The 71,161-nt window shown below is 46.3% G+C and overlaps 5 protein-coding genes across 7 annotated transcripts; 2 read left to right on the forward strand and 3 right to left on the reverse strand.

Annotated features, from left to right (window-relative positions):
• Positions 1–14,019: 14,019 nt before the first annotated feature.
• On the forward strand, positions 14,020–19,605 carry LOC128720688 (probable serine/threonine-protein kinase tsuA). The gene is made up of 4 exons (XM_053814377.1): positions 14,020–14,409; positions 17,471–17,692; positions 17,764–18,916; positions 18,968–19,605. Exons 1-4 carry the CDS (start codon positions 14,020–14,022, stop codon positions 19,603–19,605), a joined length of 2,403 nt encoding a protein of 800 aa, XP_053670352.1.
• A 3,016-nt stretch (positions 19,606–22,621) lies between these two features.
• On the reverse strand, positions 22,622–23,740 carry LOC128731176 (charged multivesicular body protein 2a). The gene is made up of 2 exons (XM_053824277.1): positions 23,088–23,740; positions 22,622–23,006 (listed from the first exon to the last, which is right to left on the reverse strand). Exons 1-2 carry the CDS (start codon positions 23,637–23,639, stop codon positions 22,860–22,862), a joined length of 699 nt encoding a protein of 232 aa, XP_053680252.1. The 5' UTR covers positions 23,640–23,740; the 3' UTR covers positions 22,622–22,859.
• Positions 23,741–24,373: 633 nt separating this feature from the next.
• LOC128720379 (integrator complex subunit 4) lies at positions 24,374–27,431 on the forward strand. The gene is made up of 4 exons (XM_053814047.1): positions 24,374–24,421; positions 24,489–25,246; positions 25,311–26,916; positions 27,015–27,431. The coding sequence occupies exons 1-4, from the start codon at positions 24,374–24,376 to the stop codon at positions 27,423–27,425; spliced, it is 2,823 nt and encodes a 940-aa protein (XP_053670022.1). The 3' UTR covers positions 27,426–27,431.
• Positions 27,432–27,839: 408 nt separating this feature from the next.
• On the reverse strand, positions 27,840–50,865 carry LOC128720493 (FERM, ARHGEF and pleckstrin domain-containing protein 2). 3 transcript variants are annotated; one of them, XM_053814166.1, is made up of 15 exons: positions 50,665–50,865; positions 50,193–50,523; positions 49,977–50,100; positions 49,656–49,899; positions 49,424–49,584; positions 49,260–49,334; positions 47,696–47,808; positions 46,712–47,038; positions 35,012–35,017; positions 30,150–30,580; positions 29,888–30,082; positions 29,122–29,821; positions 28,877–29,034; positions 28,544–28,803; positions 27,840–28,457 (listed from the first exon to the last, which is right to left on the reverse strand). In XM_053814166.1, the coding sequence occupies exons 1-15, from the start codon at positions 50,863–50,865 to the stop codon at positions 28,352–28,354; spliced, it is 3,432 nt and encodes a 1,143-aa protein (XP_053670141.1). In that variant the 3' UTR covers positions 27,840–28,351. The 3 variants fall into 3 exon arrangements, with proteins under 3 accessions (XP_053670141.1, XP_053670140.1, XP_053670139.1); XM_053814165.1 differs by lacking the exon at positions 35,012–35,017; XM_053814164.1 differs by lacking the exons at positions 27,840–28,457; positions 28,544–28,803; positions 28,877–29,034; ... (1 more) ...; positions 29,888–30,082; positions 30,150–30,580 and having other exon boundaries at positions 33,645–46,260.
• Positions 50,866–57,091: 6,226 nt separating this feature from the next.
• LOC128731516 (replication factor C subunit 1) lies at positions 57,092–60,346 on the reverse strand. Its single transcript, XM_053824641.1, has 2 exons — positions 60,338–60,346; positions 57,092–60,262 (listed from the first exon to the last, which is right to left on the reverse strand). The coding sequence occupies exons 1-2, from the start codon at positions 60,344–60,346 to the stop codon at positions 57,209–57,211; spliced, it is 3,063 nt and encodes a 1,020-aa protein (XP_053680616.1). The 3' UTR covers positions 57,092–57,208.
• Positions 60,347–71,161: the final 10,815 nt, after the last annotated feature.

Below are 71,161 nucleotides of genomic sequence, written 5' to 3' on the forward strand. Positions count from 1 at the left end.
CGTTGCGGCTGCTTGCCCCGAGATTCGCCGCAAATTTGACTCGGTTGGGAGGCCTGCTTAATTAAATGGACTTTTAAAGTGCACCTGAATTATGCGGCACAGTGCGCCACTGGACGCAGGCTCGATTCACAGGCGCACACGAACGGTGACATGATTTACGAGAAACGCGCGGTTCCCCTTATGACACACACGTGATGCAACCGAGGGATTCTGGCCCTGATATGGGTCAGATAAGTGGGGCTTAACACGGCCAGGGTGAAATATGAGTTATTATTTTAATCTTCTCCGGCCATTTCGAGCTCCTGCGTTCGCTCGGCCACCGCGGGATGGAACCAATTATGCATAACTGCGTCTCAAATCGGCGTCCTGTGTGCCAAAGCCACCACCGGGGGCTTCTGACAAACGGACAAAAAAATCGAATTATCACCCGTGTTCGTCGGCTGGGGGCTCCTAAAAGGGAATCGCTTTGGCAGTCGCAGCGGCGGGCCGCACTTATGCACACAACGCGAATGCGAGGAAATATGATGGCAATTATTTTCGAATTTATAAAGCATTTTTTTTTGCCCCACCACGTTTTGCGGCTTAAACCGTGGCAATAATCGTTAACGAAAAGTGCGGTTGCGATCATAATATTGATTTTTTCTTCTCCGTCCCTCGTCCTCTCTCTCTCTCTCTCTCTCTCGTGCGCTCGTTCGTGACTCGGTTTCGGTGTCAGGCGACGTATCAAACGAGCAACCGCCCCAAGGACTCGGGGCCAGCATCCGGACGCGCGGCCGATAAGCATCCGAAGAGCGGCCACCGACACCGTCAAACCAATAATTTACGATCATTTAGTGACCACCGGACAATATTTTATTTTGCATTTCTTATTACACCCGATTGGGAGGAGGGGGAGGGGGGGAGTTTATGTCCCTCGGAGAGAGGGGGGGGGGGGGTGGAACAAGTCCTTGTCGCGCGTGGACTCGTACCACTCGGTACATCCCGCTCGATCACACGTGCAGCGCCGGCGGGTACAATCGGGCATCGTGATTGTGCTTTATAAAAATCGTATCGAGGCTAATGCACATCGTGAGGGTAACACGTTTCGGTGGAATCGTCTTAATCGTGTGAAGTTCGAACCGCCGACCTTGATATCGGGCGAACATCAAAACGCCATATTCATAAAATGTACTGATTGCTTTAGGGCCGCTCAGGCACTCGTGTGGAACCGTGCGTTTATTCCCGAACCGTTTTATGATCGTGCCCCGTTTTATATCCTTAAAAACCTGCACACACACACACGCACCTGCTGGCCTGGGTGACGCAAAACGAGCCTCGGATAGGTCAAATATCGATTCAGCATCGTTGGACACACCACTTACGGGATGTAGCGCGCTAAGTCCATGCGTTTCGTTGTGAAACGATCTGGGATTGAAAGGACCCAACGTTGACCGACCTCCGCGGCATGATTTATAAAATGCCCTTAGCAATGCACACCTTGCGCTGTGGCTGAGCGACGAATGCCTTCGGTCCTTGCTTATAGCGGGGAGAAAGAAGCGAGAAAAAAAACAGACATTGGAATCACACCGCACCCTGCGGACGAGGCTGCCAACGAGCTGATCACAGCGCGATTAGATGCTGAGTGTGTCTATTTTACTTATGAAATATTGCCCTCAGATTACATGCCATAAATAAGCCTCGCACAGCAACCACACTTTATTAAGCGATACGGCGTCATCATCGGGCTTCGGTGGCCGGTTCTGATATTTCTCTCACCGTCGGTCCCTATGTAATGCTTTCCAACATCGTAGCCCTTCTACGTCGGTGCCAAGGTGCGAAAAAAAAAAAACATTATGCGCGATTACGCGCACTTACCCTCTCTAGGGGGCGCCCGAGACAACGACAAGCACGCGTTCGCCTGCTCGAAATACACACCCACGCGCGCGGTGGCGGTGTGTAATTATTATAAGTTAACATGTTCATTTGCATTCGAGGTTTATTGTACGCACCGGTGCCTGCCGGCGTGCTGAACAAACAACCGCGCAAAACCCCCACCAAAACGGGCTCCGAGACGGCGCAACGATGGCCGATGATTAATTGGACAGGCTGTCACCGAAAGTCGGGCTTTATTTTAATTTTTTTACCATGCTTTTTTTCATCTCTCTGCCCACCTTTGCACAACGTAAGGTGTTACGAAAGCTCGCCTTGTTCTGCGCCCAAGCTCGGAAAGTGCGGCCACTTCGGGATCGCAGTCGATTCATAATATGTTTGAGCGGTTACTTAGTGCGTTTCTTTTTCCGTCCTTTTTTTGTGCTCCCTTTATTCCCGCCATCACCCGCCAGAGAAACCCCCACCGAGCGCGGCTTTATGCATGTTTTCACACGCTATAAAAGCAATCAATTTAACAAAAGCCAACAAAAAAACAGCCGCACAAAGCAGGAGGGGGCGCGCAAGGACATGCGCCGATGGCAATAACTTACGGCCCGCGCCGCAAACAAACAAACATCGCAAATAAATAAGATCTTCAGGAAGCCGCAGCCGTATCGGAGCTGCAAGTCCACGCCGCAAGTCACGAATGCGCCGAGTGCATCTGCGTTTTTGGCTGGATCGGATCGGTTGCTTCTCTGCACACGCGCGTGGTGAGGAAAAAATATGGTTCCGTTTTAACCAGGCGCGAATCTCGAGCGAATGCGCGAAAACGGCGGACGGTGGAGCGAATATGATATATCGTTATGTCCCCCGAAACATCGCATGCGGCACATCCGTTTGCGAGCGCGAACGAAGTAGTCCGGTTAATCCACACCTTCGAGCAAGTGTAAACAGCGAACGTTGAGCAGAACGGTTGATAAATGTGTGAACTCGTTCCTCCCGACGTTATTGGCCCGGGATGAGTTCATTTCGAGTGACGGTGAATTGTTTGGTTGGTGGAAAATTTGCGGCCTGATTTGACAGCTCGAAAAAGAGCCTCCCTAGGGCACGGACGATGATCGATGTGATGCGTTCGAAGATGCCCGGGATTCGGTGACGGCTCAGCGGTGAAATTTAATTTTTGCGAATCAACTAACGAACGGAAGGGGAAATTTTAACCGATGACCGAAAATTCGCATCCAGTGAGCAGCGTGACAGGGCGGTAATGTTTCAAAATGGCCGCACGCCCCCCAGCGAGACGCCTGAGTCCCATTAGTCTGGGCCGGATTGCCCCGAGGGCGAACTGCGAGCCACCAGCGAGCAGGACGGAAGGCGAAAAGGCACCGGCGAGTGAAAATCCTCAGGCGAACAACATCCCGTCAGAAGCCGCCTCATTAGGCGACATTGAAACGCCGATCGTATCTGCGTCTGTCATCTCGCGATGCTCTTTCATTAGCATCGGGCTCGGCAATCGGAGGCATCGAAGCTGGAAGCGTGGGAATGGCTCCACGCTGGGCTCGCGGGCTTCCTACCGAACGGCCAAAGGGCAGGCCTCGTTCGTCTCCGATAAAATTAGCAAAAACACTCTTTTCGATCACAGCGTGCGATGAAATAATTTTGATTTGACGTACGGCTCCAGCGAGCGAAAATAGGAGACCCTGTCCTCGAGAGTGCAGAAGGGCTGCTTCATTAAACTGTCGATCGGCCGATTTAAATCAGTGCTGGAGCTTGCGCCCGCATAAACAGCCGCATTTTAGAGGCTAACCGGTGGCGTTCCATTTCGCGTATCGCAAAATTTCATCAACCCGAACAAAATGCCACTTAACAGCCTCCCATGCCGCGCTGATAAGCTCTCGTCGATTTCCGCCTGACCGTGGTTCACCGGAAGGCCTCTATCTGGTGCCGTCTCCGGCCAATACCGGCTCCGAGAGCAGGTCGAAAAGCTCATTCATTCATGGGACCATTCAAGCTTGTGCCATCTAAAGCCATCGCCGAAGACGAGACGACGCCGATGGAGACGGCCCACGGTTGGCGGCGCGATCGGTAGCGTATGGAAATGAAATGTAAATATAATCAGATTCCATCGGCTCCGTGACGGCGATGGTTCGGAGGGTTTGGATGGCAGGACGGCCTTGCGGTAGAGCCGTGGTGCGACTCAAATTCACACCGAATAAAATAAACATTAATTCCGATCGACCACTCTCGGCGGCAGCTAATTTACGTGCCTTTGGCGTATCGATATCTGGCATCCGGCTATCGCGAGCCACGCTTGTCGATTCATGAATGAACGAAACCGGCCCAAGAGACCGCCGAGTGGGTGGTGACTCCAATTATGTCAAAAAGTCATGCTTCATTAGGAAGGTCGTGCTCGCCCAGTAGGTGGTGCGAGAATCCGTCGACCATGTTCTGCTGCACCAGCGGGAACAAGCGGAATTAGTACACTCAAATTGCTCCGTAATTTACCAGGACACGACGGTTTTGACAGTGCACCACCGCACCCGAAGCCCACTGTGTCGCTGGCTGCTCGATCGTGGGCAATTTGTAGGGCATATAGGAGCCACCCTACGCCAGGGTCCGCACTGGTTGCCAAAACATTGGTTATGATTCATTATTAATTAACTTCCACCAGCCGGCCGGTTTCAAGCGCAGGAACACCTATCGTTCGCGAGATCAATTTCATGTCGAGCTACGCCACCTCTCGTCGGGGTGGTCTCGAACGTTGATCCCGATCCAATCGTCGATCGCCCGTTGATGCATACGTAATCGCGAACGCAAGCCCGCAGCAGTATCGGCATGTGCAGCCAGTCAAGCAAGCTTTGCAATGGTCGCTTTCCGTTGGCAACGCCCCTACACTCTCTGAGTCATGCACGGACACCCGCGGCATCGTTAGCCAGGGCTCGATTTGTGGCCACCCTTCAACCCTGTGGCCCTACCAGTGAGCTGACAGCTGCAGTTTCCCACCAGCGACGAAGAACCACGCGTACCACACGCAGCCGAGTAGCGCAGTAATCGTGTGCGTGCATCTTTATGACCTTGCACCGGAGCTTTGCAACGTCCTGGTGCGTCCTAACAGACGCGAGGGCAAAGTCAGCAAAGATCAATTGCGCCCCATCCGGTAGTTGGGGCCCGAGGATCGCAACGGTAATTGCATTTCCCGCCCGGTTCGTGTGTCCGCTCGGTGCAGCAAGTGCGCCGCAACATTATTTATGCGCCAAAGCATCACCATGCGTCCGTTGGCCCTCGTTAAAGCGTTGCCATGCCGGGGGCATGACACGGCGCTGGTTAAGGGATCGAGCGTCACGCATTACCCATTTCCATCCGCTAGACCAACGCGCCGTCACACGGTCCTAGATCCCGAGTTCCCATAGATCTCCGCGAGCGGGTCGGATGCGACCCAAATCAAATTACCGCGTCACGTTCGAAATCCAACACCCGAATTGCACAATCCACAGAATGCGACGCCAAAAGCGCCATCTGGCGGCCGTCTTCTCTGCGCGATCTTCACGATCACGGCCTGGCGTGTGTCTCCGAATGCTCCGAATGCGCTTGCTCGCGTTTGGGATCCAGCTTCGGCACATGTGGCTGACGACAGGACCCGCCACGCTACCGTCGCTCGAGATCGTGATGTTGGTTTTATTTATGGCACTCGACACTTATTAGTCCACTGGTTAATGATACCACGGGGTGGAAGATGGGCCAGGCTAGATTGTGCTGGCATTCGCGTGATTTACGTAACGCACGTCTCCCGGCCACGGACACGGTGTGCCAATAGCGTGACACGACCCGGTACTGACATAAACCCTCGTGACCTCGAAGCATCGCGAGTACCACCTACGCGGACATGCCCTTGCGTGTACGTGTCGGAAGTGATGCTGGCCCATTTTGCTCCCGCTTTTCCAGGACCATCCTGCCCACACGCCCAATGGTGGTGTTGAATAATTCATCGCTCTCAGACCACTCGCTATCGCCACGAATTGCGCTCTGATCTGCTGTCGGCGCAAGGCGAATGGCGCATGGCGCTAGCCGGGTTCGTCGCTTAATCATCACGCGCGCAGTCTCCACGTGTCTCCATATTTCACCGGGTGCTTCCGTGGTTTCCCGTGCGATCGTCGGTTCCCAGCCTGGCACCCGCCACAAAGGCCACCACCCAGCCGAAGGAGGATAAAGAAATTGTAAGCAGCAAAATACTCATAATTAATTGGTCGCCGTCAAAACGGTCGCCTACCGGTAGTGCGCCACACCGAGAGAATCCCAACGAGTCGTGTCTCAGCTGTCACATCTCGAACCGAACCGAATGCGTCCCTCCGGGCAAACCCTCACCCTACGATTACGATTCGCTTTTTTATCTTCTTTCGGTTCGGTCGATTGGATTTTGAATCCATCCCGTGGGCTTCGTGGGCTCCCCACGGTGCGTGCGTTGGGAAACGCGTGAATGTTCCGTTAGGGGCCGGTTTCTCACCGTTTATCAGCGGATTTTATGGGATCCGAGCGACATAAAACTGTCCGAGGCCGCGACGCCCGTTCCGAGGTGTCAAAATCGCGTTCCAAAATAGACAACGCAAACAAGCGCCCGTGCGTGTTGTTGGTCATTTGCATAAAGCAAGCCTCCGTTTAGCGGGCGCGATTCATCCGATAAGCGCAGGAATTCGTGTCCAGAAGCCCGCCTGGAGAAGGCCTCCCAGTGCCACGGTTGACACGGTGCCTTGACGAACGGATGCGATCGAAGCGATGATCGCCTTTGCATTTTACGATCTCGCGAGCCCAGTTCGTTTGCTCGACATTTTCCCGGTCTCGGCGTCATAATTGGGCCGATTTGAAGCTCGCTTCCGCTAGGTCGACCCCAACGGCAGCAGGAAGCCTTTCCACGTGCGCCTCAACAACGAGCTTGTCTCGTCGGCGTTCGCGCAATCACGTGGCATTAAATCATCCCTTTACGAGGAGACCTCCAGCAAGGGGTGGGTTTTTGTTGTTGTTGTTTTTTTTCCTCCAGCGCCGCGCGGAAGTCGATAAGATTTATTTTCGATAATTTCCCCCCGAGCCAGCGCCACGTCGCTTTACGACGGAGGCTTTAATTAGGCGCATCCTTCGGGTGGCACATGCACATGGTGCAGTTTTACGTGCTTTGTCACGGCTCCAGAGAGCGCGTTCACCATCGGTGGCTGCGAAACGTTTCATTATTTATGCGAGCGTGAAGGCTGCGATGCATTTCTCCACCGAGACCTGTACGCTTCGGCGATCGAACACGCCGAGATGCCTGTTTTTCTTTTTTTTTTTGTACGGGAAGCGTGATGTGCGAAGTCATATTTCGACATTAATACACGACTATAAATTAAGGCCGAGCCTTTTCGCTAGCGTCACAGGAAAGTTCATCCTTCGCTGCGAGCGATAGATAAAAATCACGGCGAAAAACGCATCCGTGAACATGCACGCCGACTCTAAACATGCCGTTGCCTCTAATGGGGAGGCTCATTGATGAATAGGATCAGTTTACTTTGCCGTTCTTCGGCGCGTTCGATCGTGCCTGCTCCCCAACAAAGTACGCGATGCAAATGGTCCTGCACGGCTCTGCTTCGGTGCAGTGAGCGATTTCGCGATAAAACCTAATATTACCTGCCAATCGCACGGTCTGAGACGATATCAGTGCTAGCAGCAGGATAAGCATCGGAAGCGAATGCAGGTGCAAGCAACAATGTTGCCCCAACCATCGCCAGAGCTGTTGCGTGAGATAAAACGGCTCGCTTTGATGTGCTTCTGAAGTAGCTCGTTGTTCGGTACGCCCTGGAGGGTCGATGGCTTAGTCGGAAACTAAACTGAATCGTGACAACAAGTGCCTAATGCAAGCGAGCAGTTATTATGCAAAGAGGATGCAACTGCATGGTTGATCTAAACCTGTCGAAAGTATTCGCGCCTCATCAGCGCCGCCAATCAAACGATTTCTACACTGAATTAAAAGTCGAATCACTGTACGAACTGTGAAGCTGCCAACTCAACCTGAGGAGTTATTGAACTTCTCTTCCAAATGCATCTGAGCGAAACACCGCGTATGCAAGGACGGGACTTCATTCATCAAAGCTCAACCGAAACCGATCGACATTCGTTCGGACTCGCTTCCATAATGAGAGCACTCACACCTTCCGGGCATCACGTAGCAGTGATGCTTTTTCTAGATCACGACTGTTCAGTGCAAACCGAGCCCATCAACGAGAAGCCCTTAACGAGCACTGGGACTCATAAGCACCTAAGCACGCGCTCACACCGAGGGGTCGAACCGAACGCGATCTGTTGTAAAATTATCATAGCCATTACCATTTCGAACCACCCGGCCCGGCATTGCCAAGCTGTTGGTTTTATTAATACTACCTTTTTTCTGCCATTGCTTCAGATGCGCTCGAGGGCAGGGTAAATTGGGAAGGAATGTGCTCTCGATTTTTGGCTTTCGCTTTTTTATGCGCGCCCTTTATGTGGCTACATAAGGCTCTCGATCGAGTCACTGGGGACGAACTCTATCGAACTCGGGTGGTCATTATTCGACTCCGCAAATGTCGCAGCCTGAATTTGTCGCCCAACCCCCACGGCCGATCGGTCGACCATAATTTGCTTCACTTGAAATTGTTGAAATTGAATTAACATTGTCTTCGGTTTACGTTGATTTGCGCAATTTTCAAATGTCAACAAATCGAAGCGTTGGCGGAGGCTGTGTAGCGTTGATTTTTTAGCGAAAAGTTCATCAATTTGAATGCTTTGTGAGATTGTGAAATTATTCGCCCAACAACAGCTTCGAGGTCTGAGAATGTTTAATATTTAATTCAATAATTCAAAAGCCAAAGCCTGCAGGGAATGTTGATCACTTTCTCCTTGAAGCCGATGTGTTGGACACTGGCCAGCGGTTTATAGTTGTTTTCACCACCAACCAAGAGGCTACAAAAGGTTAGGGAACGCGGATTCTCGGCCTGCTCGAACCACTTTCCTCGAGCGCAACAATGCACAGCGCCCGAAATGCGACCGGACAATCAATCTTGTGACTCCCGAATTCGATCGACGATCGACGGCTTCCTCTGGTCAACCACATCATTAGCGTAGGAATGCCAACCCCAAGCAGCCCAAGACGTTTGAGGCGTGTATATCCGGTTAAATTAATCTCCCAGCTAACGGCGCGAGAATTGATATTCATTCCCAATCACTTGATCGCCCAATCGACGCGAAGAACGGTGGTATGTCTCCGGAAAAATTGATCGTCACGAGCAAACGCCAAGGGATGCCCGTTTTATTTTTCTCCCACCGCCGAGCCAGGACGATGCAGTACCCGATCCTCAGCGTGTGGGATCATCAATTCGATAGGTTAGCGCTATTATTAATCCCACCGCAAACAGCGTCGTCGAGCGATCGAGTCGATGCGCCGTTTCCCTCGCACTTCCAAGGGACAGGAAAAATTATTAATTGAAAAGCGATTCCACAAAGAAGCAAAAAAAAACGCTCGCACCTACGTGGGCCCAAAACGCCACCCCACGACACCGCTGACCCGTCGCGATCGGCATAGAAAATCGGGAACATTATTAAAACCCCGCACCATGATTGATCGAAAGAAAGCGAACGCGGGCGGCTTCCAGCTCGCCGATGGATGATGATGGATGTGTGCCGATCGAGGAGCATCGGCCATTTTCGCCACGTCCGCAACGCGCGAGAATCCCAAATCCAATCTGCCGCTGGTTTTGCCGTTATGGTTTTTTTTTTGCGATAATTTGCCATGGCCACTGGCACACGGCAGGCTTTCCCAAGCGTGGCAAAGAAGCGCTCGTTCGCGCCACGAGTGGGTGGACGTAGGATGAAGAGCCAGTGAAAAGAACACCGCATCGTGAAGGGCGGTGTTGGCAGAAAAAATCCATTAACCTTTTGCGTGCCTTCGCTTATCAAAGCTGCCCATCATAATTCACCCTCGCTCGAGGTTGGAAGTGGCCCCGATCTGAGGTCGATTCTTCGCAGGCACACCCTCCACGGTGCGCCAAATGGATCACGCGCCGGGCGGGACCTTTCCGTGTGACCTCTTCTCTTCGCTGAACCGACTGCCGAATGTTAGATCGCACGCTAAACTGGAGCAACGGACCAACGAAACGGTCGAACAAATCCAACTCTAGCTGCTCCGGAGCTCACCAAACGACCGGGTCAAGGCTAATTTGGCCGTCCAATCTGGGTTAAGCTGGTGTGATGGAATTCTTCTGCGCGCACGAGCACGTGTGTGTGTGTGTGTGTGTGTGACTCCACCATGACAATAAAAAATGGCCTCACTGCAACGTTGCGACCTACGCCCGCCAAGAGCGACCCCCTGTCGCCAAATCCCGCCATGCCGAGCTCCAGCCGGACAAGTTCCGTGTAATTAATCATAATTTTTGATGAATCTAATTTCACCTCTATTCAACCGAGTGGGTTTCGTGGCCGTATTTTCTTGTCTTTTTCCGCCACCTTCGCGGCTTTCGATGGCGAAGCGACGAGATTAGCGTCGTCCAGAGCTAAGCTGAGCCGAACCGAAGCCCATACGTGCATAATTATCAATTTTTCTTCCCCATTGATGCGTTGTTGACGTTTGTGCTCCCAGAATGCGACCCTTAGGCTCCTCATTTCGAGACAAGGAGGCCCTGCGAGACTAGCGGCACCGGGAGGACCAAATTTCTCCCGAACCACGCGGCTCGAGAGGGAGGATATTTCTTTTTTTTTTCATCCAACCTGTTATTGACCGCCAGAAACACACACGCACGGGTGGAAAAGTGCGTCCAGGGCGCACGCGTAGAGCATGAAAAATGGACCCGACCGCAAATTGGGCCCGGCCACGGTGCGTGGAGTAGGTTTTTCGTCGTTCCTCGTCCACGCAAATGTGTTTAGCGATGAAATGATTGATTGTGTGCCCTCGTCAGTGCATCGCGAGCGCGACATTTAGCTTTCCTTATCCTTCGAGCTGGGTCGATTGTCTTGGCGCACAAAAGCAACCACCGCTTTCTAATTCGAGAGGGAGAGCTCGACTTCTCTAATTTACCTATCCGTGCCGGTTCAACGGGTTGCCGGCGGAATCGACCAAAAACCGAACCCTAGCCGGCCTTGTGGGTTGTTTGTTATTAAATATCAATTTGTGCACGTCTTCCTGCACGGCTGTGGTTTTTCGTCAAAAAAGCGCGCCCACAAATTGCACGAATCTTCTCCGTTTGGGCGCAGTAAAAACAAACGACTACAACGCCGCATCAAGCGACGAACCCCCCGTGGACTGACCGTGACGCGCGATGACCAGCCACAGGCTTTCGGTAGTCACCATTTGGCATTGTTATTTTAATGAATTACATCCAATAGAGCTAATCGCGGGCCTGTCCACCACCAGTCGGTCATCGGTGGAACGTGACACCGTTAGGCGGAGGCCTCCATCGTCGTCATTCCATTATGGCGTCCATTTCGGGATGGGTGAGAAAATGACATCCGACTGTGAGCTGACCCCGCGGTGGCTCTGGCTGTGATTACGATGGAGGTCATTAGTTAATTTGTGAATTAGTCCTATGGGGTCGCTGCCGAGTGGTCAGGTGGCCGCCGAAATTAGCCCTCTCGGACTTTTCTCCGTCACGCCACGATCGTTTCTTTCGCATGCGTGAGAAAGCGCGTGTGCGTGTGCGCGGTGTCAATTTTAGTTCCCCGAGAACGGATGAGAATTTACGGCAACGTGAACCCAAGCCGAGTTGAGGCCGTGTGTCAAGCGAAATCGGGTCAATTGTGGGTCATCCGAGTCATCCGGAACCTGCTTCACACCTGGAGCGAAACGCTCGAACGATCGTCTCAAAAGCACATCGAAACACGCAGGTTCTTTCTTATCTACGTGTGCTCGGGTCGTGTGCTCGTTTTCCTCATGTGCGCTTTCTTGTCATTTGAATTCCGAAATTTGAATTTGAATGGAAGCACTTCGAGCCACCGGGTGTCACTTACGAGGGCGCGTAATCCCTCGCTCGGGCCGGGATGGCTTTGTGCAGACAAACTTCTCCAGGCTGCTCGGCCGGAACGAAAACAAAACCGCGGCTCGATTCACGCGAGACGCAACACGCTCGCACCGTTCCCGGGAACGCGGGAAATTATCATAATGCGATGCGATGTCGTTTGGAAAATTATGCATTTAGCATTATTTCCCTCGCTTCCGACACCGTGGTGAAGATGCACCAGCCGCTGGTCGTAGAAACGCGGCACGATCTGCATTTTGCGCACTTCGCACCGAGCAGCAACCGCCTCGGATGCACTCTGGCACTCGACGGCTGCGAAGTGCATCTACTTTGCATGCAATATTTTATCGTCACATGGCCACATGACGCTCCCACGTGCAGCACGAGCACAGGACCCTTAGGCTCTTAGAGGGACCCACAGAGGGCATCAGGGGTTGGCACGACTAGTCGAGTCTTCGAGCTGGTGGGACTTTTGTTTTCATTTGTTCTCGATTTGTTTGTTTGCCAGTTGGGTGTTTGCGCGCGCTATACCTACCACGACAGCGTCCAGGGGAAGGGCCGTCGAAAGGGTGCATAACAATGTCTAGTGCACATACTCACACGGCTAATGCACACATGCTCTTCTGAAGGTGCTGGAGGCATGCATCTATTCGAATTTATGAATCGTTTTGTCTCGAAAGCCATCGACAGGTCGAACGCAGCAGGCGGCAGGCGGTTTTAGCTGCAGTTGCACCGAAGCTGCGGTTTATTACGAACACTGAACGCGTGTGCGATCAGTTTGTGGACATAAAACCTCGCCGCTGGTTGGGTGAACTATGCTGAACGACTTGTCTCGCGTGTTCGAGAGCGACAAAATCGACCGACTTGTTATGCTTTGCTGGTTATACATTCGATCCGAAACGCTAAACGATGTCACGAAACGCTACATTATGCCTTCACAAGATCATAATGTGTTCTCCAAGATCGCGAGGTGTGTGTGCCTCAGCATTAGCGGCATTTTGTGGCATAAGCATCGATACGTCGATACATACGCCTACCACAGGTGGGACGTCAATTGCCGGGCCTAAGGGCTCGCTTTTGTTGCCTTATAAATTCGTTCCACACGAGGCCCAGAGTGGGTGTGCTGGAAATGGGTATGAAATTTATGATTTTTGCTCATTTATCTGGTGTTGTCGATCCTACGAGCCCGACAGTGACACATGAAGCTCACATGGTGCAACGAGAACAATGCTTTTCAAGAGTGCGATAACGACGATTCTCAGTGACTCGACGAGTCCTTGATCGCCATAATCCGATCGCACAGCGTTCATAGACGGCTCCTTAATGGCATTCTACGCGACGTTGACGATTCGATCTCCAACGTAACGCCCTTCAACAGCGGCATTTTCCACTAGCAAAGCCGTCAAGTCGTGTCGCTCCTCAAAAGCATCTTTCGGAATGCATATCCTCCGTCAGGGCGCCGTCAATTCGGCAGCGGTTGAGACATCACCGATCGTACAAAACGGAACGGAAGCCCTGATAAAGCCGCGTTGTAGTGCAAAAGAAAAAGAACTACCCATACACAACGAAAAGGATAAACGAGCAACGAGGCGGCAGGAAAAAAAATACGCGAATAAAGAGAGTGCTCTGTCAATAAAGCTTTATCGATTCGAAATATTCTCATTAGCATTTCCATTAACATTTCGCTCTTCCTGTCGGCGTGAGTCGCGTTATTTGTGTGCGACTTTGTGCGGTGCGTGCGTTTTATTTTCGTCGAGTATTTAATTCCATTTTTTTCGAGCTTTTTCATTCCCGTTGCATTATTTTGTTTGCTCATTTCCACTGATCGTCCTGTTCCACGTGTTTCATTTCAGATGTCAATAACCTGAACCCTTGGAGAAGCTGCTCTCCCGGACCCACCGAATGCACCTGCACTCGCATCGTGTCGGGACAGCCGATTGATACGCACGACTAAATTGCCAGCAAGACTCCAGGAAGGACGAGCGGCAGAGAAAAATCACTCCCATCCCGAACCGAGCAACCGAGCGGTATCGGAAACGCATTAACTAAAGCCCGAATGTGAGAACGCATTAGCGAGCCGTGCCCGTGTCCGTCGACTCCCGAACCTGCCAATTAAAACGCGAGCTCTGCTTCCTGCCATTTTGCCGCTTCCCGAGCAGCCTCGCAGCGCATGCATATGTTGGATCTGATCTCTGACATCGCGATGGCGTCGTCATCGAGCCAAATGGAAATCAGCGAACCTTTCCGCACGGAGGACCTGTCCAAGACGGACTTTTTCGACTTCGTCACCGGTTCCGCGCCGGACATGGCCATCAGCAGTAGCAGTAGTGGTGGCGGTGGTCCTGGTGGCGGAGGTCCTGGTGGTGGAGGTCCTGGTGGCGCGAATAATGGCACCTCCTGCCAACGGCTCCTGTCGGGTGGGCTACCCAGCATGAACACTGGTGTGAGAGATCGACCACCCGGTTCCGGAAGGCATGCAAACGATGGGACACCAATGGATGGATCTCCTGCCAGCAGGATACCGGACGCCAACGATCAGCCATTGCAAGGGTTCGATCAGGTACGTAGATTTACGAACGATCGTTCTCCATTCGCCTGAAGCGTTAGGTACACGATCGTTCAATCGTGGCTTCGTTTCCCACTGCTCGTTTGAATAATATTCTAGCATCGGGTTGTAAATATAAAATTCCCCCATCAGAAACGTTACTGCGGCTGCAATCATCATCCCTCAAAGTTCGCCGCAAGCGAGTGGTCCGCGCGTAGGGCTACCGGCCCCGACTGGCCCTTAATGATCGATCGTTAATAAAGAAATTATTATTATTTAGATGGCGGTGGGCTGCAACTCGCGCACGGGAGCGCAACATTTGCGTTTCGCCAGACCCGGAGTCCCTGGTTTCCTGCTTCGTCCCACACGCAACTGGACCAAACCAACCGTAGCCAACGCCGGTTGCAACGAAAGCGAAACTTAATAGCACCGCTTCGCGAATTGCACCCGGTGAAAGGAGGATGAGTAGCGCCTGGCGGGTTGGGACGCGATTTTTTCCCCACCGAGTACGCTAATACAATAATTGGCGCTGGAAATGGAAATGGAAAACGGACCGAACGTCCATTACGATCGTCCGCGATGTAATTTTATTTTTCAAGCGAACGAAGAAGCCTCGGCGAATAAAGATGTTAAGATGCAGGGATCTCTTGGACCCTTGTTGATGGATTGCAGTCACGTTAGGGTCGATGGCTCGCATTCTGAAGCGGCCGCATAGTTCACACCTGCGAGCATAAAACTCACCCCTACGCGGCATTCTAGGGAGGCCTATCAAAATAGCCCCGAACTCACCGGACCAGATCGTGGCCGATCGTTAACAGCTTAATTAATTTAATTAACTCTTCATTCTTCCAATCCCGGATTGAACGCGGCATTCGTCATCGTCAATCTCGCTGGTTCGCCTGAAACCGGGTGCGTTTTTGTGCTTAATTTTTCACCACCTGAGCCGCACGAAACGCCTGGTCTGGTTCGTGTGCAGCGATGCCACACGGTGGCGATCTAGGGCCGTTGATAAGATCGTGGGGCGTGTGATCGATTTTTCGAAACGAAACGACGAGCCAGCAGTTGCCGTGTAACGAAGCGGGCGTTATTATGCGGCTCCTTCTTTCGTTAATAGGGCTCCGCTACGAGTTTTACGACTGAACGCATCGATTCGCCGGAAAATGACAAACGATGGAAAACCATCCGACCAGATTGCATCTGCGTTATGTCATCTTCATTAAAATAAGTGTTCACGAGCGGCGCAAAACCACCGTTCATTTGATTGGCCGCGGGCTAATGAATAAATTATATTACATCTTTAGGGTGTTCGTGCCTCGCATGAGTTGCGAACTGCATGGCTGGAGTGCCGTCATATCGTAAATCGCAAGTCACTCGTTTGTATGGAAAAAAGCTCCCCACACCCACACACACACACACTCTTGGGCACAATTAACTCCACAAACTGCCCAACGCCACCGCCTCATTTTCCGTTGAAAATTTAAATCAGTAATGAAACGTTTTCCACTCTAATGCCGTCTTAAAATCCGCCATCGCTTAATGACCCGTCCGTGCAGGACTCGCGATGTCGCCGTGAGGACGTCTCAAAGCCCACACGAAGACATCTCAACAAATCGAGTCGCTTTCTACCGCCGATTGTCGCCAATCGTTACAAATCCGACCGATCGAACGAGATACGGCAAGTGATCGCAGCTCCCGATAAGCACCGTGCCATTTTCCGCTAGTTTCCACGCGCGTTGGCATGCGACAGTAGGCTTCCTCTGCGATACGCATCTACCGCGTACAGCTGGAGGACTCACTTGACGAGCCCACGCACTGTCGAACGTCCTTTGACGACAACAACGCCGGCAGCCTCGGTTGCTCGCTTGCTTGTCTCAGATGCCTTCTAATGATGCTTTACGAGGCAACCATCGAACGGTCCACGGCTCGTCGTCGGCTCCTACAGGTCTCCAACTTCTGCTCGACCGCGGGCGTGAGTGATGATGATTTAGTGCCATTAGGCCACGAGGCCAGCTGAAACGCGAGCTGCAAGTGCACGACTCTGACCAAATGGCTCACTCCACTCGTTGGCCTGCTCCTAATCAGCCTTCTCGTCCCCTTCTTTCACCTGTTTTCTTTCTTTCTCTCTCTCTTACCCTTTAAAACCCGTTCCAAATAGATCCGTTCGCATTCGTCAATCAATTAACGCGCAGTATGCGTTGCACGCTTGCAGCAGCTCAAGCACGAATAATCGTCCCCGTGAGCGTCTTCTGTCCTTCATCCTCTCACTCTTTCCTGTGTCGATCGAAAGCGGGATATAACCTAGTCGATCGGATGAAACTGAAAGCTGGAAAAGGCCCTCCGGAGTGGGGCGTTTTTTTTCCTGTCCAGTTCAGGATGGCAGGATTTATTGGCAAATCAGTGGCGCGCAGCCAAACCGGTGCAGATCATTAGCGGTGGAAAACTGCTTCCAGCTCCGGTCCGTGATTGGCCCCAACGGTTACGGCCACCCTCGGTGTGTGGTTTCGTGTAGATCGGTCGGAAAATGAGTGGACATGCGCGTCGGGTTTTTTACGAGCCGCTCAGAAAAGCGCGCTGCGAAAGTGCCGTTCAAATGGACGTTTTTAAAAATACGTTGTAGATTGCAATTGAGCTGAAGCTTTTCGACGACATTCAAAAAGGGCTGTGAGCAGGTTTTCTGGGGAATAGTACCATAGGGATGTGAGGCTACGAATGAACAATCACGATCAGCGATTCATCAGCATATTTATAGCCACAAATCGTGAGCGATGGAGAGCTGCTAGGTTATCTTTCGATCGTATACATCCGAAGGGAGCAATAAAAACACCACAAATGCATCCAAGCCAATGCACCAAGTGCATTTAAGTGCGATCAGTGGGCCATAAAACAATAACCCATCGAAACATGCCATCGGTGGAGGATATTAATTGCATTGATTTTCCTCTTCCTATTCGCCGCTCGCTTGAAACAATAAATAATCTAACTATTGCGATTTCCAAGCTCATCATAAGACCTCATCAACAAGCGATCTAAGACACCTTCTATGTCACCTGTGTATTTGTTATCCTTTCGATTGCAGTTTTGGGGCTCCGACAAGGATGCCAACCGGTTGGATCCGACCATGTTCGAGGACCTCAACCGCTACTGCTGGGTACAGCAGAACAACAACAACACCACTACCAGCAATAACAACAATAACAACAACAACACCACCAACAATGGCAACAACAACAGCCCCAACAATGGTAGCAACAGCAACAATGGAGGGCTCAGCAACCAAGTTGCCGATACAGACGGACAAGTACGTGAGCTTCTATCGATTGTAGCTGTGCGTATACGGCTTCTAATGGCTTCCCTCGCTTTCCTTTTCAGATCTACACACTAACAGTATTAAACGGAGCGCCCGAACCGTGGGTGTTGCGGAAGGATCCGAATGGTTCGGAACCGACAGCTCCTGCGTCCAATCTCGATCTCGACACGATCCTCGGCGGTTTTCCGGGTTACGTCAAGACGGAGTGCTTCTCCTACGATGACAGTGGCTTCGGAACGGACCATCACGCCAAGGACGACCAGCATCATCAACACCAGCAACAACAGCAACATTTGTTGGTGCAACAACAGCAACAACAGACGCACTTAGCGCAACCGCAATCGCAACTCCAGCAGGTGCAAACGCAGCAACAACAGCAGATGCCGGTGACGTCCAGCAACATCGTGTTGTCGAGCAATCTGCTCGATCCCAACAGCGTGTTGGCGTACCAGAACAACAACAACAACGACTGGCAGATGTCGGACCACAACGTGATACAACAGGACACGGCGGAATCGCTGTTGCGGAGTGCTCTACAGGGCAAAGGCTACACTAAAGGTGTGGCAGGTCTGCAACTGCCGAATGGAGCCGTCACCGTGTTGCCAACACCTGGTCACATGAAGGATGATGAGCTGCGACGTGTGCTCTACTCTACTGGAGATCCTGCCGATTCTTTGGGTGCCTATGCTGACTCTACTCTGGCGGGTTCGATCTACGACGAGCAGATGTTGCATTCGCCAGTCTCCAGCAACCCGTCAGTGGCCTCTCAACAACAGCACCAGCAGCAGTTGGTCGTGTCCACAGGTCAGGTGCAAGACCTCGGAGGAGGTGGACCTGGGGCGGCCTCAGGTAGTGTGGTGGTAGACGACATGTTCCTGACACTCGACGCTGCCTTCCCCGAGGACTACGAGAAGCTGAAACGGATAGCGACCGAGGTGCAGCAGTTCTGCACCGACAACAACAACTATGCCGAGATCATCGTCGAAACACCAACGATCGGCAATGGTTGTGGCAACAGCTCCTCCACAGGATCCTTACTCTCCGGCCAGCCTCACCATCATCACGGCACTTTGGCGGTGTTGTCCCCAACCACAGCCCCCGGTCTCAGTCGACAGCCTGCCTCAACAACGACCTCCTCAGATGTGGTGACGACCACCTCAACTGCCAAGGTCAAAGCTCCACGGGCGAAGAAGAGCTACAAGCGATCTCTCGGTGGTGGTGGTGGTGGTGGTACAACACCCTCACCTGCCAGCTCTAACCCCTCAGCCATGGGTGGAAACCTCGCTTCCACCACCAACACCGCCTCCTCTGTCGCGTCCAACAACAACAACAACAACAACACGAGCATGAGCAACCTCAACACGATCGCAGGTGGAACGTTGTTGAGCCCTGGAGCAGGTACAGGAACGAGTGGGGCTTCGACGACAGGACCTTCCACCACTACTGCCACCTCTGCCGCCACCACTAGCCCTACACAGTGTGGCAATGGACAGCGAAAGGAGCGCTCACTGCACTACTGCTCGATCTGCTCGAAAGGCTTCAAGGACAAGTACTCCGTGAACGTGCACATACGCACACACACAGGCGAGAAGCCGTTCGCGTGTTCCCTGTGTGGTAAGAGCTTCCGGCAGAAGGCACACCTGGCCAAACACTACCAGACACACTTGGCGCAGAAAAACCCCGGTCCAGGTGGAGCTGTCACTAAGCAGAGTAAACAAAGCCGACTGTCAACGGTACCACTGGTGACAGAAGCGACTCCTGTCAACAACCCAGCAGGACCTCCAGTGTCCTTGCCCGCTGTCACCAATCTGCCAGGATCACATCCTCCACTCGCCACACCAACGCAATCACCTCCGATGTTGCTAACCAACACCAACACTGCCACGATCGTCGTTAGCAGGTGAACAACAGACCCTCTGCAACGCTCTACTCAACACAAATTCCACACTACGACGTTCCTATTTTAATGTATTTACGAAAGCGAGAGAGAGAGAGAGAGAGAGAGAGAGAGAGAGAGAAAACGGGGACTCGAAAAGGGAAAGAGCTGATCCCTGACCCGGCCGTGTTGTGATTCATCGATACATCGTGCTCCATCACCGATCGGACCTCGCAGATAGGGAGAGAGATACCGAGAGAGAGAGAGAGAGAGGCGTTGAAAAGTCGTGCGAGAAGCAGCACAAAGAAGCAATCTAGGGATGGAGATCGATCCGCTCGACAATGAGCCGATAGCAAATACTCTTCCATTATTCGACATTCTTGCCATTTTTACATTTTCGTTAGTGTCTAGAGTAAGTGCGCGGGCTCGAGCCCATGGAACGGTCACTGCCGCATCAGAGTACTACTGCTCGATCGTGCTGTGAGGTGCACGATCGTTAGCATGGTTCATTTAGCATGTAAGCGTACTCCTGCACCACTGCCCGAGTGGGATGAGCTCGTTCTGTTGCGATTCTTCCGATGGTGCGAAGGATAACGAGAGATCGTTCGAGAGATCGCCCACAAGGAAGAGAAAAACATTAGAGTCGTTTAGTTAAGTTAGCGAATGTTTTAGGACAATTATTGCTTATATGTACGTCTAGAAAACGAATTCCCAGACGAGAAACGAGCGATCGGCTCGATGACATGTTGTTTTGTTTATTTTAGAACAATTTTTCTCAAGTGTTTTACATCAACCGCTCGCGTTTATAGCCGACCTCCTTTTTCCTTGTTTTCCTGGTTTTTTGTTCTTCCCCATCGATTTCGTTGTTGAAAAGTGTCAAAAGTATTGTGTTAAAATTGATTGTTGATATTATTTGTTTACAAAGAGAGCAAAACACACAAGTGCAAGTGCAAAGCAAAGCTGGTCGAATGCGATTGTTACCGAAATGCGATGCAATAGACGAAACGTCGAAATTAGGAACCACAATCAGATAGGGTTATGTTTGTAGGTATGTTTTTTGTTTGTTTCTTGCATTACTTTGGTTGTTTCCTCTCAAGAGATTATCCTAGCGCGTGCCGCAGCAGGACGATGACCGAAATTTGCCATTAGCGTGTAACGAATCAAATTCATAGTAAATTATTTAGAACTTCGTTCGTTGGGTTTGTGATGTTGAAGAGATTATTTTACAGAACCGTTAACGTTTGGTTATAATTATATTTGTTTTCTTTTTTTGTGCTGTCGCATGATCGAGTCCGAGGGTTGTTACTGTTTTGAACAAAAAAAACAGCAAAATCGAAGCAAACGAGCTAAACGTTCCACAAAGTAGTGTACATATCAATCCTGTGAGCCGATTTGTGGCCAAACTTGTTTCGTTTTTTTAGATTCTGAATATTTAAATTCGCTGAAAACCTCCGCGCGTGGGTGGCGTCCCCAATCCTGGTTAGACAATTCGTTGATTTAAGCCCATAAGTTGTACGTGTTAAGCATATAGTTTTTTTTGCATCCACATTTCATAATTTAAACGTACCGCACACGAGCATACGTACCCATTATTTTTACTTTCAATCTTCCGTAAGGTAAATATGTTAATGTTTGTGTATAATTTGTTCAACTATAATAGACATATTTTATTGGCGCGTTCAAACTATTGTAATGCTTTTATTTACCCTGGTTAAACGGACGGAATTCTTCGGTCGTTTCCATTTCCTTTCGTTAACATGTGTTGAGAAAGAAGGATACAAATAAAATGTTCTACATCGTAAATTCTAATTTTTGCACAATTGCAACTGCAATAGAAGTTATTGTCGTTTCCTGTTGCTGCAATATTTTACCCCAGCAGGCAAAAGCTCGAGGATCTCATTTTATGTAGATGTGATTTTTTTGGGTTGGAATTAATAAACTATTCGCAAAGCATTAAAATAAAACGAGAGAAACTTTGCTGTTCAAGCTCTATACATTTCTAATTTTTTTTTGAACATGTGTGGCGTATACCCCGAGCTCGCAATACATATTGACGCCTTCTTACTAGAAATTCTCAACAAACAATGTTCTCATTGTTCTTATTATCGCAAAGTATCTTCTTTATGTTTCTATACAGTATAATTTATGATCTCTACCTGAGAAGTCAGAAAACTTTTCCTCAATGCAAATTTCATGACTAATCTTAATTAAGAATACGGGACGTTGTTATTTCATGAAACAAAGTTATATTTATTACTATCCTTTTGATCGTTTGACAAATCATTTTATAATTCAAGCTACAAAGTTAATTAAAATATTGCGAAATTTTTAAACAATGTACAAACGGTATTGCGAATTCGTAGATCTCGTAACTCGTAAGAAACATGCTCCTTAAAAGCAAATTTGAATGTGCTTACAAAGCGTACGAGATCAAATAATGAAGCACTAACTTCAAGTTCAACTTTATAAATCTCAAATCTAGGAAAATTTTACGCAAGAGTAACAGGAGAGCATAACAGTCAAGAGGCAGCATTTTCCATGCCTGAACTGGGGCAGCCGCAGTACAGAACTGTTATACTGCAGCAGTGTTGTAGCATAGAATGACGTCGCCAATAGACCAAAGTTTTGAATAATTTCCAATAGATGGCGCTGTCACATTAAGCGTTCGATGTTGTACAAATTTAACAGCACCATCTATAAGTAAACAGTGGAAGCATACTTTCTCTTTAGCACTATTAGCGCCATCTATTAGCTGGTAGTAAACCTAATTCGAGCACTTTTAAGAGTTTGAAATTTCCGAGTTCTCCGTTTCCTTTGCGTAAAATTGTTGAAAGTTTCGCACGTGAAGCGTACGGATAACTCTGGTTCAATATGAATTTATCATTGTTGCTTTGCCTTGGCATCACACGAGTAGATTGAGCTAGTCACAGTACTGCAGCACTAAAATAGCATGAATTTAAAATAGCACAGTGTGTCTAGTGGAGTAGCATCTAGTCAAACGATAATAAATCAGGTCAAGATCGATGCTCAGCATTCGACGATGCAGATTCAAATCACGTCGAGCTATTTATTCTCATATTTACATTCATTCATAGGTTACGAAAAGAAGCGTTAAGCAGAGTACAAACTAAAATGTAATTAAAACACAGACGCATTCAAACAAAACATCCAACTTAATAGCTAAAAAAAGTTCCTGCTTGTCGTCCGTCGTTGCCGTATGCGATGCCAGAGTGAATGGTCGCAAACCGAATTGCATACACAACTATTACGCTTGTTACGCTACTACTCTCTTCTGAGATTATCCAGTCGGGCCTGCAGATCGGCATCGGCATCCGAAACGGGAGATCCTGCTCCACCGGAACCACCGGCAGCTCCAACTGCAGCTGCTTGAGGAGTTTTCGTACCGGTCACCGCCAACGAACCCGACGCCTGGAATTGAGGAAAAGAAAGCACTCGTAACTATTCCAGCTTCTGCATTGCCACAGAATCGCAGCTAGATGGACAACATACTTGCGGCAAACCGGATAGCTGATCATTCAGCTGAAGACCCAGCTCGTCAAGCACTTGCGACACGATTGCGTCGGTCTCTTCCTCGTCGCCTTCGTCCTCCATCGCATCATCCATCGCGTCGTTTATCATTTCCTCCTTCATGTCCATTATCTCTGATTGCTTTTCGAACTCATGCAAGATCTTCTGAATCTGTGGCAGGTTGAGCTGGCGGTTCATGTTGGTCATTGCCTTCGTAACACCCTTCATTGCTTCTCCCATCGCATTCTGGGATTTGAGGGTCTGTATTTTCAGCGACACCGCTTGTATGTTAGCCTTCATAAGCATAAACTTCCGTACGTAGCGACGCGTCCGGACCAGATCTTTCGCCATGATCTTGACCGCGTCCATCTGGTTTTCCTTGGCCAGCTTTTTTATGTCAGCGATGATTTTCTTTTCCTGCTGTTCCATTTTCATCTTTTCCCGATCCAGATCTCGCATCGCTTTGTTTAACGCCCGCTGGTTCTTGCGCATCATTTCGTCCGGGGACATTCGCTTACCGAATAGCCACTCCATATTGGCCGTTCTTTGATTAATTCAGTTGCTAAAGGAGCACTAATAAACGCACTTTCTACGAGCAGTTTAGTAAGGTTTCTCTTGGTTTGTGATTTGTTTCCCTAATTTTAATCCGCTGCAATTTTATGTTATGACTCATACGATACGATCCGATTTGTGTACTTAATTTGGCAGCTGTCAAGCACATGCTGCCCAATAAGCATCCGTATCGTTCCGCAAATCAGTTGAGTTCATTCTTGCAATAATTTCGAATATCTTAACTGCTAGTCGAGGTTTTCTCAAAAAGGCGCATGTTACAGATAAGTGTTTGACTCATAATTTTTGCAGAGCATTGTTTTTCAACAAATAACTTCTATTTGATTCAGAAAAACATCCATAGCTAGGTGATGAGACTCATTCGTTCGTCGCCTGAATCACAGGGCTGCTCCAAAGGCTAGAATACCGATTGTTTTCTGTCATTTCCAGTTTGTTAAGGTTTATGTACAGGCGCGATTGTTTTGGTTGGTGTTTTAGTTAATTATTTGTTGTTTATCGATGCAAATTAAAGTTAATTTACATTACTCCACCAACAGAAAATTATTCCGCCGGAGAAACCGAAAGACGAAGCTGGAAAAGAATATCAATCATCACGCTATTGTACAGCAGGTTGTCGTGTATAGTTGCAAAAATCTTCTTGCGGCTTATGGTATGCTGGATTATTTGTGCGACACAATTACTTTAAATTATCTCCAATCATGGCTTTAGCTGTTAAACGATCAATCTCTGAAATATCTTCATTGTCGGTAAGCCTAATAATTCATCGTAAAAGTTCACAAGCGTTTATTGAATTTGAGGTTTCTTCATCAACAGGAGCAGGTACCGATTGTCCCACATATCCCCAGTCATCGGCTGTACAAACGGATTCGGCGTAATGCATGCAAATCGAGCGGAACGCTTGCGTCCATTCTGGGATACGTTAATATGCTAGAAGATGCGTCTAGTAACGAGGCACTTCAAGTTCTCCTCAAAATTACAGACTCGATACATTTCGACGAAAGTGAATTTCCTGAGGCAATCCGTAAGCTCGTCGAACATTTTCAACGCGAACCCGAGTCCGCGGTTCGGGTGAAAATACTATCACTGTTTGCGGATCTAGCCACTGAAACCAGCATCGACGCACAGCAGCTGATTGATGAGGTGATCAAGCTGCTCAAGGCGGAGACCTCGGCCAAAGTCATATCGCAAGGCTTGATCGTGCTGGAAAAGATCGGCAAATCCTTCAACCCGTCCGTGTCGTACATTAACCAAATGGTTTTCTTTGCCAAGGTAAAACTATTCTCACCCAGCCATAACGTCCAAAGACACGCCATACTCCTGTTGGGTGTGTTTGTGCTTGTGTCCGACGCCGAAAAGGAGAGCCTCGAACTGATTGGGAAGTATACGGATTCTTCTGATGCACGCGTGCGAGCTCAAGCATTCCGTTCCATGCTGACTTTGGGTGAACGAGGTGTGCAACTTCCTCCGTCCCTGTATTCGCGAGCCTGCGCGTCCCTTACAGACGATTACGAGTGTGTACGGAGAGAGGCTTTGAATATGGTGTTCGAATTGGGCGTGCGCCATCCAGAGGAGTAAGTCGATCGAGCATCTTGAAGACGCAAACTCAGGTTAATGTCATTGTTTGTTTGGTTGCAGGTTGATAAAGGTGCAAGACTCGGAACAGGAGGTTCGCATGATAGATGATGCGTTCGGGAAGGTGTGTTCGGCCATTTGCGACCTTTCGATGAACATCCGTACATTGGCTGCGGAACTTCTCGGTGGCATGACGATGGTGAGCGATGAGTTTCTTCATCAAACGCTGGACAAAAAGCTGATGAGCAATATGCGCAAGAAAAGAAGCCTTCACGAACGTAGCGCTGCCCATTTCGCGAGTGGCGAGTGGTCCAGTGGGAAGAAATGGGCCGATGACGCACCGAAAGAGATCATCAGTGCGGATTCGGTTTCTCTCATGGCATCGGGAGCGTGTGGTGCGCTAGTTCAAGGATTGGAAGATGAGTTTCTAGAGGTACGAACCGCCTCAGTAAATTCCATGTGCAAGCTTGCCCTCAAAAACCCGCTGTTTGCGGTGACTTCCCTTGATTTTTTGGTCGACATGTTTAACGATGAAATCGAGGAGGTACGTCTGCGAGCCATATACAGTCTGACCTCAATATCCAGGCATATTATTCTACGAGAAGATCAACTTGAAACGATGCTCAGTTCGTTGGAGGACTACTCCGTAGAAGTTCGTGAAGGTCTCCACCTGATGTTGGGAGCATGTAAAGTCTCCACGAAAGCCTGCCTTACGCTCGTTGTGCAGAAGGTATTAGACGTGCTTTTGAAGTACCCGGAAGATCGCCTATCGACGTTCGGATGCATGCAGCGTGTTGGTCAGAAGCACCCAGAGATCTGCATGTCCATCACCCCTCAGCTGCTACAGGATCATCCGTTTTTCGACAGTGCCGAGCGCGATGTGGAGGATCCGGCGTACGTTTGCGTGCTAATCATGCTGTTCAACGCGGCCCAGTATCTTCCGGCCATGCTAAGTTTGTTCCCCGAAACGACTATTAAACATTATGCGTACCTTCGGGATACGATGCCTAACTTTGTGCCCCGCTTAGCTGTTGGAGGTGATACGAAGGAGCTGAACCTCATTGGATCTACCGGTTCTAGGCAGTTCCTTGAGACACTGCTCAGTAACATTCAGCGGGCCTACTCTGCTCCTCAAGCGCGGCAGGCGCTGTTGAAAGCGGCCCAGGACGACCTAGATCGTTTGGCGGAGATCGATCCAACGTTTTCAGGAACGGCCAACTTCACGTCCGTATTTTTCGGAGCACAGTTGCAGATGGAGCAACTTCAACTGGCTGCAACGGGGCACTCGATTAAGGCTCCTATCAAGGAGTGCCTAATGCTATTGATCAAGAAGTGCCTCATGCTGCAGCATTTTTTTTCGAACCTCACCATCGATGATCAGCTGCTGGTGAAGCAGATGTGCCTCCGGGCCAGTGCTCTTAATCTGGTATTGATAGTGAAAGACCGGTCACAGAGCGCCCTCGGGCCATGCCAACTGTTACTTCACATTGCCAGCGATGCGAGTAGTTTTCTGCAAGAGAACACGTTGCTCGTTGCCGACACGTTCACTAGCGCTATTCTGAACAAGCTAGCATCTGTGGGCGATCCGAAACCGGGGCGGGTATATCGAGAAATTCTACCGATTGTACAAACGGCCGCCCCGATTGTCATACCACAGATCAACACGAACGTAAGTAGTCCGAATAAGAGAAAGAGCAAAACTTCGACTGAAGCAATTTGTATCGGAAGATGAGGAGATAACGCATCGTTTTGTGTTTTCATCTGCAGATAAAAATGTGCAAGGCTCGCATCATCGAACCCACCGAATCGTCCTACAGTGCCGATAACGTCATCAAGGTAACGGCCGGGCTCATTGCAGCGGTTCCTTTCGTGGCGGAACTGGAGAATCTTCAACAGACCCAACGACAGGATTTGCGCCTGAAAATCAAGTACCCTGATCAGAACGTTCACATTATCGTACCGCGTAAACGGGACCTCAAAAAGGTTATGACGGAGCAAGGTGAAAGTGAGTCACAGTGGCGACTTAGAACGAAAGTTCTGCTTTCTCATGGCGTCTGGACGGAGGCATCTACTGTGGAGATCACTATATGTCTCTCAGTCAAGCCAAACAATGAATTAGAGCTATGCAAACCGGTAAAGGTACATTTTGCTCCAAAACCGGTTAAAAGAGGCTTATAAATTGTAATGTGCTCGATTAAACACATAATCGTAGATAATTAGAGTTACTCCACAACAAAAATAAGTAAATAAATATATAATAATAAATTCCAAGCTCTGGTAATGGATTAGAAATCCGAAACCACTTCGACTTTCGCCTCGTCCTTGTCAAACAAAACGGCTTCTTAATTATTAGTATGTCTAAAACGACAGAAAAAAGGGGTGACATCTCCAATTGTATTCAGGGGCATGAGCGGAAAGACAGGTAAAAATTAAGCCAGGAATTGGACAGATAGATGTAGGAAAAGGAGCGCTCATCCGATAGCGTCTACACCGATTTCACCTACAGCAATCGAGAACCGCGTTTAGCGCGAGAATAGCGTTTGTTATACATGGTGTAAGTAAATAAATGACGTTTTTTGCTCTATGGTATAACATCATTGTTCACGGTTTGCTCGTTTGTTTGCTTTATTAGTTTATAATCATTTTTATGCATTTTGAAAGCCTAAGAATCTGCACTTTTACTAATAACAAAATTTCCGGTTCTACTAACGCACATACGTTTTACTTAAACATACTTTACTGACATAAAAATTGTTCCTACATGCGTCTCATGTAAAATGTGTGATAAATATAACACCTCCGTTTCTTGGTCTATTATCCCTCACTGTTTCACTTCGGTTTGATCGCGTGATGATTTGAGACGAATCGTTGAAATCTTCCAGCAGATGCTACGTGTAACCACATACAAAAGCGGAACGGATGGAACATACTGATTAGAAAGGGATTGTCGTCGTGTTCAGACTGGCTGCGAAATCTAGCATCAGACTTGCTTCCAACGCTTCAGCAATATTTTCAGCAAGTAATTGCCACCAATTTCTTCAACCTCGCCGGATTGAGAAAGGTTCATTGCTTAATGTTTTTTTTGTTTCTCCAAATTAGATATATTAATTGAGTCCATTAGTGTTGTTATTGATAAGACTGTTCGAATTGATCGTCGTCGGTGAACGGGTTTCCTGAATCTGTGTGGCGCTTCGCAATACCTCCATCCATCTATTAAAGAGAGTTAACCATATTAACCTTCAACCGCATTAGAAAAACGTGGCTTTCTAGGGTGATTATTGCTTCACAATACATACCGATTGTAAGTGTGCTCGCTCTCTGCACGGAAGAAATAGGTGTGATTTTTAAATGACAACTTAAAAACGTATTCCTTTTGAACCGCATCCTGAATGCCCGGCGGTCCGACCGTGTATCCGAGCAGCGGTAAGCTGGCAAGTGCCGCATCGTCCGAGTAGCTCTTGTAGAAGTACAGACAGAATGACGTCAACACAACCCACAGCTTCTGCCATCCAGAGCTGTTCTTGAACTTCCGCAAAAGATACCCGGATATTTGATTCTAGCGTTGAAAAAGCGGGTGATTGGTTAAAATTTCGCATCGTTCTTGTTAGGTGCAGGTTCGGTAATCTTACCCTTCCCGAGCGTAGATGATCGTCAAGGCAAATCGTAACGCCTCGATGCCAACACACGTGGAGCGCGGTGTTGTTTCTAGACGATGGCGGCTTAGAGGTCACCTGCGGTACAAGAGCACTGTTAAGACCGCACGCTTCAAGATTTTCCTCAGAGGACGCTGTTGAATTAAGGAGACAAAACCCATACATGAAAGAATGCATGCCAGACTTAGATGGCGATATTTTCAACGAACTGATTTACTTACTACACGTTTTGATTGATACGTTTGGCAGCTGGGTCTGTGGTTTATACTTTATGCTATTAGCTGCCTTCGTCAACTCCTCCAGCCAAAGCGTTTTCTCGACCGTGGTGCCAGCACTCACGGTGATCGCCCGTTGTCCGCCAAATATCACAAACGCATTGTGTTCCGCGTTCTCCGTCAGCAACGAACGAACGGGCACGTGACCGAGTACCTTGAACGTTTGCGTTACTGGCGACTTTACAGCATACAACAGAATGTCGGAGAAGAGGAAAAACATGCGCTGCTGCAGGCCGCGCTTGGAATGCTTCAACAGACAGCCCTGTCGGATTAGTTTTCGGTCGGGCTGGACCAACCCATCGTACCCCTCGATGTCACGCTGGATTTCACACAACAAGCCGTGATTTTCCGATGCCATCAGCTCCCGTCTAATGACCTCTGTCGATCGCGTCAGCATCATTAGTGTACCGTGACAGTCAGTGCGATCGAAGTGGTCATCACCGTAGTGTGTTAGCAATAGTTCAAGCAGCAGCTCGTAGTGCAACAATCGATGGAGCGGCTTCAAGATGAAGTAGCTAATTGGAAGATAGCAAACCTTCTGTTGTTCAAAGTCCCGGTACGTCTGCTGAAATTTGTCGTCATTGTCGTATAGATCGTTGAGGCGCTCTAAAATTTCGCGATGACTCTCAACGTACTCATCGTATATCTGCGAAAAAATTATATAACATCATGATATTTATGCTACGAAAACATAAATTACACAATTACTTACAGGCAACACAACCATATTCTTCAACATGACATCTCCAATCCTATGTGTTTCATGACCTCCACGTCCTTCCCAGAGCAATATCCGGTGCTCTAGGTCGCGCAGGAAGACGCTGTGATGTTCTAACATCGACTCAAAATACTGAAACAATGGCTGAAGATTCTCCAAATCCTCAGGCGTTAGCTCCTCTCGGAACCACTGTGGGGAGGAAAAGTGTAATCAATAAAACTACCAATAGACCGATATCTATCGTAACAAACAGTACCGTGTTGATGACATCCAAATCCTTTTTGTACGTCCGCTCCGTCATGAGTAATTCCTTTGCCAAGAAATACGCACGATCAGTTGGCCACTTCTTCTTGCGCATTTCTTCATCAATCGACCTAAGCGTTCCACTGTTGCCATTGCCTACTCCGGAGGAAGCCTGACTGTTCGCTTGCTGATTCTGGTAGTTGTTGTTGATCACGTTCTCGTCTACCGTGTGGAGCGCTCCACCGTTGCTACCTCCAAAGTGTCCATTGTTCCTGGCTCGAGCCTCGGCATTGATGAGATCGTATGATCCCGTTTCACCACGGGAAAGTGAATTGTTGTTAGATCTATCCACTGTTCCCAATGCTAGCTCGTATCGATTGGGTGATTGGACAATTTCGCTGCGTCGATCCAGCGAAACATTACCGTTGATGCCGTGATAGTCATCTGCAGAAAATTATCAAAACGAAAACATAATAATCAGTTTCCATTCCATCACAACGTGATCTCTAGAAACATACTATAACGATAAATACATACTACAACAAAAAAGTATAAATATAATTTTCATCTGTGGTGCTTACTCCATGGACAGATTTAGTTATATTTATCAAAATTATCAATTAAAAAAAATATATGATATTCTATTTTTCATGCGAGAATGAACAATATATAGAAAGGTTACATAATAGCATTTAATATATGTACAATAATTAATAAACTTAAATTTTAACATAAGTTCTATTGCCTATGCTCATGAGTAACTATACCGAATAAAGCATGCAAAGAACAATAAAATTAAAAGGATAAAGTGAAGAGATTTAAAAACTAGACAAAAACATGAAATTGCAACTATGTACGGCTATTCACTTACATTTATACTTCAACGCAAACAATTTGAGAACACGGTTAAAAAGAGCATTTTACTGTACTTTTGCAGTGTTTCTTTTACGATACAATTCACTTTCACAAAAAAAAAATTAATCAAAATCAATCCATCACTAAGTTTGATTAATTTTGCCTTTATTTATCACCATTACTAATTTCGTGGAGGTCCTCAATGGAATCACACTGGAATACGCTTTCGTTCTAGCTTTTCAGTTCTATAATGCGGGAGAACTATGCTTATGTGCTCAAAGAACCCTCGGTAAGAACACATACGTTAAGCTTTGGCTGCGTTATTGAAGGTTTAAAACTATCATATGTAGTGTTTATTTTTTGTTCTTAATATGCTGGTGATGTAAATTTTTAGCCTGTTTTTGGAGTGATGACTGGAACGACGATATAGGACTAATTGGTTTGGTTGACGATTAATGAGAAATTGTTTATTTTGGCTATCGTTTGGCTTGTCATGTTGCTTGGGGTCATGCTGAACATTTGCAAACAATAGAAACACAATACGTAGTATTTTTACGTTCAAATTAATACATCTTTGCTGCTTGTTACGATTTCGCATTCTCTATTCCTCTTGCTATTTCACATCCTCTTGCTCCATCTTTTCATCTTTAATTTGAATATTCAAAATGAAATCATCTTTAACATGCAACTAATTCTGCTATGCATGCATAGTTGGATTATTCGATTTTCGTATAAGATCCTTTATGTTTCATATTCATAAACGTGTAAGTAAACAACATTCTATGATAATAACGTATTTGTCTTCATGCTTTCTTTATATTTATGAATATGCATATAGATTTTTTGGCTGTTTTGTTCCAATGTGTCGCAGCATTTAATCAAATCAGATATCTCGAAACGTTGAAAATTTATTATAAAATACTACACACTGCCATACACACTGCGATTCTGTAGCTTGCTCTGCTTTCGTGTTATTTTCGTTCTTTAAGTCATACAGTAAACTAAACTGGTATACTCTATTTTTATATAATATTTTAAACTTATTTCATTCGCTGTTTTCATATTATATTTGGCCTTGTTATTTTAAGAAAATCTCTGCTATCCTTTCACACTTGATCGGAGCTCTTTTATTAATCATACTTCAAAATAGAGCATCATATTCTAATGTTGTACTTTCATCATGAATAAAAGTTATATTTGGGTTTAATCGAAGTACGAAAATGGCATCGATTTTAACTGCTTTCGAACAAACGGGTTTCCTACATTCTAACCGTAAACTCATTTTACATGCTTGCATGGCAGGACAAGGATAAACCGACAACTATCAAACAAAACAACGATATAAAAAGTGAATAGATCACATCGAAAATTTTCAAATAGCGAAGCCTCAACAGTTTCGTTTTCCACACCAAGCTCTTAGACTTTTCTAGATCTCTTTAGTCAACCTATTCAATGTTCAGGAAAGTAGAACATACTCCAGAAATATATACTAACTGACTCGTTTCAATTGCAAAAATGTGCATCCAATTAAAAATCAAATCAAAACTTCAATATCATATTGTTGCTTAACATTTCATTCAACATTATATATATATGTATTCATCATGCATGATCGTATTCCTAAAACTCTCTATTAGAACATCGTTTCACGTTGTTGGATCATCCCTCTAAACTATGCTACTTGAGACGTAACGATGCGCTATATCATATTTCATAATTTGCTTACACTTTTCGTCACAGTTCCTATATTCGATTCCTGAATCAGTCAGATTTGTTACTGATCTTTCTTTACTTGTTCGTTTGTTTTACTTTTTGCAGATGTATATTGAACGTACTCACTAGCAAGAACTCTTACAGATCGAGCTTAGACCATTTTTCATAATATTAACGTTTCACTCAAAGAAACCCAAGTCCATCTAAAAACTGATCCCCACAGTTTGTTTGCTTCGCGCATGCTTGAGTATAACGGTGGTTGCTTCAAATGCGCTAATCATAAACTAGTTGTGTTATCGCCTAATAAATGCAGATACATTTCATAAAAAAAAAACAATGATTAACATTGTATTTCTACTTTACTATCTATGAATTGCAATCGTCCGGCCTGTACGCACGAGCATACAGGTCGAGAATTCGTGCTCATTTGCCGAACTTTCTTACTTTATAAAAACTCAACAACCCAAGAATGGAAGTACAAAAGTTGATACGAAAACCATGTTCAGTTGAAATAACACAGGTACTCAGACGCACGTTTCTTTATAAAAATGTCTTCCCTCCGATCTCCGTACGACTTACATGCATAGAAAAACGTTTGGTATATGTTGTATCAAATGAAGCTTTCGGAACAAACAAGTAATGGCGTTTTAGGAAATGGATGGGCACACACAACTGCTGATCTACGAACATATTGATGCGAATCTGTTTTGATTTTTCGATGGATTCTCAAGCTCGAGAGCAGCAGGTTACAAGGGTGATTGTATTATAAATAACGATTATGCGTTTTTCGACATTTTCGAGCCTCGACCGCAGGTTCGATATTGGCACAGGGTTAACAAACAGAATATCAATGCCTTCAGCAGAGCATACATGTTTTTTTTTGTTCATTTTCCGTTCCATTCCTTCATTCGTTTGTTAATGTTTCCCTTTTAATGTACGCACGTTTGTTCGGCTTATTTTAATCTGTTCAAGTAACATTTAAACAGCATTATCCTGCTCTTCCTCGTCTTCCTCGAGCTCTGGGTCAGCCTCCTCGTCCTCCACATAGATCGGGGGTGGGAGAGCTTTCAGATCAAATTCAAGCGATCCCTCAGCACTTTTTTCTGATTCTGCGTATTCATACGTCTGCTGCTGCTGTTGTTGCATTTCTATTTCCACGTAACGATGCCGTCCCTGTTCCATGCGCCTTGCGTATGAGCACGCCGAGGACGATTCGTTTTCGTAGTCCGACAAAAAGTCCGGATATGGAATTTCCACATTCTTCTGATACCGGGAACTGCTTCCTGTGGCACCACCACCACGGTTGTATCCCGCCGCAAAACTGTCCTCGCTTGAATAACACACATCATCCGAGAGACCGGCCTTCGTTTCCGAGCAACTGCCACTTTCGGGTGTGTACTGAACACCTTGATACTCTAGATCATGCGGATCGTCGCGCTTCGTCTGGCGCAATCTACGTTGACGAACGGGTTTTACTGGCGGCGAGGGAGTGTCCGATTTGTACAGGTTCGGGTTCGTTATGTGTCCCAATCGGTCGTACCGCGGGAAGCCCATTTCATCGACATTTTCCGTCATATCGAGACCTTCGAATTTATTCGAATAGGATGCACTCGGATACACACCGGCCCCATTACGACTGGGGGTCACATCATCCTCATCTGCCCGGTAAGTTTCATCCTCATAGTCTTCGGGAAGCTGCTCCAGCTCTTCCTCGAAGTCCGGGTAACGATGGTGCTGCTGTTGCTCCATCATCACTACATCCGACGAGCCCGATTCCATCTCCGGGAAGTACCCTTCCGAGCACTCTGAGCTTTCCTGATGTTCGAGAGGCCGATCGAGACGGCTCTTCTTCAGAGGAACCGTACGCTTTTTGCGATAACCACGTGATCGAAGCTTCGGATCCTGCGTCCGATGATCGAGTGAACTGTCAGTGTCGTTGCCGCTGGGCGGGCTCTTTGGTACGAAGTTTCTCGGCAGTGATCCTTTACGCGGTGGCTTTTGCACCGGAGGAGGAAGCTGATTCGGCGCAATCGGTGGTGATTCTGAGCTCAAGCTGCTCGAGTAATATGGCGAGCATCGAACCAGCTTCTCCGGCCGTGGAAACATCGGCGATGAATTGTCCGTACTAGTCGCTTCGCTTGTGTGCGTTGTGGTGGACGAGCTTCCGAGACTTTCTTCCACTATCTTATTCAGGTCCGACGTCACTAAATGCTCATGGAAAGACTGACTGTGTCGCATTTTGGTTGTTTTGTATTCGCGAATCTGAGATTTTGAGAGCGTTTTGTCGTCATAGCTGTGGTGCTTCACCAGTGGCTTCTCCGCCATTGGTGTTGGACTAGACGAGGGGAGCGAGTCGCCACGGGGTGGTTTGCTAGGAACAGGCGATGCGGCGTATGGCGTGAACTCCTGACTTTGGTACCGCTCCGTGAGCTTCTCATTCTGGCTGTAAAGCTTCTCCGTAAACGTTTCCGTGTCCGATATGTCCTGACTCTGGTAACGTTTCGACATCATTTCGAGGGACTTTCGTTTGCTCGCACTATCCTGCGTTTCAACCCGCGCCGGTGGAACTGGTTTGCCTTGCGGAAGAGGTTGCTGCGTAACCGGCATTCGCTTGGGACTCTTTTCGATGACGTCCACAATTTTCGGAGGTAATCTTGTCGGACGTTCTGGGATCACATCCGGAGCAGGCCCTCCGGTTCTCGAGCTTTCCCCAGCTTCGATTGGGACGTGCCTCGTGACCTGTGATGGTTTCACATGCACTCCTGCAAGCTCTCTACGAGGATCGTCCGAAGACGGGCCGGCAAGTTTCTTCATCACTTTCGGGGGTTTCAGTGGAACGTATTCGAACGTACGATTCGTTGGAGCAACATGTCGCTCTCCGGAGGAACCCTTCACACCACTTGCACTAACGGCGCCTTCCAGCTGCTTCAACGCCTCGACTTGGGCGATGAGCGTGTTGCTGCTGCTCGTTGACCACTCCGTGATAGTCTGGGCCATCTCAGTGAGCGTCAGTGTCGTATCGTCGCTCTTGGTGCCCGATGAAAATTTTGTATCTGTTTCCGAGTTACTGAACACTTCGTACCGCGGACACCCCCCATTTTCGGACACATTGTCCAGCGAGAAACGCTTACCGTTGTTGTTCATTGCTTGGTTAGTGTTACTGCTGGAAAAGCTCCCACTCGTCTTTTCGTCCAGACTTTCGGTCGATTTATGGACGCTCGAGCTGATGGAGCTTTTGGTGTGGTTCGATTTTTCGCTCTTGGCATTGCCGGAATGATTCGACACGGCCGACAAGCTGTCCGAGCCGGACAAATTCGCGTACTGCCGTACGGTGTTCGTGCCGGTCGACCATTCGGAAATGCTAAGACCAATCGAGGTGTCCTCCGAGTGCGAGCTGTGCGTACAACGCTTCTGTTGCAATCCCATCTTCACCGTGCCATCTAGATCCGTTCCGAACGAGCTGGTCTCTTCCTCGGAATGGGAGCTATGACTGCATTTTTTACACGACTCGTTGCTCAAGCGCCGCGGTTCAAGATTGCGCAACCGCACAGTTTCTTCCATGTATGTCCCGCAGGACGTCGAGAGCATATCATCGATGGAGGTATCTGAATTGTTGGAGCTACGAGAGAACTTTTGCTGTTGAGAGCCATACTCCATGCCACCGGATGACGACGGTTTGCTATCATCCGGTGAGATCTCGATTTTGACCGTACCAGGCCCAAACACTTCGTCATTCATGAAAAAGTCATCATCTGTGATGGGGCTTAAATTTTGCGGTGATTTCGTTGGCTGCGATATGATGACCCGATCGGGATTGACATCCTTTCCCCCGATGCTACCTCCCGTTGCAGACCCCTGACCACGCTGACTTGAACAGATATCAAACGTGGACTTTAGGCAACTGGTTGGACCAAGTGCGCCGCTCAAACAGGTCGCGTTCTCGTACGAAACAGCCGCTTCATACGCCTTGGCATCTTGCATTGCCGACACCAGGTAAGCGGTGCTCTCATAAGGCACCACCATGGACAAGGAAGGACTCGGTGACGAACCCGACATCCCCGACAATGATGAACCAGAACACGAACCCGACCCAGACGCCGTCGGGATGTAATCTCTCTTCGGGGGTTCTGGAATCTCATCCCCTGCCACTTCCGCGTAGTCCGGGTCGGAGTCGTCAGATCCGCCAGTCGTTGGTTCGGTATACGATTCCACCATCACTTGCGTCGGATGTTGTGGTTCAATCACACGGAATGTTTGCACATTCTCTACGATCGGAGCATGTTCCAGCATGCTGGAAGGCGGCGTGGGCCACGTTTCCGATTCCAGCGACTGTCGAGTACCAGCCACTGCCTGTTCAGTCCAGTAGGGTCTCACTGGGGGCGGCATTACTAGTCCCGAAACACCGACTACACTCGGATCGAACCGCTCACCGGGAGTACTGTCATAAGGTATCTCTGGTAGCGGCCAGTCTTCAGAATCTTGACTGCCGCCGCCTGCTGAGAGACACTCCAAATCGGGTTTGCTCTCCGCAGCTTTCACCACAACTGCTGGTGGGCCACTTTCGGTGACGTGCGATACCGTGAAGCGACCGTTCTTTACAACATTGTTTTGATAAATCTCTGAGAGCCGTTCAGCCGCAGCAGAGTCACAAGGAATGTCGGGCATTTCCGCGGAAGTCCTACGGTCCGCATCGGAGATATAAGCCGGATTCGAGTTCGAATGTAAATCCGAGCTAAGGCTTGCCTGATGCTCACTCGAAATTGCCGACTCATCGTGCACACTCAAATCCTCCAAGCTCGATTTTTCAGCTTCAGCCACCTCTTCACCGCTGGACTTTTCCGAGTTTGTGCTCCGCTCCGAGATCCGCGACAACGTTCGACCTACACCGAAGCTCGTCCCATACCCAAGTATGTCTACGGGATTTATAGCTATACCGAGTGTGGAAGTCATCTCCGGGTAGCCGAATGTCGTCGGAAAATCACTTAGCTCATCCTGCATATCGGAATCGCTTTCTTTCTGCTCGTCCGGAGACAATTCTTTCACGTCCTGTATAGCTATTTTCTGCACCTCAATGGTCTCCGTTGCTATTTCGAAGCTTTCATAGCTTTCTTGTTCCGGCGGTAACCAGTTATCTTCCACACTAGAGCTGCCGGAACTTTCAATCGGATAAGGGCGCCAAGTAGATAGTTGTTCTTTCTGCGTAAGATCCCCCTTCCGTTGTGCTGCTCCAAGCGAACCTGAGCTGCTCTCAGTCTCAAACGATCCCAATGATCCTTTCGATTCTAAGCTAGATTTCGATTCCAACGAACTACGGTCGCCTCCATCGGCACTGAGAAGCTTGAGCGTTCCCGATTTCAACTCAGCAGTGGTTTGTTGCGTTTGTTTCTCATTTGTAGGGGCCGTTCGACAAACCTTCTTGTGTAGGAGTGTCGCTCGAACAGGTTTCACTACTCTCGGTTTAGACTGAACACCAACAATAACTGCCGCACTGCTCGAGGGAGCTTCTGTAGATCTGGGAACGGCGACGGCACTGCCACCGTTATCCGAGCTTGATTCACTCTCTTCGCGTTGTAGGAGTCTCGAAATACGATCCTCTGGAGTTTCTACATCCAGCTCCGAGCCAGATCCCAAATCCACCGGGTACTGCTTCTCAAGCGTTGGTGATACCTTTTTCGCTGCTACTCCTCCTTCGTCGTACTCTTCCATCTTTAGCATATTTTCACGTAACTCACGACACTTCATATGCTCCATCGAATCCATATCCTGCGATATGCCCAAAGGACGCGAAATGGAACAACTAACACTTGATTCTTCGTCCATCGACCCTTTACCACGAGACGTGCTAGAATCATGCCGCACCGGACTAGTTTCGTTCTCCCGGCTTGAACCCGTATCCGAGCTACGAGATCTTTCGATGGATAATCGAAGGAAATCGCCTCGTCTTTGCGATGCTAGTTTTTTGTCGCCTTCCTGATCACGTTCTAATCCAGATGGCTTCGAAGGCTTTTCTCGCAAAGGAGACACAACGTCCGGTTTCTTCTCAGGAATTTGCGGAAGAGGATGATCAAACGTCGATGGCGACGATCGATTGGACTGAGGTTGGCTCACCACGGGAATATCAACCGTATCTATAGCCACTTCCGATTCTGGCATGGTGATATCTTTTACATCTTCAAACGTTGCTTGTGACTCTATTTTGTAATGCGTTCCGACTCGTTGCTCCATAGCATCCTGGTGACTGCTTACCCCATCCGTACCTGTGAACTCTTCACAAGCGATCGTTACCCAAGATCCAGTTTCATCGCTTTTACTCCGCTCAAGGTTTAACTTGCCCAAGATTTTCTTCTTATCTTCAACTGATTCAGTTTCCATTTCCTCCACTTCGAAACCGGCTTCGTCATCATCGACATCTTCCTCCTCGATCGAAGGCTCTTCGTACTCGATGGTTGGCACACGAACCGGTGGAGCAAGATACCCACAATCCTTTGCATCTCCTTCTCGTAGCTCGCTAACCTCCGTAAGTGATTCCTCACTACCACGTTTCGTCGAATCTCGAGATGCCATTGGGTTAGATACGTTCTTGGGTTCTTCCTCTGCCAATGGCTCGGTCGAGGAGCACGTGATCGAATCTACGGCTTTTTCCTCCGATCGTCTCTTCATTAGATCTAGTGTCCGACGCTCGGATATTATGTCCTGCATGTCTAATTCGCTACCGATCTCTGGTACTGGCTGCGATAGTGCTCTTCTCTCTACACTTACTGGCTGCGGTTTGCCCTTTTTATCTTCTTTTCCTGAGGATATATTACTGTCGAGGCTTTTGCCTTTGTCGAAGCGTGACGTGGACCCTCGATGATCATCAATCGATTTGCTATCGCTATCCGTGGTCGATTTGCGCCCACGTCCGCAAGGCGATCCTCCTTCTCGGTGATCTGAATCAGGAGAGTCTACCTTGGAAGAACAATGTACGTCAACCTTTATCACCTCCTGTTTTCGGCTATTTATCGATCCATGGCCTCCTTCTGAATCCGGAGAAGTGATTTCACCAGCACCATAAGAAGACGCACTGCTTTCGGTGTAGTTTTGGTCTAAACTACGGGTCTTATACTCAATGTCCAAGTACTGTGGCTCGGACTTCTTTTCCAAACTTTTCGATTTACCCTCCATGCGCCCCTTATGCACGACGGATCCTTCGATCTTTTGCTTCAGCTCTTGGCTTCTGCTCAGGCGTGTTGGACTCTTAATAACGATGCTACTTTCGTCTGCCGAACGATCCGAGTGATCTTCAAAGGATTTGCTGCGATCGTCGAAGCTTCGACTAGCCTTGTCCAGCTTTTCTACACTCTTCTGGTCTTCAAAGCTACGACTTATTTTTGCCAAACTACAATCCAGCTTTCTCGGCGCTTTGGCAATAAACACGTGATCTTCCGGTTTTGATTTTATATCTGCATCGATGATAATTTTATCGCCTTCGGTTTTCACAGAAATTTTATCTTCTGGCGCCGGGAACTGGGGCAGCTGATCCTTCACCGGACTAAGCATGTTTATCGTTTGTTTCATGGCCGATTCGTACAGCTTCTGTTGGCGTTCTTTGCGCCGAGCTCGTTCAAGTTCGCTTTCTTCGGTTGATTTTCTATCTCTACTTCCTAACCGTTTGAGCTCCATTTTTTCCAGTGATTTCGATTTCTCCTTGGAACTGCTACCTTTACCTTTACCCAATGCTTCCTGGCTCTTCGTTCGGAGCATGTCTTGGGGGGACGTATTTTTCTTAGCATCGTCTGAAGAGCGCCTTTTCGGTTGCACTAGCTTCTCGGAGCCTTTCGGGCTAGTTGATTTGCGCTGGGGTTTGATAGCCACACCACCTCCTGTCGGGGTTTGTGTTCCACTATCCGTTTTTTGGCGTGCTTTTCCAGTGCTTTCCACGCTGCTTGCACGGCTGATAGCTGGAGATGTTTTGATCGAGCTATTGCCCGAGCTAAACGGCTCAAACTTGTACTTCGGTATTTCAAGAATGAGCTGATGTCCACTCTTAAGCTTAGTTTTCGTTCTACGCTTCTCTTTGATCTTCACACCTTGTAGTTCGATCTTTTCAATGTACTTCAATCTATCGAGCAACTCCAACTCATCCGCATCAATGCGAACACTCTTGCGTTCCTCCTCTGTCGTAGATGTCTGACGGGAAATTGTCGGGTCGCGCATAACTATCGCCTCGCCACACGAGTGTACCGAGTCTTCCTGCTCTTCCTCTTCAATAACAGATGCTTTCGATGCTTTCTGTTGCTGCAACGGTTTTATCTCCAGTACCTCCTCCTCCTCCTCGTAGCCCACTGTATCGTCTTTCGATGAGAACGCATTCATGGGAGGAAGCTTGTGCAGGGATATAACCGGAGTATCCAGACTTTTCGCACGTCGTCCAGAGGTGGGTGATTCTTGTGCCTTCTGGCGCTGTAATGATGCAAAGGCCGACCCTTCGCTTAAGTTTAGCCTAGCATGCGCAAACAAAATAGGCGCATGTCCTTTCGAGCGCATGACAATCGACGAATCGATAAGCTCTTCAATCATTTTCGTTCGCGATGGTGATAGCTTTGTCGGAACACCCGTTCCTTCCTCTTTTCCCTTCTTCGCTGTCGACTCCGGGGGCACTGGTTGCTTTAGAAACCCCAATTCGTCCTTACGCACTGCGTTGTCGTTCGATTCACTACCGTTCATTTTCACCTTCACATCCGTCGATTCGATGATCGGTGACGGTATTTTCTCTGTCGCATGGTACGTCCTGGATGATTCCTGTTCAATTTTCATTTTTTCCTTTTTTTCCTCATCTTCAGAGCTTGGAATGGAAAACGATCTTTCAGAAATCCTTCGCAACTCGGTGCTGGTTAGCTGAGTGGTTTCAAGCTTCACCGTGTGGTAACGGCTTTCAAGTTCTGCCAAACGACGACATTGAGGTGGTGACCCCTCGATCTCTGTTGAGCTCATAGTTTGCCCGCGTGCCCATGCATTCGAAGCCATCTTACTCGACTCATGCTTAAGAATCGGTTCTATTTCCTTGCGCGATTGAGGAGGAGAAAATTCGAGCTTTGTAGGCATTGCCTCGGCCGATCCGAAAACATCGTCAGAATCCAGACTTTCATCGTCGGAGGAGAACGAAGTAATACGCGTTTTGGCGTTACGTTTAGACTTTCCGCACTTTGTTTTGATCGGTGCGACACGCGTTTTCACCACACGCTTCGGTACCACCAGCTCGACGGTTTTCTTGTCGGCAAGTAGATACGGCAAATCTACTGCTTTTGGTTCGAACTTTCGCTGCTGCTGCTGCTGCTGTAGCTGTTGTTGTGCTGCATTGCTATCCGTCTTCGAACTTGTCGCAGAATCGCTCTCGATTTGACTCAACTTACTATTTAACTGCTCCAACATCAGTGGATCCATTCGCTTCGTGATGTCTCGCTTGGGACTGCTGATCAATTGTATCGTTTGTACGGTTTTGTCCACTTCCAGAGTCACCGGATCCACAGCGGAGAGATCGATGTTCTGCGTGAAGAGAAAACCCTGCTGCGTATCATCTGCTGATGTTTGTTCGACCAGCTCCGAATCGTCTATAACGCGCAACAGATTCTCTTTCGATCCACCAAAAGTACCAACATCAATTTTGGAATTCTCTGATACCAACATCTTCGGAGATTTCGGAGACTTGGGTGACTTTGGAGATTTGGGGCTCTTTGGCTTCGGATAGTTGCGATGGAGTGTCGATTTTCCTTCCAGTGAAGGCGAAGGAGCCGTTCCATTCATCACATGTCGTTTGTGCAGCACATAGGGAATATCGTCCTTCAACACGATCTTGTTGTGCGACGGGCGACGATCTTGATAATCCTTGAAGAAACTCTTCGGCAGTTCAAACCCATTTCTTGGCAGATCGACGACATCAGGCATTACGTTCATATCATATGACTGCGGCAGCTCAAAATGGCTTCCGTGAGACTTGCAGAGCGGTGGAGCACTAGGAATCTGCTTGTATAAATACTCTTCTTCGCTAGAATCGGCCGGAGTGAGATCGATTGACTTTTGGTGCATCAGCGTGTGTCGTCGCGAGTTCGGTCCCAACCGGGGACGATTGGCAAGTGAGTTCGGGTCGGATTTGGTGCGTTCTACTGTCGCATGTGCATACGGTGGTATACCAGCAATGACCGAAGACTCCAACCCAATCATTTTTGGAGTATACTCTTCGAAATGTGTCTTCGCCATAAGCTCTTCCTTGCGCGTTTTCTTCGGCAAAATGTGCGGTGATTCTATCTTCTGCTTGTCGAACTCTGACAGCAACTCTGGGGTAAGCGGATAATCTGGGCTCACTTTTGCTTTTTGTTCCACCATGATTGCCGTGGTGGGTGTTTCATCGTTCAGACTGCTGGTCAAAGATTCAATCTTCTCCTTGTCGAAGCTAAAAATATTCTCACTGTCCGATTTTTTTCGAAACGCACGCGATCGATCGATTCGTTGGTTCTCCGTAATACTCGTGGGCAATCCTTCTATTTCTTCAGGCCAAATATGTGTCGGTTTCAGTGGTTGCTTATCGATCGGTTTCGGAAGGGCCGATGGGAGAACGGGCGATGGCGATTTATAGGCCGAGTACCCTACCGAACGGGAGTTTCTCTCCAGCTCTACGTTTTGGAGACTAATCGAGTGCACGTGAGATGTTTTACTACTCCCCCCAGGGGTGTCTTTTCCGCCGTTCGTGGGTTTTGTCTGTGCACTAGGAAACGTCGAGGAGTATATCTGATTATCATAGAAATTTGGAGCAGTGCTGTTGTTCTTCGACATCGGCTCTCCCCCACACGTGGACAGCATGTTTCCGATCTGTTCGTCAGAAAGACTCACTTTGGCCCGCGAATAAATCTCGTCTGACATTTCGCCCCCATCGATATCCAACTCGTGCTCTCGTTGCTGCTCATTAGCATCGAAGTAGTCACTTTTCGAGTCTTGGCTAGAGTTTCGCGAACTGCTATCAAACCTCTTAGACAGATACTTTGCCTTTCTGCTTGTAGTCGTTGGCATTTCGTAGTTCTTCGTCAACAGTATGTCCATTCCTCCAAAACATTCCTTCGAGTCTTGACTGGATGCGCGGGAATTGAAACCCGATCCAGATTTGCTCTTCAATGTTTCTCGAGATTTTTTGTTGCTGTCGGTGTGGTACACACTGTCCTTCGATTTCTTGCTTGAGCCACTACTTTTCGAAAGTTTCGAGTCATAATAATCACTGCGCGACTCCGGACTAGACACACGGGACGAAACCCCCATCGCCATTTTAATCTTTTTGTAGAAATTTCCGTCTGATTTAACGCAGAGTTTTTCTCGCGGAAGATCTCTTGGATCTTCCATCAGAAACATGTCGTCAAGATCGTCGATGTCTGGTGCGCTTTTGCTCTTGGTATCCAAACTTGAACAATATTTCGACAGGCGGGAAACGTGATGCGAACGGTACCCGCCATGACTAGGTTGCAGCTGTTCAGGGATACTCTCGTCGTCCGTGGGAATGTAGTTACCGGAATCCAACGAACAGGACCTTGTGTGAGCTTCCGAGTCGGCTTTAAACTTATAATACAGCTCATCGTCCGATTTCTCCAGCAGCTCGTAGCTGTCGTGTGAAAGATCATCTTGCGAGCCGTACTCATAGTTGGAATAAAAGTTTTGATTGTTATGCCGACGATAACTAGTATGATCAATCGTGTTGTAAGTGGTTCCGGGATAGCTCGAAGAATACACTTTACCCTCGTTGTTCAAAAAATCCTGGCTTACCTCCACTGAGTAGTTTGATTTCTGCACGTACATCGAATGACGAGAGTCATCGTATCTTGTAACGGGACTGTCGATTCTATCAGATGTCAAAAACTCACGCTCCATCAGCGAAAAATCAACCCTTCCAGCCGAGTCATACCCATAGTCACAGAGTTCCTTACACGAGCTGCTTCTCAACCAAGCTTCCTTCGAACTGGACCCTCCTCTACCTTCTCCCCGCTGACGCTGATAGTTGATGTAGTCCTCTTCCTCGAAATCATCTTCATAGTTCTTGTACTGTACTGTTGAATATATATTCGCATTTGATAGTTCGTACTCCAACCTCTCCGAAGAAGTTTTCTTACTATTCATTGGATCGTCTGATCCCCCTCCCGAATCCTTCAAAAGGGACGAGTAATGCAAATAATCATTCGTCACCTTTGACGAGCTCGGAAGATTGTTCAACGAATGGTGCCCAATAAAGTTGCTGTCTGCAGGAGTTCCGCCAGTACTAGCGACACCTCCACCAGAACCACTGTATGTCGAATCAATCGATTCGATTTTCGATAGCTGTGAGTTGCGCGGTAGCGAATGCGATGTTCGTGGGTGCAGCGGTGGAGGATTTGAAGAAGAATATCGATCGTCATCATCGGTTAGCCCGTTTTTGTGGGTGATCGTCGTTGCCAGAGAATGAGAGTTCGGCGAGTGAGAGTAGTGCTGTTGGCTGTGGCTAAAGTAATCCGACGTGTCGGAGAACCGATTGTTGCCACAGTATTCATCAAAATGAGCTGACCGGTTGTACATTTCACCTACGCTTGCTGAGTTCACAGCACCTGGGCTTGATTCATTCAACTTGCTTCCAATGTTCGTGCTTATATTTGTATGGCTATTATAGTTTCTAATACTATCGTCTATGAATTCATCACTAAAATGTTTACCAGGATAATGAGTGTTCGTTTTGAAGCATGCAACCTGTACAGTAATTTGCTTTTGCTGCTGCTGCTGCTGCTGCAGTTGCTTGTTAAGTTTACTTTTCCTATCCACTGTCGCGTACAGTTCATCACTAGGAACGGATCTCGGAGCACCACCGGCACACTCTTCATTTGCCGCACCTAAACCACTATTACCGCCGGAAGTCATCGCTTTAATTTGCGTGGCCGTCGCGTATCGGATATCAACTTCATCATCATCGTCATCGTCCTCCAGGTATGGACGACGAATCGCATTTTCATCCTCAACTTCATCCATAATCTCGTCGTCTTCGTCAAGTTCTTCCGTCTCTTCATCTTGGTGTGTTACAACCGCGCGAGATTGCGTAGTTGAGCCACCCCCAGATGCATTCGACTTCCGATGACGATAAAGATCATTGATATCCGAGTATATGACATTATCCGGCGCCTCGTCCGATAGATCCGTTCCGGTGCTTACCGACTTAGACATCGAATAGGTACTCGTATTGCTATAACGGGCTAGTGTGGCACTGGGGAATTGAGAGCTGCTGGCTCCCACCATTAACACCCCCACTCCCGACCCCGAGGCCGCCCCCGGAAGCAACGCTGAAGAGCGCCTGGTGCGAGTGTCCAGCGGCAATAAAACACTCTCCCTGCTGGTGGAGGAGACCGTTGTCTCCCCCATAGAACTGCTGCGATCCCCCGGTTGGCCCAGCGGCCCGGCTGAGGCCCGACGATGCTGTTGCTGCTGCAGCTGCAGCAGCTGCTGTGGCTGCGTGGTAAATCTGTGGCTGCGATGAGTGTATTTGGGGGACATAGTGGCATAGTGGCGGTGGTTCAGACCTAGGATACATTCGATTTGAGAATATGATTACGTTGATGTTCAGTTTTATGCTGTCATAAATAACAACCAAATCTTTATCGTATTCTCCAAATCAACAGAAGCGTCTAGACAACCGAAGAAATAACACAACAAAATCTTACATCCCCCGTTCAAATGTTGAGTAGTAGAAAATCCGCACTTAAGTATATAAACCTTACTCAATTGAAATCACTTAAAGTACTTAATACTAAATTATTCCTTAGGAGATCCCAATTCAACGCTCAACAGTATAATAATACTTGATAAACTGCCAACCAAATAATAATATGCCATTCCCGATAAAATCATTAAAACAAGTTCCCAACATATTTGAACAATACTATAGAAAGTCAACAGAAACAGAAGCAAATAAAGTAACGATTGTTGTTACGTCAGCAAATTCAGCATAAGAAACATGGATATTGCACTTACCGGAACTGTGACCGTCTTGACGTGCACGAGCCCGATCGGCTTCGCGCGCATGGCTGCTGCTGTTGCTGTTGTGGTATGGCGAACTCCATGTGCCCCCCGGGGATGCAGATTGACTCGAGTCCTGGAGCGGCGTGTGACCCGATGCCTCCATTCCCATTTGATGGGTAAAGCTCTTCATCGGATAGGTCTCCACCTGGGCTTCCGTGAGCTGAGAACGATTGTGGCCTGTAGGACTGCTGGGTAGGCGATCCACCTCCATATCCACTTGTCTCCTCGTCTGAGAAGGCGTCCTCAATACGTTGCTCTGACTGCGACGTTCCCATTCCGCTGTAACATGATATAAGAACCTTATAATATAAAGAAACCCGTCGGATGTGCAAATGTACGAGTGTTTAAAAACAATCGTGCAGACAACGATAGAATTTTCTATCACAATAGTTTCATCAACTTCTTTTCACCAAAATTAAATACTTGATATCAAAAAAGAGCATTTGTACAACAACTTTATACAAAACTAATGTCATGAGCTAAATGCATAACTTCTTTGTTTTAAGTGTCAACTTTAAGTTATGGACGATTTGTTCTTATTTAATTATGAAGATACTACATTTAATCCTTTCTGGTGCAAGTGACTCGTGCATTGTAACATACTCGCTTGAACTGTACAACACAACAATTACTGGCGATTTCACAAAAAAAAGAAAATATCCTTGCGACAGGACACCAATTAACCTAAATCAAAATGAATAACAAAAACAACCATGTACAAAAATCCAGCAATCTAACTCTAAACCAATTCAGCTCTAATTGCTTTCGCTCTTTACAGGCTTACGTGTGTTTGTGTGAATAACTGCACACGTGTAATATGGTGTATAGAACAATTCTAACATAACATAAACGGAAGCCACCAAAGAAACAGAGAACAGCGAAATCAGAAGAAACAGGAGATATAAGAAAAATAAACATAATAGAAATAATACAAACCGGTTTCGATCGGAAGTAAGGGATGAGCCGAGATGCTTTGATTCACATTACATGAAGTGCGTGATTGACTTCTGTTACTTGAATGTAGAGGACCCTGCCGAAAAGACTGAGACCTGTTTGTGATTATAAAACAGAGAGATAGAGAGACATATAGTAGAAAGGATGACTGGAATCGCGATTATTCTTGCTTTTTCCGCTGCATAACGTACGGTAACAGACAGAAAAATGACGAAATTAGTACAACTCAATCAATGACAAGTCCACTAATGGTAACGTACAATCTCACACACCAAACGAACCAAATTAATTAAAAATTTGAAAACAAGCATGACATATGAATTACATCAACTTTCGAATGTAATTGGTTTTGTTTTTTAACCATAATAACTAGTAGTGCTTTAATCACTCTAAAATGACTTAACTTTGTGAGAATGTAATCAGTGAAATAAAAACATTTCAATGAATCGATAAATATTCATCTATTGAAGAATGTAAAAGTGAAGGCAATAATATCGATTTCAAAAAAACGAGTGTTATGATGTGTGTGAGAAACCAAATTAGAAACGAACAAAACAGACTCTCTTCTCTCAAATTGTAAATATATGAATTATGTATCCTTATAGGATATACATACGCAAGACTGCAGTCCTATAACAAATCTTCCAGATAATTATGTGGAAGATAAAATCACATTTTAAGATGAGTTTACTCGAAGACACTTAGGAGCTTCTTAGCTAAAATTACGCATGTGTTCAAACAATCGTAAACCAGTTTCTTTTAACATACTAATCAAAATATTATCAATATTCAAAAATAAAAATTTAAAATGCGATGAAAAACAAACACAAACAAGCATAACAAACAATTCACCATAACGCTCGCTATATGAATTTTGGTTATAGTTTACGGTTCTCGGATTGAGGAACAGCAAATACAGATTCAATTTAACTTGAGATTACTTCATAACAACGAGAACAAATCAAGGACACATAGTCAGCGACCAACTTTACTTAATTGTTTTAATATAATCATATCATTGCAATCAGCATTAATTATGTTGCAGTTCTGGTTTTAGTCTACGCAAGCAATTACTACTTGTATAGGAAACTAATAGCAAAAGGAAATAATACAAAATAACGAAACAATAATGCATTCTAGTCTGTAACATGATTCTTTATCAAATTGATTTAGTTTTACGTAATGGCAACTCTACACAGGAAAATGAAGTGATGCCGATCTACAGTAATAAAATCGGAATTCTAGAAGCTCTGATGCTAAGAACCATTTCGCTTATTTAAAAATTAACAAATGTATGACTTAATGATATGATGTTACATGAATTATATAAGCATTAACATCTGATCGGTTGTAGTGCTTATTGGATATAACTGCAACTGCGGTTAATTTATGGTATCTGAAAGTGCTGAGGTTCTTATTCTTTTTGACAACTACCCAGTCACGGATAATTCAGATGACGCAAAACTAAACGAACTCAATATTGAAAGCACCGCGAGCGTACACACACTACATATTTGCTCATCAATGTTGAAACGGTATCTCTTACCTTTGGAACGTTTGTCGTTTTACGTAATTATCACGTACGAATTCAATAATTTGTTTCTGAGTTTTGCCGCTATACCTGCAATGAAAATGAAAAAATGATTTAGAATCGCATAATTATTTATGGCACGGTTCTTCCAGACCAAACTATATTTTTTAAATATTTACCTAAACGAGCTTCCTCTAGACAACACCCTTGCCTTACGACGTTGCACATTTTGTACCGCAGTGCACCGGAAAAAGCCATGATTTTCAACACACTTTTTCCAAAAATTTTTACACTCGTTACGTCCATCGAAAAAGAATTCTACTGTATCTTTATGATACACCTGTAAGAAAACCAGATCCTTAATAAACACATAAAGTACGTACTAGATTCCTGAACATCAAAAATACCCACATAGTTTTCTGGATGTAATTTGATCAGGAAACGTTTGCGTTTGAACGATATTTTACGAATCTTCGCCCACGAGAATGTATTGATACGTGTTATGCCCTGGAATACGGCTATACCCATATGAGCGACGGCCAGATTCAACGGAACGCCGTCGTGATCTTTGGCTGGATGCATCTTCATACCATACAACTCGCATCGTCGTGCAGTCTCTAACAGATTCAAATCTGCTTCAGCCGGCGATTGTCCACTGTAAAAAGACGGAAACAAACGTTTAATAAGCAAACTGACTAGTTTAATTTATAAATCACGGATAAGAATACTTACACATGCTTCTTGTGATTCTCCATAATTCTTCTCTGCATTGTGTGATCTTGCTGCGGAACAAACCGATATGACGATAGATACGTATGATCTGGATAGTCCTCAGCAGCGTAATCTCCACAAGAAGCTACCGAACATGCAAAGAAAAAAAGATAAGATGGCCATTTCCGTACAGGTCAGTTACGAAATTAAGGAAATGATGAAATCAAAAATCATTACCTTGCACTATGTAGCTCGCCATCAGTGCCGCCGTATTGTCGTTACATTGCAGGCTTCCGGTGGCAAGATCGCGCTTAACTTGCAAACAAAACAAGTAACGCGTGTATTCTTCTTCCAACTGCAGTGGATCTGGTGTGTAAAACTTTACACAGAAGCGCAACACCGGTTCAACCAAAGAGAGGCCCACCTGCCGGTTGAGCGGCTTCTCAAGATCCAGCCAGTATTTGGTGCCAGAAGGCGCTTCTTGATACTCCAGCCCAAAATAATCAGCCTCCAAAAGATTCAGCTGCCGGCAAACTTGTTCGAAAAGTACTTTACCCGTTGCTTTAGCCTGGTGGATATATAAAATGTAATTTAGAATTGTTCAATAAGCGAATTGTTCAATAAGCGTGGAATGAGGGTGGTTTGAAAAAGTTCAAGTGTGATACAAATAATATGATAGTACTAAGCACTGGATTTAAAGCTAACTTACCTGTACTTGGAACATGGTAACCGAATCGTCCAACATTTGAATGCGCATGGCTAACTTCTTGCCACCTCGAGAATGCGAGGCCGTTACGGTTCCATCGACGCCAGACGGCGTGCTTAGTGAGTGGATCATTCTGGTACCGGATAATGTACCGACACCGGAACTCCCGCCACCAGCAGAAGGACCCATCGAATCTAGGGACATTCTGGATTTTTGTAATCGTCTTGTACCACACCACTAGAATTGGCTCCTGGTTAGCTATCGATGTCACTTCTAACACAATTGCAACTATGATTCTGTAGTCTTTTGCGTCTAGTTTGTTCGATAACAATTTTTGGCACTGATTTCATTCATATTTTGAATCACAAACACTTATTGACGACAATGATCAGATGTAAAGCAAACACAAGTCATAAGACGGACAACGCTCTTCGCGCTCAAAACAACTCTACTCGATCGTGCGCGATCGTGATCGCAGAAAAACAAACACTCCGTGCTTTGCCACGGTGGTGTTAGTAACACATTTACCACACTCGCTAAGCGCAAACAACATTGCTAAACAACAAACTAATAGTTCACCTCTCCATTTGCCGAACTTCACCCTTGATGTCACAAATAATCTCTAGCTCGATCGCCTCAGATGATGCTGCTAGTTGGTTATGAAATCAATCGTCGAAACTAACGCATATTTATTGCTTCTAAATTTTGCATTGGTGTTAAATATTAAAAGGACAATAAAACAACTATTCAAAATACAAATAGTTACTCGGCATTACATAAAATATGACATAACCCGTACAAAAACAAATCACTTTTTGTGAATTTCAACTTCTTGCGCCTGACATTGGTCGACTCTAATTCGTTCACTGGAGAACTATTCTAATCTTATTTGCTGAACCATAAACAACGCACTGTTGCTACTGCAATTATCTTTCGTTGATACTAGCTGATAGTGATGTATGAACTTCTATTTTCTTTGCTATTCAATTATCTCCCGATCAACGGCATCCATGGGAGTTTATGTACACGACGTCTATCGAACTGAACAGCTCGTCGATGGTTTTCGGAGACGGTGACCGGTGGTGGTCGCATTTCGTTGATTCATTATATCTTATGTTTATATGTATGCTGTATCGTCCTAAATATAAATATAAAAGAAGCAACATAAACATCAGTTCTATTGTTGTCTCAATATCTGTTACATGCATTATTCAAGTCATTACTATAAATTTAAATAATCAATTGTAATGTGGTAAACAATTATTAAATTTTAGTGTTGTAGAGCTATACGCGAACGTATTTTTACTCTTTTTTACAGGGGGGTTAAAAGGAGATGGTTGATTCAAATGCCAAATATCTCGTTCGTTTCCACTTGCATATATCTTAGAGAAAAAAATACTCTACTGGTCTACAGCATCCACTAGTTCACATTACGCGTTGCTTCTACTGATAATTGATATCAATTGAGGTTGACCAATTATGAACGCTATTTAGCGGGTTTTTATTATCGCCCTTCTTCTGCCTCGTCTACGCACTCAGCAGAAATTGTTCAGAAAAATGATGATTAATACGCGCAATCGCATCGTTTCTCGTTGGATTAAAAAAAGGGCATTCTTGAGCAATTTATCACATATCAAACAATAAATTACTTTATTACTAACGATTCTGTTCCCCTTTTGCTGTTTGTTGGATGCAACCAAGCATGACCATTGCATACATTTGAAGCATAATTTTATTCATCGATATTTGTCCCCCATCCGACATGGTTAAAGCCTTTTTAATGCCAAAAAACACTTTCTCATTAAACGAACGATACAGTACGAAAGAATCTTTTTTCAAAAGTATAAATAACCGCTACAGAGCACATACATACATAGCACTACGGGCGGAGAAAAGAAAGGAGCACTAGATGCATCCCCTGGCATCCATTTTCTGGTTTATGCTGCTATACTCAGCTACAGCACGTTAATGCCACACGCCAACAACTAACGCATATTCAATGAACTGCAGAGAAAAGCAAGTTCTAGCGCGCGAAGAAGAGACCAAAGTCAGTCAACCAGCAGCGACGCATCCAAGCGCAAAGATGGTGTGTAAATAAACATTCCGGTTTACAAGGCTCGTGAAAAACACTGATCATACGCAACGGGAACGTGTGATGGCGCAAGCAGCCAGTACGCACCATGAAGGCGGGTGTACGCGACTGCGTTGACGATCCCATTTATAGCCATACAGCACCAGAGATCCAGAACTAGCAGGGCCGGCGCATGGGGCCGGTTATGGGGAGAGGATAATTTTCTCTCTTTTAATTTTAGTGCAGGAAATATGTGACTTGTGGAAGTCACCGCGACGGTTCACCATTCCCTGTGCCAGTGTAATGGCTCTCGCTTTTTACCCTAACGGTTGTGCAAACTCGCTTTGTCTGAGGCAGAGAAATAAACACACGTCCGTCCAAAAAGGACCAGCATGAGTCCATAAAACGCAGCGCGCGACGCAGAATGAATTCCCCATGTGCCCCGGGTTTTGCCCAAGACTCAAGTATAATCGGGTAAATTGTGCAAACCCCGCACCGGAACGAGGAAGCAGTACGCAACGGGCCTGGTGGAAACGAGGGGAAACTCAAGAATAAGCGCTCTCCTCTCATCCTTGGCGAGGAAAAGCAACACCGACCCACGAGCAAAACCAGATACGCTTGTTTTGTAAGGTTTCCACGGCCGGGCGCACGCGAGCAGGCCGTCTTTGTGGCAAAGTAATCTTCTAACAAGAAATGCCGTACGGAAAAAGGAAACAATCCTCCCCGACAAACAAGCAACTCAAGGGAAACGCAATAAATTGGGGAAAAATGGCACAAACGTGGTACAAAACGTTTCACAAGCGTGATAATGTAGCAAAAGCCGGTTGTCGCAATGGCATGAAAGGGGTTTTTCTCCTGGTTACTTGCCAACAACCGCCCGTCGAAAGAGTTTTCCACGTGAAAAGCAAACCCACCGTGTGTTGTGGCTTACAACACGTAAGAACTGTGCATTCTTTAGAGGAAATGAGCTTGAAATACGTGGCTTCACGAGCCACCAAGATGGGATGACTGGCTTCAGTGAAATCCCTAATCTACCCATGTTGCTGCCAGCTCGCTTTCATCAGCCCATATGGATCATCGATCGGGCAGACAAAATAACACAGACACTCCTCGTCTCTCTGTTCGGCCTCTGTCACAGACATACGCCAGGGGCCCATAAAACATAAACACAATGGTAGTAAAACACATTTCTTCTCCAGGCCGTCGTGCCCGAGCCAAAACTTGGAAAACACGTTCTAGAAGAGTTGTGGTCGGTCGAAGAACTTAGTCGTTCTTTCCATCTGTAATAATCCAACCATAAGCTACTGATGACCTGTTTGCATAGCACCAGGAGCCGTAAATCAACCGGTCTTACCAAAAGTGCTGAGCATTCCCTGCGAACGATGCACGAACCGAAGCAACCGTGCTTGCTTGCTCTAGGTCGACACTACTTCCGCGTAATCCACCCAATAGATGGTGCCGCACAAGTCCTCAGCCTGGCCTTCGAGTGAACAACCGTCCTATTGAGCGTCTCGCAAACTCTACGCTGCAAATTGCAAACAATTGACTCGCCAATTTGCTGACTGGTAAATTTGTCATCTCTTAGGCTGGACGTTTCTACGGATGCGTTTAACACTATTCCCTCGTTCTCGTGTTGATTGAATCTGTTAGTTTTTCCTAGCACTGCTCCGTGCAGGTGTCTTTTGCGTCCGCAGACGCTTAAAAATATTTTCCATTGAATTTTTATCGTAAATCCAAATTACGACAAATTCAGAACTATCCTTATGCAAGAATGTGGACATCTTTCCCAATCAACTTACATACTTATAACACGGCGAAGTGTCTCCCTCTCGCTCTAGGGCTTCTAGTTTACTACTTTACCGAAACTAGGTCAAACCCCAACCCAATTTATTATTTACCAGCACGAGAATCTTCTCTTCGCGACTACGCTTCTTAGCGAGAACTGCTGCCAGCAGGGCGCGATAAGCTTGATTGTAATTTCATCCCGTGATGGTTATTCTAATCAACCCCGTCTAAATAAGGAATGAACGACTGAATAGTTAAACCTTAGTTACAAACTTTTGCCACACCGCAAAGTAGTGTGAACGATTTCGGGGCGGGTTTCTTGGCAGCATCCTGCTGTCGTTGGCACTGCTAGTGGTGGTGGTGAACGACCTGGGGCGACCTGCTGCGATTTTTTTTACTACAAAAGCTCCCTTCGGTCACCACCCTGCGAACTCGCTCAACAAAGCCATCGACTGCGCACGCATTCCAAAACAGAACTGACGGCATCAGGACGGGCACGACGCACCTTCTGCAGGACATGCACGAGATTCGTAGAGCATCCGTTTGATTATTTATCTTTAGTGATTCGTTAGCTTCAGTTTAAAACACATCTCCAATTCGTCAAACGTTCACAGGACACTCGCGGGAGTTCGTAACTAGAAAACTAAACAACCTACTTTGCCATGCTTCTATTTTCGTTTGATTTTCACCGAAAGGAGCAAATTGGTCGCCACACTCCGCGAGTGGTGTATGGCATCTGTGATGTACACGCGCTCGCATCCGTTGGCACACAACCTGGACCTGGAGAGGAGCGTTATCCTGGCACGCTCTCTCTCTCTCTCTCTCTCTCTCTCGATTGACACACTTTTGCCCGCTCGTTCACGTTGTGCTGGGAAAGGACGAACCTTACCAGCAGCACGGATTGGTGGTGGTATCGTTTCCGTGTTGTCCTATGCTTCCACCTGTGCCTGCCTCTGCGCATTCCGCCACGAGTGCCCACCAGTGCCTTGTTCGGATAGGTTCGGGAAAATCTAGGCTAGGGGTCAATCATCAACCAACCCACCGAAATGATGTTGGAGGAGCAGAGTCGCGACGACAACGAGTCTCCTCAGTTCGTTGCCGCGATTGTCACAATTGTTTGCATAGAAAAATTACTAGGTCAAACGGAACACACTACCAGCACCATTCCGTCTCTTGGGCTGTGGGGGAAAATATTCGCATTTCCCGATTCGAATCACGTACCGCACGTAATGTGGTGTCTTCGGTGCAGGTCACATTGCACTTTTTCCCTGTCACCTTGCCCCCACAAATTCAATTCACCGTAATCATCTTCACGTTTCTCTCGCAACACTTGCCTTCAGGCTCAATTTTTGCCTCCGCCCTTTCAATTAGCGGTACGTTATCAAGGACACACGTTAGTTAATCATTTTTATCGCTTTTTAAGCTTTTAGCAAACATACCAAACTACCTTAGTAGTGCCAAAGTCTAATTAAAATCGCCTCAAAAACCGTATGGCCGTGCAAGTTGCGGTGGCTCTATCTCTTTGGACAGCGATAACGTCGCCGTCATCCAACAACCCGTCACACTACCACGCAAATGTGTTCCGTTCACTTCGTTTTCCAGCTAATACTTTTCGTTTATACCTGTACTAACCAGCAAGGTGACACGCTGAAATTCCACAGAAAACAAGAGGAATTTCGATCGCTTTTCCCGATTTTTTTCACCATGACCCACCAACAGGCCTGTCGCCAAAAAGGCTCATAATTATATATTTACAACGCTGCTAATTACATCCATTCGAGCTGGATGTATTTTTTTTTCACTTCCACGACCCCTTCGTAATGTGTGTATGGGAATGTGTCAATGATCTTCGTTTTCCTCTGCAACGAATACACACCCACGAAAAACATAACTTGTTTTCTTATTTCACGTAACTTTAGCAAACATTTTCATCGGTAATGTAACGACACATTAGTAGAACTTACATTTTTCGATTAAACTTTTTCACCAGAGCGACGCGCCCACTTCATTCCACTTTTCTCTGGGTAACACACAGCATCAAACACACACACACTTTCAAACGAGCTGCCTTCCCAATGGAATTGTCATACATACTACTCTCATTCTCATACCCATGTTCAATGAATGTGCCCACCAGAGAAAACTTTTATTCCGTTAATATTGTGATTTTCACTTTACTTTTTTCTGTTTTTGCAACAAAAAAGCTATTGCCAATAATTTCATACCAGTTTTATCGTTTTTCTGTGGTTAATCTCAAAACCATTACCGATTCGTGAGCTTATGAAATAAAAATAATCCTTTTACTTTATTTATCGAGTGCTTTTAATGCATACATGGCTGTACTTGCAACGAAACGTCACAACAAATGCTTTTTAAATCTGATGCGTCAAATGCGACAGACCGTTACAAACAATAGGCGCCGTCATCGCTAGTGTGCTACAGGATATGCTATTTTACAATATTCCCTAAAAATCAAATTCTTCTTTTAACTTTGCGATACAATGCTTCAGTTAAAATATTTATTGATACAATCTTTCCAGCTTGCCCGACGCTACTCCATTGCTGGTAAGTCCATGTGATGTACTACTGGATGTCTGTATGCTCATAGAATACAACAAATAAATCTTAAATTGTTTTTTTTATTTTCACGATAAATATGGAACCTTAATTGAACATGCTTTTCCAAAAATTTTACTTTTTTCTTCCTTTATCTCCTGCACCAACTCTTGAAGTGCTAGCTTTAGTTGTTCCTCCTGTAGTCGACTTTTTCTTTATCTTGATAAAAGCATTATCATCAATTTTGTCTTCTTTTTCCTCATCATCGGAAACTGCATGAGACACCTCAGTTCCTTGCTCGCCTTCATTTTCATAAAACCCGTCTATATCATCCTGTGCACCATCGTTTGCCTTCTTTTTAACGGTCGTCATTGCCGAGTATGAGTAAGGTGCCACAACTTTATTATATGCACGCGTCAGAGCGGCCTTAACCTTGCCATCAACAGCATCCAAGATGCTTTTGCGCTTTGGCCAAGTACTCAACTCCACCAAAGAATCAATGTCCTCCCGAAGTAAACGGTATTCTTTGATCACCTCCAATGAGTCTTGCACTCCTTCCGCACCGCGTTTTTGTAGCGGTTGTACGATAGAACGCAGTAAGTGTGGTGCGTAATCCAACCGAATGGAAAGCCTTGATCCGGATGTTGAAACACGCGTGTGATCGTGTATCTCCTGCGCCAACCGCTTCCGTTTGTTTGATTTTGAGTTTTTTCCTAGCCAGCCAGGGAAATTAATTTGCCCTGCTATATGGCCCTCCATGAACTCGCCCGGCATAACCGAACTATACATGGCCTGTATTGGAAGCAAAGACCACGCCATGTTAGAACGAATTTTGCGTTCCACCATATCCCCACGACTCAGACTGTCTGCCGTCATAGCAATCCTGTCGAGCAATTCCTTACGGGGTGCTTTCGGTTGCACCTTCAGATAGTTCTCCTGCACAAAGAGCGGAGCTATGTTGTAATCATGGAAAAACAAATCCGCCTTATCATTCAACGTCATGCCTTTATGTTCATCAGCTGAAAACACCTTCCGAATAACGTCCCACGGGCCGAATTTAACGTCCTTTTTAGCAGAATCTGCCTGCTTCTTAGCCGAGTCTACGGATATTCCACCGTTCGTGGATTTACCCGCACTATACAGGGCCAAATGATTTAACGTTTGCCGCACATCGCAACCAGTTCCAGCAATGATTTCTTCCAGCACGCCTGGAGCCAGCTTTAAATTCTCTTTGAAACATACGGACATCATGGCGCCTTTAATTTGCTCTACTCGTGGCTTGTTGAAACGCAAATCAAAACAATAATTTACCAGAGATCGTATCTTCGGATGATTACGATCGTTGCACATACAGATGACCGGTATATGGCTGTCCTTTATCAAAGCGATCAATTCCTGCATACCTCCACGATCTTCATTTCCTGCCATCCCATCAACCTCGTCCATTAGCAGAACGTGCTTATTCGAAACCTTATCACTTCTCCCACCGAAGTAACCCGCAAGTGATTTAGTATTCAACAGTTCTGCTACCTCCTCCTTCAATAACCTTTTGCTGCGAGTATCAGAAGCATTGAATTCTACTGTATCGAACCCCAGTTCCTTGCATACCAGCGTAGCTGTGGTCGTTTTTCCGACACCCGGAGGCCCAGACAATAGAGCCGCTTTGAACGCCGCTCCTGAGTCGTTTTTGGCCCAGGGATTTGGTTTGGCATGCTTTTTAGTGCCGTCATTATTTTTATACCAGCTGGACAACCAAACAGTCAATCTTTGGACATTGCTGCTGGTTCCGGCTTGGCCGACAATTTGCTTGGTGCTGGTGGGTTTATACTTATCCACCCAGGCCATGTTATCAACGCTCTTAATATCCTTTTCATAGTCCGATAGCTCGTGTTTGATTGAGACTATAGGTGAGATTTTAGGGCACACTTTACTAGGAGTCATTTTTTCATACTTTGGTTGTTCTACCGGAGATTTGTTGGTCTTATTTGTGATAATTTCAACCGAAATATCTTGCTTAACGGCTTTGGGAGACGCTTCCTTTTTAACCTTCTTCCTTTCATTCTCTTCTCCAGGCGATTCCTTTCGTTTGGTAGGGCTGATGTCTTTTTCATATTTTTTCGTCTCACCACCCTTCTGCTTCTTTTGGCCAGACTTTTCCCTAATCAAATCTAACAACCCATCCTCACTGAGAGTTTCAATGCGCATATCTTCCGCTTGAGCAATCTTTTTAGGGCCAGCATCTTCTCCAACAACCATGTGAGTTACTTTCTTGGAAATAGCTCCAACAACTTTCCCACCTAGATCCTTTATCACCTGTGCGCATTCATCTCGCTCCATGGACTCTAATACCCCCGTTATGACAAATTGCATTCCCTGCAGACAGTTAGGTTTTCCTTCCGGAATTTCCTTAGATCCTGGATTTGCGGGGCCTTGGCGGTTTTTAAACTTTTGATATAATATAGCCGACATACGTTTGCGTTCATACCTTTCTTCGTCAGTGAGCACTGACTCGTTAAGATTTTTAGAGCTTTCAGCTTCATTTTCATCCTTTTTGCTGGGTTTTAAAACCGTTTCCTTTTTAGGAGAGTTTTCGATGGATTTTTGTTTAACCGGACTGATTTTTAGCTTGCCATCTTTTTCTACAATGTTATCATTTTTTTCCAGTTTAACCGCCAGTTTTCCAGGAGACGATGATTTTTTCTGCTCGGGTGTTAATTTTTCACACTTGTCGTTTGCATTCCGATCTTTTTTACCTGTTTTTTTCTCATTCAACGGCGTCACCGGAATAACATCTTCATCAGAAATTTCAAGTTTCATCGGTTCGACGGATTCCAATGTTTTCTTTTTGGGAATTTTAGGCATCTCCACACGTTTTACCGGTGCGGAACTAAACATGTCTGCAGCGTTAACAGGTTTCAATTTCTCTAACTTGGGTCTCGAACTATCAATCTTCTTTTTCGCGGGGCTTTGCTCATCGTCATCGGAATCGAGCACGCGCCGTTTTTTAAGTACTGCTGAATGTTTAACTTCACTTCCAATATCTTTGGATGTGTTAGGTTTGCCATTTACTTGCTCTTCGTCATCACTGACTATTACAGCTTTTCGTTTGTTATTAGGTGTCTTCGCTGATTCCGGTGCTTTGTTGGATTTTACAGTCGATCCCCCACGACCAAAAAATGAACGAATGTCCTAGAGGAAAGATTCATTAGTTCACGAAAATACACTAAGCCAATGTATGGTAATACTTTCCGGACTGTTACTCACCATAGACATGATACCAATTCTAAAAGATTTTGGAATAAAAAGTAATGTTTGATTGAAGCCAACTACGTAAAACCCAAAATTATTGCTCGCTGTTTTGCGTTTACCGAGTAAAACTTACAATTTCAGAAATAGAATTCACCCCTTTACACTTGCTACTGTATTGATACTCTACTGCTGACTTTCCAGATATAAACTTAAAATAGTAAATTTGAACCAGGTTTATGTTTTTGAATACTATGTTTAAATCAACCACATATTCTGCATAATTCAATATAATAAAGTACGCCGCAAACTAATTCTTCCCTCCAAAACAATCGTGTGTATTCATGTATATCTTGACATTATAAACGTCAAACGAGAAACAGTGACTATTTCTTTATAATCTACGTGGACTTCTTATGCATTTTATTGCTAAATATACATTGAATGATGTTAATTCTTATATTTTTCATTTATTTATGTCATACAACTGATCTTAAGCTATGTTTACTTCGCACAACATGTTATTCATGAATGCAAACGAGAGCGAGAAAGCGGATAATGAAAAAGAAAAAATTAGACGCCCTATGAAAAAGTACAATAAATCGCACGTACTTTTTCAAAACACAGTTTAATCGCAGCATTATCATATGTTGTAGCGCATATGTATATATTATTATTTTAAAATATTCCAAAATATGATTATTTGAATAGAACTATGGACTCAACTAACTACCTGGTATCAATAAGAAAGATTTTTCTATTGCAACGCAAATATTGTTTGTCTTGATAGCAATTGTTACACGGCGGTTTACGCAGTTATACACTATCCCGCTCACTTTTATCAACGAATGATTCATGTTTTAAAAACAGATGTGTCCAAATTGCTAAAACGAGAATATGTTAGATAATTTTGCACAGAAATGTGAATATGATAAAGCATGTTACTAATGAGAAATAGTTATTTAGAAACAGTTAAACAAATCCTACATTTTCCAATATTTTTTTCATTTGTAATATAAGGTGTCCTAGGTTGTAATTACACTAACGAGATCTAAAATATGTTATTGATTGATTGTTTGTTTGAACGAGAATTTGAAAACAAGAAATTCAATTCAAAAACAATATAATCATTATAACAGATAATTTAATTGTTGTCTTTAACAATGTATCGTAGCAGATATGTTTAAAAAAGATACAGTAAATTGATAAACAAGGAACTGCGGAACAAAAAAACCAAAACTAAATTGATTTAACATTTTTCAACTAAAGAAACGATTTTAGATGGCGCCAGCGATTATTCGAGTAGCGCGAATACAAAAACTAAATCAATCACAATCAATCGACGGATGATATAGGATGGAAGAGAGAACTGCTATAAGCTTAGTCCCAATGGTGCCGAAACGCGACTAAGCTTTTATGCAATCGTGCAAGCAAAAACTGAGTATTACATTTTTATAATTTATTTGAAACATTTTTATAACTGGAAAGAATGCATAAATCGCACGTGAAAAAAATAAGCTGAAATCAACTATGCATTATTCATAATTCATTCCAGTCCATGCCATGTGAATTTTTCGCTTGCTTTTCCCTAGAGGACTGAGGGAATGAAATGAAATTTATTCAATGAAATTAGTTCTAATTACATTTTGATAAACAATACAATCGTAACGAAACATTAGCTTTAGTTAGGCATGTCGTTCCGAGACTAGGTATTGAAATTCTACAGCAGAGATAGGACAATGAGCAGAATTGTTGGCATTTCATCCAGCAGCCAGCTGCGATTGGCATCCGATCCATAAGGTGTTTCACATAGGAACTTAAAACACGATAATCGTAACTCATTGCACGATATTTGTAATACAGAATTGAACTGCATTAGCGAATTGGGTGGATTGAAGTTTGCTAAGGCTGGTCATGTCTGTTATGTTACATTCGATCACAGCCGTTCGCTCACACCGACGTAGACTTGCAGATGGTTGAGTGATTTTTTTAAGCAAAGCTTACAGCATCCTCGAGAATATCGATCGGTCATCAATCAGAAGTCTCGAGGCCGTGTTTTTGCTACTACGCTGCTCCACATTCATGTTGATGTGGTTGGTTTCCGATCTTACCGCACGATCGCGTTGCGAGAATCCTGCCAAGCCGACTGACGATACGAGATTGGCAGTCGAAAATCGAATCAATGAAGCAGCACTCATACCACGGACCAAACCAGGCGACAGACAGACAGAAAAGAAGGAGCAAAGACACTACACGGGCTCAGATACTTACTGTTGCGGTGACATGTCGCCGTGGGCAGTCGGAGATATCTTTGAAGATAATCGATTTATAAGTCAGTTCATAAATTATTTCGTCTACCTTTCTGCAAAGTTCATCATTCTGCGACGCATTCTGAATGCAGTCAAGATACCGAGCAGAAAGATTCACGGGACGCTGACGTTATAATTGTTTCCACGGGAAAAGCATGCCAAGGAATGATTTATTTATGGACCACCATCAGTCGATCGCATGCCGGACGAAATGTGAGCTGTAACAGTTCTCTCACGTAGCACAAGCTTTTGCAAATTCAGCTTAGAATCTGTGTGAGATTATCTAATTTTCATCATGTAGATCTGTTTCACCTAGTTTTCATCAGCTCGTCGCCCGGTTGTCTGGCGCTTGTTGCATGCCGTGAATGTTATGGTCCGTCTTTTCAACCTATATGGAAAAATGCCTACGATATAGGCAAAAAAAGTTAACAAAAAGAATCAGTATAACAAAATTCAAATAAAACCTAACACAAACCAACCTGTCCCATTCCAGGTAGGAAGTTAGTCCCATTGGTAAATCACCGTGACCTTTCTGCGGCCATTTTTTACCGTCATCCTTTAGTTTGTCTCTCTTTTTCCTCTTTTTACCGAAGGAATGTTAGGGTGAAGAATTAAACAATAAAAAACATTCCCAAAGAACAGCAACACAGAGCAGAGCTGAAGCGCGGTTTTACCGCGTTCGATGAGCAAAAGACATTTAAAAAGTCATATATTACAATTTGGCGAAGAATTAGCTATGCATTCAGCCGTGGGTTCCGAGGGTTTCGCTCGGATAGGGGTAGGTTGCATTTAAAACTGAAACAAATCATCACTGCGCCCGGCCTGGCAGGGTGCGCTAGGCTCACGCTTATACCAGGATACTTTTTTCTAAATCAGCCTGGTGACCTTGTACCGCAGATCTTGGATTCTGAGATGCACCCGCACGAATGGCAAAAAGTCGCACTCATAACGCCATAGCGATGTTCCTGTTTTTTTTTTGTTTCTGTTTTCTCTTCCAGACTTCATCGAACGCCTTTCATCCAGTCAGAGGAGGTGTTGGGAAGAATCAGAAGAAACCCAGCATTCAAAAATGGAACGATAATCCCAGCACCATCCAGGTGAAGTGACGGTAACGGCAAGGAAACCGACCCAAAGTCTAGAGCATAAATAAAAACGATGGTCATTAATAATAAAATAAATATTGAAATACGCTCCACACAGATCCCGTAGCTCACCCTCGTCATTGGTTCGCGCTCAATGTCGGCTACGGTTGTCGACTGGTCTTGATCTCACCTTCTTCGAGCGTCCTGGCGCATCCTTCTTGGTCGTTCCACCCATTCTCTCGTCGCGTTTTATCTCGAGTAATCCGATTCTAATCTATCCCGCTATCAGTTCACCGACCACGACCACACGAAGTTTAGCCTTCCTTTTTTCTCCCGGGCATTGGGCCACCATTTATCCAGTTCCGGTTCTTCTGAAACTCCTCTACGACGTTACTTGACGTAAGAAAGGAAGTAGAAGATCGATTTGATGTTATTATCATATCGAGTGATCCCATTCAAAGTTGATTGGGTATAGTTTGCTTGCACAACAATCACTCTTACAAAAACGAAGTTGATCTTGGAAGATACCGAATCTGAATAAAGCCTAGAATATAACTGATAGCAACACCATTTCTGCTGGCTGTGATGCTTGATTAAATTGCTCGAGGAGAACCAGTATTCCTGATCACACACAACCAAAGTAGTCCTTCGGGTAATCCGCAAGGCATGGCACAGTCCGCAATGCCTGCCGTGTGTTGCAATTTACATCAAAACCTAATCCCTTGAATGACATTCCGAAACGGTGTATAAGTTTCCCATAAGAACTGGCGAATTAGCATACTCTAAATCGCAGCCACTTTTGTCTCAGATTCATACTGTACTCATGTTCGAACTGTTGCAACACAATCACGACTTCGCAATCATGTGTAAAGTGCAACTTGTTTTGAATTAGCATGTGAATTTGAAAAAAAAATCACCCTCAAGATTAGCCAACATTAAATGTAGGCCATTGCACTATTTTGTACGGACTAGCACCCTATGTCGACGGTTATGAGCACAACACAAAAACGTCACCACGTGGTTCATCATAATCAGATTATGAAACCATTTTGCCTCGCTCTATGGGCTGCCTTCATCAACTCGTTATCGTGCAACCTGTGGGCCGGAAGGGCGTAAGCTTGACGGTTGTATGAAATATTACAATCACCACCCTGCTGCTAGAACGTACAATGCAGATGCAGCTCATCGACGAAGGATAACGGACGTATAACTCTCCATGCGGCATCACTCCTCCCCCACCTAACGGGTGGGATTGGGTTAAAACACATAGCGAGGAAGAAAAAACACACCGCGTTCCCATACATCACTCAACCTGGAACGATAATAAAAATGCATTTTTATCGTCCATTTTGTCACACATCGCACCTCGGTAGAAGTAGGAGGTAGCCACAGGTCACAGACAATCAATCGATGACCTCCTCGCCGAAATAAACTCGGTATGCTGTTGTCCTGTCCTTCCCAGCATCGGCCTTTTCCCTAGAAACGCGCCCTGCCTCGCCATTTTGTGCAGGGAAAGTGAACGCGGCTATTGGGAGCGATTCGGGGTAAAATGAAATACATCCATTAAAAATATGAAAAAAGCTTATCAAAAAGAGAATAATTACAGTGAAGCGGCGAAAATAAAGCGCGAGGAATAAAAAACGCTCACCAACAATAATGCCGGCGTCGAACACAAAAGCGAAAGCATGTCGAAGTGATAACAACACATTTTAAAATATTTAATTACGACAACAGTCACTGGCAGGCTCGGGCTCAGTGCCGGCCCATTCGGTGGCATGTAAATGGACAAATAATACTCCAGGGACCCCGGCGGGGGAGCCCGGAAGCTGGCCCGATGATTGGAAGGATGACGGGTTCGAGGTATTGGCAAACAATGAACCGGTGGCAAATTGAATTATATCAAACAGATTTTTCAGGCTGCGTGTAGCTGCGTGGTTTCCTCTGCGTTCTGTATTCTGCTCCTTCTTTTTTGTTGTTATCCACCCAGTGCATTTTTCGTCCTCGCACGCACGCACGTAAGTACGATGCATGCGGATGTGTGACGGATGAGGTTTCGATTCTTTTTTCCTCCTTTGCCTTTGCTCTCGCGTGGCGTACCATTTTATTTCATTTTCCACTCGGTTTGCAATAACTGTCACGCGAGTAGTTTGGTCTCCCAATAGGGTCATTATTTTCCACTTTCAGGGGTGTTCCCGTTACCGGGGCTGTTGTCATTTTATCAAAAATCAAAAACATGATTTTTAATACGATTCCAGCGGCGGGAGGCCTTCGTTCGGTGCGATTGAGAATGTAATTGAAATTGCATGCAATTGTTACGGCGAGATTATCCGGATTCTGGAAGCGTTCTTCGATTGCGATGGGTTCTTTTTTTCCCATTTGCCTGCTAATTGCACGCGCTTCGATGCATATAAAATCATCATTCGAAACTCAGCTAAAGCAGCTATGCTGAGGTCAGGATCCGATCCGCATCCATTCGATGGCATGATATTGATGAGTCGATTGTTTGTTTTGTAGCTGCCACTGTTTAGGATAGGTGAGCAGGACATGCTGAATCGGTTCGCAGGAAATGCAACACGTGCCACTATCAGTCGTTAGTAGCAGGCATCGCATGAATATAATTAACAAGCATCATAGAGCGAGAAGAAAAGCCCTCGTCCAACGGTGCCTTAGGTGGGTGATAAATAAATATTTTAATAAACGTAAGCAACGAAGGATTACGTCGGGCTTTCGGTGAAAGAACTGGCGGCCTTTTTTTGCACGCACACGACACCATATTCTCTACGCCAGCGAGAGGCACGTGCCGGACGGACGTGTTCACGCGGTTTGTTGCCCGACGCGTAGCTCTTGTCAGTGCACCGAATTGACTTTGGCAACTCATAAATTTCATCGGCAGCAGTCAACAACAGCAGTGCTCAGTAGCGGGTCGATCGTCGTCATGTGTCGCCGTGCCGTTTTCGAAGCAGCCCGGAAATGGATAAAGTGGGCAGGCAGTGTGAACCAGCACTTCCTACCGGCAGAGGCGCGTCAATGAGAGGGAGCGAGCTGGAATGAGGAGGCGTCCTTAGGGGAGGAAGCCCAGCAAGGACATCAGCGTGCGCAAGGATACTATTTTATGATTCATAACGAGGAATGCGCCAGTTATGAATCGCTTCCTGCTTCCGGAGGGTGGAAGAAAAGTATCGCCAAAGCAGGGCGACTCATGACGGAAGACAGGTCACGGGACAGCGCACACTTACCCTCTTGGGCGCGAAAGAAACGCCCGGCGCGTCCTTGCGGCAAGGATCCTTTCATCCTCATTGCCCTCGGCCGGTCACCGTTGTTTGAATTGGAGTTTAATGATGCGTGATTTATCGAACGTAGGGCAAACACCACAAACCGCAACGTTTTGCCGCTTCCTTTATCGGCGTTCGAATTATGCAATTCCCACCGAACACGGCTAGTGTGCAATCCGGCAATGGATGGCGGTCATTTTTCTTCTCTGGATCGTTAAGGATGCACCGGATAGTTTTGGAACGGATCGCCTTGGCATCATTATCACCAGAGCTACCACTCGACGAAGGGCTTTTCCAAGACATTGTGTAACAATTGAATGCCACCTTTTCCTGATTCCACAACCCACCGTCCTGGACACCTCCGGGGTTGTCGTATTGAGATCATTAAACGTCTATTAATGCTCGAAGCTCACCTTGTGTGACCGCTTAGCACTGCTCTAGCTCTGTTTACCGATCGAGGCTAGCAGATCCTTCATTCGCTTTGATTGATGATCGCGGAGAAAAGGCGCATCCTTCGTCCGATGGTGGACAAAGCGTGCGGACACATTAAAGTGTTCGGTGGAGACCTATTTGTCCTTAGAATAACGGATAAATGATGTCGAGTGGGGTTCGAGCTCATTCGGCATCAATCGTGAAACAGTGGATCAACATTGTCCTTTGTGAAAGGACCCGAGTAAGGACACTTGGTCCGCCAAACAGAACACCATGGAATGTATATGGGAACACAAAAAATCACATCGCTATGTGAGAGCGCTTGATAAATGTAGCCATTTACCTCAAAGCACAAACAATCATCAATCTCCTTGCTGCGAACGCTGTTCGAGGATTCTTGTGCGGATAGAATGTTCCTGAGGAGGATCAAAAATCGACCTCGCGATGGCTACGCATACGCAACGAACGATGCTGATTGACATGCAGCCTCGCCGAAAGATGTAATCCTCGCCAATAAGCCTCTAAGCATGAGGAGTGAAGCATTCGCTGTATACTACTGACAACGTAGCCAGATAAACTCTTCCCAGCCCATAAAAATGGAGATCACATCGTAGCTCTTCTTTTGTAGCGGTCGTTTCCCAAGCACAACCCAATATGCATTGGAATCGTGTGAGGATACATAAATTTGGCAATCTCCCTTTTCCACAGCTGTAGAGAGCAACAAACTACGCCGAAGTGGCTTGCCAGTTCCTTCGAATGAGCTATGCGGTATTGGTGTTTTTGTTGTTCTACCTACCGTTTCACAGCAGCAGGAAGCGCGAAAGCATCTTTTCTAGGCGTGCTACCGCCTAAGCGTAAGGCGATAAAGAAGCGTACATCGGCGGATGGAACAGCAGCCCAGGGCAGAGAGGAAGTAGTCCAAAAAAATAGCATCCAGCACGGTGCTGACGGTGGAGTTATAGCCGGTACCATTGGCTCGCATCACTTCAGAAGATGTACTATCGGGCATTTCGTTTTATTGACTCAGCAGTCTTTGGCGCAAGGAAGCGCACGGCATCATTCGACAGCGCCTGAAAGATATGCTACACGGTAGACATCGCGATACCATCATGTTCTCCGTTGTAGCAACATCCTCAGAACTAAATGGCTGTGGGATGAATAATGCGAGCAAAAGCTGCACCATATTCCTTCCCGAACGGAAGGAACATCCTTAGCGCAGGCAGGATGCGCCCCGGAAACAATGTAGCTCTGGAATCACTTTCTGTTTCACTACGAAAATGTGTGTGCGTGAATTTTTTTTTCGAATTTCAATTGGATCAAATCGCAGCACGTCGCTCTGGCAAAACATGCTGCTTTAAAGGCGTATTAAATGGAACGTGTTTGATGTACCGAGCAAACACATTTTGAAATGGCGGAATATCCTCACAAACAATAGAGACAAATATTTTGGTCCGCTCTTGTCATTTTATACAAATTTCGTTCACTCGCAGAATCTAGAGGTCACATCGTACTCGCCCAGCATGCCAGTTTGCCAGTGAAAAGTCAATTAAATGAGGGATCTATAATCTCAATTAATTTGTTTTCGTTCTACGTGCACTCCCTGCCCCACGCGGAGCGGCACGAAAAACCCGGCACCAAAGCTGATTAGTTTGCGAAAATGCGTTCTCCAGCTTCATTGATTCTATGATCCTAGTTTATTGCTTGTTTTTGTGACCGATTTTCCCAACTTCCAACCCCTGCGGATTTGTTCTCGCTTCTCGCGCGTTTAGTTGCCTTTGTTTTCTTTGTCGTTTTTTGCTTTGTTTGCGCATCTCGCTAATCGGATTATCGAGCCATTCGCCCATGGTAGTCCCAAAAACCAACAGCGAGATAGACTCCAAGTGACGAGATCCATTTGTTCACCTGATTAAACAGGGGATAGCAAGCGCATCATTGACACCAGAGTCGAACCAGAAAGTCATTTGCCACTGGCTACTGAGCCTAGGGTTGTCACGATTCGGCGGGAATGCTATTTTAATATGCTTCTCGATTTCAACGTGTGCAGATCTCTCCTGGGTGGTATTCCAGGAGCTGCTTTGTTGGTCAGGGGCGCTTATTGTAAGTTTATTCTGTCGAATTCCTCCGATGGAAAATCGAGCGTAAACCCTCGGTTCATTGTTGCAGCTAATCGCCGTCATGCTGCAAATGGAAGAACCGTATTCAGATTCTCCACGAAATGGTTTGACAAATGGTCAGCAACGCCAACAGCTGGAATGGTCAGCAAAGGACCCGAACGAAAGGAGGCTCGAAACGACCCCTTAGTTTGTTGTGTTCTTTGGAAGGAAAACACGAGGAAACATTACGGGTAACAATAGGGAACCAGAGTTATTAATTATTCCTCAGTTAGATGATGTATTTTATTAATTTACTTTTTTACGGCTCTCACACGAATACATCTACCCCGGTATGAGCCTTCGAGAGCCAACTTGAGCGAGTAGCAATCATTCCCATGTTCGTGGCACTACATTTCGATCCTTTGCCTCGGCTGACAAGAATGCTCGCAGACAGCAAGGAGCCGCCTAGTTCGAATGAAATCAAGAGCCCGAGAAGATCGAGGCGTCGATAGCAAACTATCAAAATAAACGCACTCACACCGGGCTCCGGGGCCGGAATCTCACCTTACGATGTGTCCGTCTTGTTGATAAAAACCACAGCACAGGGTGACGAGTTTTGAAAACAAACTAATTTTAATATCAATAAAACAAACGGTCTCATGGCTCGGGTGATCGATCTGGCAACAAAAATCGACACCAAAACCGGCGCTATTATCTAAACAATCTGTCAAACCAACAAAGTATCGCTGACGTATCGATCCTGCACGGCCTGGCAGGAATTGTCGGCCGCAGTGTATCAACATTTGAAGGAATCGACTCCATCGTCCAGCGGCTAGACCCGCGATGGCTAGGTTCAAATAAAATGAATGACCCCACGGTCGTAAATCAATCAGCCGGATTCCTTTCCCGGCACAGGCACCAATGGCCCAGAGCCAGTCTAATCGGCGATCGAACCTGCGAGCTTCTTTTTATCTGCCAGGCCCCGTTTATGGGTCGCTCAGGCGCATGAGGCGATTCGGAGCGGGCTTTGGAAGCCCTGCCAAATCAAAACTTTATGCAGCACTGATTGTGGAGCTCTCTTCCCAGCGTGGACGAGCTGATGGCTGCTGGATAAGGCTGCCAGCCGGAGGACGGTTTCACAACCTGTCCGCTCGGAACCGGCCCGCGAACGCTCGTCAAGTGTGAGATCATAAATCTATCATTCGGTTTCGATTTCCTGCCTCAGGCCCACTCCACCGAAGGGACAGGAAGTGGAAAGCAATTAGTTCTCCATCGTCAGGTCAGCGCATCAAAAAACAAACCAACGAATCGTCGAGCTCTTCGACCTCTCGAACGCCCCAGTTTCGGCTCACTCGGCAGGAACTATTCGAGCGCATAATTCATTTTATTCATTTATTTTTGTTTATTTATGTTTGTTTTAACTGCACTCCGGTAAGTAGGTGGATGGACAGCACGAGCAAGGAGCATCACTTACAGCTGCAAGAAATAACAATCGCGTGGACGTGGAGCGTGCTAACGAGAGCACGGCCCACCTAACCTCACATTATTGCAGCCAACGGCCTCTGTCGCGTGCTGCCAGTTGCGCTTGTTTCCCAGAGGAGCAGTGCTCCAGATTCGTCCCGCACCGGCCCGGTTCGCCGCGAGAGGGCGCAGC

Source organism: Anopheles nili, chromosome 2, assembly GCF_943737925.1.
Source record: "Anopheles nili chromosome 2, idAnoNiliSN_F5_01, whole genome shotgun sequence".
NCBI classification, from domain to species: domain Eukaryota; kingdom Metazoa; phylum Arthropoda; class Insecta; order Diptera; family Culicidae; genus Anopheles; species Anopheles nili.

Bases quoted from the DNA above. Each gene is read 5' to 3' on its own strand.
- LOC128731176 (XM_053824277.1), bottom strand. From the start codon at position 23,639: ATGGAGTGGCTATTCGGTAAGCGAATGTCCCCGGACGAAATGATGCGC. The intron at 23,007-23,087 runs GTATGTTGTCCA...CCTCAATTCCAG, and splicing joins AGCTATCCGGTTTGCCGCAA to GCGTCGGGTTCGTTGGCGGT.
- LOC128720379 (XM_053814047.1), top strand. From the start codon at position 24,374: ATGGCTTTAGCTGTTAAACGATCAATCTCTGAAATATCTTCATTGTCG. The intron at 25,247-25,310 runs GTAAGTCGATCG...GTTTGGTTGCAG, and splicing joins GGCGTGCGCCATCCAGAGGA to GTTGATAAAGGTGCAAGACT. The intron at 26,917-27,014 runs GTAAGTAGTCCG...TTTCATCTGCAG, and splicing joins TACCACAGATCAACACGAAC to ATAAAAATGTGCAAGGCTCG.
- LOC128720493 (XM_053814164.1), bottom strand. From the start codon at position 50,865: ATGTCCCTAGATTCGATGGGTCCTTCTGCTGGTGGCGGGAGTTCCGGT. The intron at 49,900-49,976 runs GTAAGTATTCTT...GTCTTTTTACAG, and splicing joins GAGAATCACAAGAAGCATGT to TGGACAATCGCCGGCTGAAG. The intron at 47,809-49,259 runs GTAAGAGATACC...AATCACAAACAG, and splicing joins AAACGACAAACGTTCCAAAG to GTCTCAGTCTTTTCGGCAGG.
- LOC128720688 (XM_053814377.1), top strand. From the start codon at position 14,020: ATGCATATGTTGGATCTGATCTCTGACATCGCGATGGCGTCGTCATCG. The intron at 17,693-17,763 runs GTACGTGAGCTT...TTTCCTTTTCAG, and splicing joins TTGCCGATACAGACGGACAA to ATCTACACACTAACAGTATT. The intron at 18,917-18,967 runs GTGGTGGTGGTG...CTAACCCCTCAG, and splicing joins CTACAAGCGATCTCTCGGTG to CCATGGGTGGAAACCTCGCT.